This window comes from Triticum urartu, chromosome 3, assembly GCF_003073215.2.
Source record: "Triticum urartu cultivar G1812 chromosome 3, Tu2.1, whole genome shotgun sequence".
NCBI lineage: Eukaryota > Viridiplantae > Streptophyta > Magnoliopsida > Poales > Poaceae > Triticum > Triticum urartu.
The window spans coordinates 430,920,328-430,992,416 of record NC_053024.1 but is presented as its reverse complement, the minus strand read 5'-3'; the positions used below and the strand labels follow the sequence as shown (position 1 = coordinate 430,992,416).

Genomic DNA, 72,089 nt, shown 5'->3' with positions numbered 1-72,089 from the left:
CCGCCCTCGAAATCCGTGCCATTTTAAAAAAAATTCTCTGTTCGTCGTTTTCTTTTTCGTCGGATTTTTCCGCGGTTATTTTTTGATCGCGATTTCTAGTCCGATTTTCGTTTTAGTATAACTTTTCGCTCGTTTATCGGAATCAGGCGATTCAAGCGCCTGGAGTTTCGTCTCGAAACCCTCTTTCCGAATAATCCACTTAAACAAGTTTTTGCTACTGTAAAATTTGACTTAGATCCAGATTACTAGAACGAAGTTGTTTTCTTTCGCCGTTTGATTTCTTTTGCTTCGTTCGATTTGATTCTTTTTGCAAACCAGGGTTCTTAAGTTGAACTTTCTGGTTAGATCTTCTATTTGAGTTTTACCTGTGCATTAGATTAGTACTTATTGTATGCTTGTTTGTTTGTCTGCGATAGAATACCCGGAGTGCGCCGCCTGTTACTTTGAAACTCTAGGTTTCGCGGATCATCAGCAAGGCAAGTAACACTTTGATCATACCTTTTCTACAACCTAGTTTTATTGCATTAGATCCATCCTCACACATTGCATGATTAGGATCTAATTAAATTGTGGGATGGGAAGTAGATGAGGTAGTACCTATTACCTGTTTATTATCAAACCTTTGGGAGTTATATCTACGTTTGCTTATTATGCCATGCTATGCTAGTAGACGTGGATTGGGTGAGTGATATCCATGACAGATGTGAGATTGTTAATTAATGGTTTACTTAAGGTGGCAACTTAAACACACATCTGGGTGGATTGAGGCACCTGGGTATTCCAGGACTTGCCTGTTTTTCTTTGGACCGCCACCCAGGCTCAAAGGGATCATGAGATTATTCATACTGGAAACTTCCGTGTGCAGCCACAAGCCATTATGGGCTCTGGCATAGTTGATTAAGTTGTGCGAACTCTTACAGTGGTAGACTAGCAGATGTAGGGGATGTAGGTGGTACGGTCTACCCGATCGTAAGGTGCTAGCCCATTCTCAATGTTTAACAACCACCATGATAGTAATGAATTTTATTCCTTTGAAGTAGGGAAAAATTGGCTTTACGCAAAAACTGTAACCATAGAGCTTTCCACCAGCCAAATATGCATATAGTATAGCTGTTGCATTCCATTACTCTTTATGTGTTACCTTGCCAGCATATTCCATGTGCTGAACCGTTCTCGGGCTGCAACGTTAATGTTGCAGACTTTTCAGACGACGATTAAGGAGTTTTTAGGTCGTGGTTCTATACTCAGTGATGCCGTTGGAGTTGATGGACTCACTTATCTTCCAAGCCTTCCGTTGTTATCGTCACTAGATGGCCTTAAGCCATATTTATTGTAATAAGTTCTCTTTTGAGACACTCGATGTAATAAGTGTGTGATTGCTACTCTGCTATAAATCCTTCGAGTACTGTGTGGTGTCAGCATTACTGATCCAGGGATGACACCGGAGCACAGAGATCAGACTGTTTGAGGTCTGGTCGCTACAATGGAGGGCACCATGCTGGAGATAGAACTGCGCATCAGGTATTGCAATCCGGTTTTTATTGGCCTACTCTTTTCAAGGATGCCTGTAAGTTTGTCTTATCTTGTGATGAATGTCAAAGAATCCGTAATATTAGTAGACGTCAAGAAATGCCTATGAATTATTCACTTGTTATTGAACCATTTGATGTCTGGGGCTATGATTATATGGGACCTTTTACTTCCTCAAATGGGTATACACATATTTTAGCTGTTGTTGATTACGTTACTAAGTGGGTAGAAGCTATTCCAACTAGTAGTGCTGATCATAACACCTCTATTAAGATGCTTAAAGAAGTTATTTTTCCGAGGTTTGGAGTCCCTAGATATTTAATGACTTATGGTGGTTCACATTTTATTCATGGTGCCTTTCGTAAAATGCTTGCTAAGTATGATGTTAATCATAGAATTGCATCTCCATATCATCCACAGTCTAGTGGTCAAGTAGAACTTAGCAATAGAGAGCTTAAATTAATTTTGCAAAAGACTGTTAATGGGTCTAGATAGAATTGGTCAAAGAAACTTGATGATGCATTATGGGCCTATAGAACTGCATATAAAAACCCTATGGGTATGTCTCCGTATAAAATGGTTTATGGAAAAGCATGTCACTTACCTCTTGAACTAGAACATAAGGCATACTGGGCTATTAAAGAGCTCAACTATGACTTCAAACTTGCCAGTGAGAAGAGGTTATTTGACATTACCTCACTTGATGAATAGAGAACCCAAGCCTATTAAAATGCCAAACTGTCTAAAGAAAAAGTTAAAATATGGCATGACAAAAGGATACAAAAGCGTGAATTCAATGTAGGTGATTATGTATTGCTATACAACTCTCGTTTAAGATTTTTTGCAGGCAAACTCCTCTCTAAATGGGAACGTCCTTACGTTATCGAGGAGGTCTATCATTCTGGTGCCATAAAAATCAACAACTTCAAAGGCACAAATCCGAGGGTGGTGAATGGTCAAAGAATCAAACATTATATCTTAGGTAATCCTATAAATGTTGAAACTAGTATTATTGAAACCATAAACCCGGAGGAATACATAAGGGACACTTTCCAGAACATTTCAGACTCCGAAAAGGAATAGGTACGTGGTACGGTAAGTAAACCGACTCCAAAACAGTTCTAATGGCAATATTTCTCCATTTTGGAATATATAAAAAATAGGAAAACAAGAAGCAGACCGAAAAGGACACGGGGCTTCCACGAGGGTGGAGGGCGCACCCTACCCCCTGGGCACGCCCCCCTACCTCGTGGGCACCTCGTGTGCTCTCCGGACTCCATTTTCTTGCACGATACTCCTTTTGGTCGGTAAAAATTCATTATATAATCTCCCGAAGGTTTTGACCACTGTATCACGCAAATATCTCATGTCTTTGTTTCGAGCTATTCTTCTGACAGATCTATATCGCCATGGCGTCTTCAAGTGCCCCCAAGGACAAGTTCTTTGAGAAGGTCATCAACCCCTACCTCACGGAAGTGCTGCAACACCCTCAAACCATTGAGATGCGTGAGGGGTTGTTGCACATCCGCGATGTGGAGGGACCGAGGAGGACCGGAAGCGTGGAGACAAGGCTCGAGGCGATGGAGCGACAAGTTTTCAAGTGTCAGGAGATGGTGGAGCATGGACTCGACTCCAATCACATAATAATCACGAAGTTCACCAACAACCACAAGCTGGACGCCAAGGACATTGGGGAGGCCATCTTCAAGCTTCACGAGAAAATCGACCGCCTCCAAGCCCAGATCTATGACCTGCAAAACCAAAACTGTGAGTATGAATATAGATTCAAGAGGATGAGTTTGGCTGCAGATTTGAGGATTCCGGAGACTCGATCATCCTTCTATGATGGTGAGCCTATGCCTTGGAAGATGGACGACAAGCCTACATCATCAACAACTCCTTCATCACCACCTCAGAGGAAGGAAATATAATCACCTGGGTATGGGCACTCCTCTTGGCAACTGCCAAGCTTGGGGAGTGCCCCAGTATCGTATCACCATCACACCTTTTATCTTTACTGGTTTTCTTAGTTCGATCCTTTTGGTAATATCTTGATCTAGTAGAATAAAGTTTTAGTATGATCTAGTTGTGAGTTTTGCTTTATGATCTTCCTATGTAATCAAGTCCGTGAGCTATATATAATAAAGATTAGTGTTGAGTCAAGGGCTTTATTATTTTGCTATGATCTTGAGGGAATAAAATAAAAGAGAAGAAATAAAAATAAATAAATAGATCATATGGATCTTATGGAGAGTAATGAGCTCACATATAGAGTAGGATGAATAAAAGTTGTTGAGAGTTGACAAACATAGTTTTGGTCATCGTTGCAATTAATAGGAAGTAATAAAGAAAGAGAGGTCTTCACATATAAATACACTATCTTGGACATATTTTATGATTGTGAGCACTCATTAAAGTATGACATGCTAAAGAGCTGACGTTGGACAAGGAAGACAACGTAATGGGTTATGTTTTCTTACATCTGAGATAAATTATACTGTCATGGATCATCCAACATGTTGAGCTTGCCTTTCCCTCCCATGCTAGCCAATTTATTTGTACCAAGTAGAGATACTACTTGTGCTTCCAAATATCCCTAAACCTGTTTTTTCCATGAGAGTCCGCCATACCTACCTATGGATTGAGTAAGATCCTTCAAGTAAGTTGTCATCGGTGCATGCAATAAAAATTGCCTTCTAAATATGTATGACTTATTAATGTGGAGAAAATAAGCTTTATATGATCTTGTGATATGGAAGAAATAAAAGCGACGGACTGCATAAGAAAGGTCCATATCACACGTGGCAATATAAAGTGACGTTCTTTTGCATTAAGATTTTGTGCATCCAACCATAAAAGCGCATGACAACCTTTGCTTCCCTCTGCGAAGGGCCTATCTTTTACTTTTATCTTCTACCTTACATAAGAGTCATGGTGATCTTCACCTTTCCTTTTTACATTTTATCCTTTGGCAAGCACAATGTGTTGGAAAGATCCAGATACATATAGCTAATTGGATGTGAGTCTACATGAGCTATTATTGTTGACATTACCCTTGAGGTAAAACGTTGGGAGGCAAAACTATAAGCCCCTATCTTTCTCTGTGTCTGATTAAAACTCCATACCCATAAATATTGCGTGAGTGTTAGCAATTGTGAAAGACTAAATGATAGTTCAGTATGTGGACTTCCTGAAAAGCTCTTATATTGACTCTTTCCTATGTTAGATAAATTGCAATTGCCTCAATGACTGAGATTATAGTTTGTCGGTTCTCAATGAAGTTTATGATTCATACTTGAAATTGTTTTGAATTGTTACTTTAGCATAAGAGATCATATAACAATATATATAGGGACAATTCCATTTCTCCCCCTAACTTGAGCCCACACCTGGCATTTACCCCTAAATTTTGAGTATGCTCAAGTCTGCCCCTGTGCCGTTAGGTGGTATTATAGAAATACCCTTGAGCGTCGTTTATGTTAGGTCAAAGGGGTTTGACCGTGCCATTTGTCCAAAATGCCCATTGGTGGTACCAATCCACATTTAGGTAAACTATAAAAAAATAAAAAATAAGTCAAAGTTAGACCAGTCAACAAGGACTGGTCATTAGATATTGGAGGCCCACATGTCATTGTCTCTTTAATGCATTTTTGTTTTAGTTAGTAGAGGGCCCATGGGTCCGTGGAATACCTAACAAGGACAGTTATGCCATACAAGTTTTTAACGATAGCAACTAAACACCAGCGTTGTCTCAAAAAAGGCGAAACACCAGCGGATCTAAAAAAAGGTAAACACCAGCGCGTGCACTAAGGCACGACGGCGATGTACAGGAAGATGCCGGCGGACGGCGGTCTATGTGCTGCAGAGATCTCCTACGAGGCTGTGAGCGCGAATCTGAAGTGAACTGAGGTGGCCGGGAGGATGGGAAACAGTGAGCTCGAGGTACGGCAACGAGGGCAGTGGGGCAGTGGAGCTCGGAGCTCGCGGGGGATATACTCAGGGTCGTGCGTCTCCAAGGGAACGACGTGAATGGCTTCAGGAAGCAATAAAGAAGCGAGGAAGATGGCGTAGAGGCCGGGGGCTCACCATGGCCAGAGATTGGCCGTGGCGGCGGTGGACCGGAGTTGAGGAAGAAGGAGAGGGGCGCCGAAGATTGGGGCAATCCCAGGCCAATTCCTTCGGCAGGGAGACAAAGTAGACAGTGACATAGCTCATGTAGGCGATTTTTGAACTCTGAGAGTCCATTGGCCACACGATCACGAGAGACGATGCCGCTGGAGTTGAAGAAGACAAGAAGTGCACCGTCGATGCCGAGCCCTGAGGCTTCCCCTCTCCGATTCCTTCCTCCAGAGCGCCACTCTCATCATGATGATGATTTCTCCCTCTACAAATGGTTGTGTGGTTTACTGTAGGGTGGACCCCGACAACGCCCTGCCATGGCCGCACCTCTGTTGAGGAGGGTGAGGCCCCCGTGGCCTCCGGGTGCCGCGCTTCTATATATCAGATGCGGCAGGACGTTGCGGACTGCCATGGTACTCTGTGAGCGCTCCCGCATCGGGAGTCACCGGCAATGACCGGAACCCGAGCTCCTCCCTCCTGTTTCACGTGTGTAGGGAGGTTGAAGAAGGAGGAATAGGTGAACCGGTACGGTGGGCCTCAATCTTTTTGTTTTTTCCTACCATTGGCCCCACTTGTAAGGAGGGGTATAATTGTCCAAGAAAACTCTTGAAGCCGGTCAAACCCCTTTGACCTAACAGAAACGACGCTCAGGGGTATTTCTATAACACCACCTAACGGCACAGGGGCAGATTTGAGCATACTCAAAATTTAGGGGTAAATGCCAGGTGTGGGTTCAAGTTAGGGGGAGAAATGGAATTATCCCATATATATATGTATGTATATATGTATGTATGTATGTATGTTGTTGTTCTAAGAATGATCATGATGCCCTCATGTCCGTATTTTATTTTTATCGACACCTCTATCTCCAAATATGTGGACATATTTTTCAATTTCGGCTTTCGCTTGAGGACAAGCGAGGTCTTAGCTTGGGGGAGTTGATACATCCATTTTGCATCATGCTTTTATATCGATATTTATTGCATTATGGGCTGTTATTACACATTATGTCACAATACTTATGCCTATTCTCTCTTATTTTACAAGGTTTACATGAAGAGGGAGAATGCCGGCAGCTGGGATTTTGGGCTGGAAAAGGAGCAAATATTAGAGACCTATTCTGCACAGCTCCAAAAGTCATGAAACTTCATGGAAGTTATTTCCAGAATATATAAAAAATATTGAGCGAAGAAAGTTCCAGAGGGGGCCACACCCTGGCCACGAGGGTGGGGGGCACGCCCTACCCCCGCCCCTTAGGCGCGCCCCCTGCCTCGTGGGCCCCCTAGTGGCCCTCCGATGCCCATCTTTGGCTATATGAGGTCTTTCATCTGAGGAAAAAACATAAACAAGCTTTCGGGAAGAAACTCCACCGCCACGAGGCGGAACCAATCTAGGGCTCCGGCAGAGCTGTTCTGCCGGGGAAACTTCCCTCCGGGAGGGGGAAATCATCACCATCATCATCACCAACGATCCTCTCATCGGGAGGGGGTCAATCTCCATCAACATCTTCACCAGCACCATATCATCTCAAACCCTAGTTCATCTCTTGTATCCAATCTTTGTATCCAAACCTCAGATTGGTACTTGTGGGTTGCTAGTAGTGTTGATTACTCCTTGTAGTTGATGCTAGTTGGTTTACTTGGTGGAAGATCATATGTTCAGATCCATTATGCATATTAATACCCCTCTGATTATGAACATGAATATGCTTTGTGAGTAGTTACGTTTGTTCCTGAGGACATGGGAGAAGTCTTGCTATTAGTAGTCACGTGAATTTGGTATTCGTTCGATATTTTGATGAGATGTATGTTGTCATCCCTCTAGTGGTGTCATGTGAACGTTGACTACATGACACTTCACCATTGTTTAGGCCTAGAGGGAGGCATTGGGAAGTAATAAGTAGATGATGGGTTGCTAGAGTGACAGAAGCTTAAACCCTAGTTTATGTGTTGCTTCGTAAGGGGATGATTTGGATCCATACGTTTCATGCTATGGTTAGGTTTACCTTAATACTTTTGTTGTAGTTGCGGGTGCTTGCAATGGGGGTTAATCATAAGTGGGATGCTTGTCCAAGTAAGGACAGCATCCAAGCACCGGTCCACCCAAATATTAAATTATCAAAGTACCGAACGCGAATCATATAAACGTGATGAAAAATAGCTTGATGATAATTCCCATGTGTCCTCAGCAGCGCTTTCTTTCATATAAGAGTTTGTCCAGGCTTGTCCTTTGCTACAAAAAGGATTGGGCCATCTTGCTGCACCTTATTTACTTTTATTACTTGCTACTCGTTACAAATTACCTTATCACAAAACTATCTGTTACCGATAATTTCAGTGCTTGCAAAGAATACCTTACTGAAAACTGCTTGTCATTTCCTTCTGCTCCTCGTTGGGTTCGACACTCTTACTTATCGAAAAGCTATGATATATCCCCTACACTTGTGGGTCATCAATCCCGTTAATGAAATGACAACTCATGTCTATGGTTAGGAAACATAACCATCATTGATCCAACGAGCTAGTCAAGTAGAGGCATACTAGGGACACTTTGTTTGTCTATGTATTCATGCATGTACTAAGTTTCTAGTTAATACAATTCTAGCATGAATAATAAACATTTATCATGATATAAGGAAATATAAATAACAACTTTATTATTGCCTCTAGGGCATATTTCCTTCAGTCTCCCACTAGCACTAGAGTCAATAATCTAGTTCACATCGTCATGTGATTTAACACCAATAGTTCACATCTTTATGTGATTAGTTCACATCTCTATGTGACTAATACCCAACGGGTTTACTAGAGTCAATAATCTAGTTCACATTGCTATGTGATTAACACCCAAAGAGTGATCATGTTTTGCTTGTGAGAGAAATTTAGTCAACGGGTCTACCACATTCAGAGCCGTATGTATTTTGCAAATTTTCTATGTCTACAATGCTTTGCACGGAGCTACTCTAGCTAATTGCTCAAACTTTCAATATGTATCTAGATCGAGAGTTAGAGTCATCCAGATCGGTGTCAAAGCTTGCATCGACGTAACTCTTTATGGCAAACTCTTTGTCACCTCCATGACCGAGAAACATTTCCTTATTCCACTAAGGATATTTTTGACTGCTGTCCAGTGATCCACTTGTAACGCCCTGGATGTAACTTACCATATTTGTACTCCAACTCTTGCCATTTTCGGCTATAAGTTATGATTTTTCCTCGTGGTTGGGTTTTGTATCCGTTTTGCAATTTGTCCATGTCATGCATTTCATATCATGTCATCATGTGCATCGCATTTGCATACGTGCTCGTCTCATGCATCCGAGCATTTTCCCCGTTGTCTGTTTTGCAATCCGACACTCCTATGTCCTCTAGCGCCCCCTTTTGCCTCTTTTCGTGAGCGGATGTTAAATGTTCTTAGAATGGGCCGAGATTTGCCAAGCGGCCTTGGTACACCACCGGTAGACCTCCTGTCAAGTTTCGTCTCATTTGGAGTCTGTTTGATACTCCAACGGTTAACCGGGGAACCGTAAAGGCCTCGTGTGTGTTGCAGCCCAACACCCCTCCAAAGTGGCCCAATAATCCATCCAAACCCCCTCCATCCTTTCGGCCGTTCGATCACGATCACGTGGTCGAAAACCGCTCTCCATTTGGACACTCCCACCTCCTTCTATGTATAAATAGGTGCCTCCTCCTCCATTTTCGCGGACGAAACTCTAGCATACCTCCCTCCTCGCCGCCGGACGCGTCCGGACCGCGTCGGACACGTCCGCCCGCCACCGCCCAGCGCATCAGGGTGCGCCACGTGCCCTCTCCGCCGCCCACCGCCGCCGCGGCCCGCGGGGCCCGAGTCAGGCCCGCGCGAGCCCGCGCGCACCGCCGCCGCTTCCCTCCACCGCGCTGCCACCCGCGAGCCGCGCCGCCGCCTCCGCCCGCCAGAGACTTGCGGCCGACCGCCGCCAACTCGGCGCCGGCCTCCGCCGCGCCGCCGCCGTCTCCTCCAACCCCGCACGCCGCCTCCTCCTCTCCACTTCGCCAGATCCGCGCCCTCCCCAGCTCCGGCCACCGTCCGGCGACGAACTCCGGCGAGTTCAAGATTTTCCGGCGAGATCCAGACCCTGCCTCGGTTTGCGTGCCAAAGTCAACCCTAGATTTGGAGGTTGAAATTTTGCCTAAGTCATTTTCTGCTATATTTTCAAGCCCTGTTCAACATGTCATAACTCCTCATCCGTAGATCCATTTTGCATGAATGATATATAAAAATGTTCACCTAGATGTGCTCTTCATTTTGTTCCATTGTGACCTGCTTGTTTGAGTCCATCTTGATGCCCAAATCGTTGATGCAAGAGTGCTATAAAATGTTAGTTCCTGTTTCTTAGCAGAGTATGAGCATTTGTCATTTTTGCTACATTTATTGTGTGCTGCATATGGACTTGATCTCTACATGTGTTTTGGGCTATGCCATGCCATCTTTACAGGGGTGTATTCCATGTATTTTTGTGATCAATGGGGTGACTAGCACAAGCATGCAAAGTAGCTCTCGTAATATTGCTGATTTCAGGGACTTAGAATTTCACTAAGTCTTTGCCCTGCTGTTATTTTTATGCCATGTATTCATGTTGCTACAGTGATATGCATGCTTCTTTTGAGTATGTTCAGTAAGGATGATTTGGGCATATGGTTGTGCTCTATCCATCCATGCCCCTGTTTGCATTTATAGAGTGCCCTAGCATGACTCAATCTTGCGCTACGTTTGCTATAAAATGTTCCTAGCAGATTGTTTACGTGTTAATCAATTTTGCCAAGGTTGTTGTAGTTGATCCATGCATGCTATGAGATTGTTCTTCCCATGGTTAGCTTCATGAACATGTCTTCTTGCTATTGCTATGCTTATATTGTCATGCAATGCCTTGTGGCGAGTGAATCGAGCTCGCAAAGAGGCCTTCGTAACTCTGTTTTTGCCACGTCCAGTTTACTGTAAGTCTAAATCTGTGAACAAAACTTGCTATGTTTACATGGGTGCCATCATATCTTCAGATCCTTTTTGGCTTATGGTCATTAAGGGATTTTTGTTGTATGCTTTGAGTAGATTCATGCCATGCCTTGTATTGCTATGTTCTGCGCTTGTAGCATGTTGTTATCTTGTTCTAAACATTGCTTCCTGATGTTAATTCCTGACATGTTAGTATTTTCACTAAGTCTGTGAAGCTGATATCTTTTGCACTTTTGCCATGCTTGTTTGAACCTTCTCTTGTGTGATTTAGCCATAGCTCAGTGTTCATCTTTTGTCAAGCATCTTGAGTAGATCACTTCCATGTGCTTTGTCGTTATGTTGGAGTGCAGTAGCTTAGTTTCTTATTGCATTCTAGATGGCATTGTGCTGTTAATCGCAGAATTGTGCCATTTTTGTTTTGCTTACCATTTGCAAACCGTGCATCCAATTCCGGTGATCTTTATATCAATTTCGACCGAAATCAACTCATCTTTCCAGCAGCACACTTGGTTTGCCAAGTTGATGACTGGTTCAATCTTTCCTTTCCGAAGCACGCATATGCATTGCATATCACATCCCGCATATCATGTCATGTTTTGCATCATGTTGCTTGCGCATTGCACCATGGTTGATTGTTGTTTCCTTTGCTTGTGTTCTTGCTTTGGGTAGAGCCGGGAGACGATTACATGATCGAGGAACCCGTTGAGTACGCTTACGAGGATCAAGCTTTCGTCAACTCGGAGAACTTTGCAGGCAAGATGACCATACCCTCGAAATCACTTCTATCTTTGCTTGCTAGTTGTTCGCTCTATTGCTATGCCGCGATACCTACCACTTGCTATATCATGCCTCCCATATTGCCATGTCAAGCCTCTAACCCACCTTTCCTAGAAAACCATTGTTTGGCTATGTTACCGCTTTGCTCAGCCCTTCTTATAGCGTTGCTAGTTGCAGGTGGAGATGAAGTTTGTTCCTTGTTGGAACATGATTATTGTTGGGATATCATTATTATATCTCGTTTACTTTAATGCATCTATATACTTGGTAAAGGGTGGAAGGCTCGGCCTTATGCCTGGTGTTTTGTTCCACTCTTGCCGCCCTAGTTTCCATCATACCGTCGTTATGTTGCTTGATTTTGCGTTCCTTACGCGGTTGGGTGTTATGGGAACCCCTTGACAGTTCGCTTTGAATAAAACTCCTCCAGCAAGGCCCAACCTTGGTTTTACCATTTGCCTACCTACCACCATCTACCTTCCCTTGGGTTCTGCAGACTCAAGGGTCATCTTATTTTAAACCACCCCCCCACGGGCCAGTGCTCCTCTGAGTGTTGGTCCGAACCGAGCTGCCTGCGGGGCCACCTCGGGGAAACTCGAGGTTTGGTTTTAATCGTAGCCTGTCTCATCCGGTGTTGCCCTGAGAACGAGATACGTGCGACTCCTATCGGGATTTGTCGGCACATCGGGTGGCTTTGCTGGTCTTGTTTTACCATTGTCGGAATGTCTTGTAACCGGGATTCTGAGACTGGTCGGGTCTTCCCGCTAGAAGGAATATCCTTCGTTGACCGTGAGAGCTTGTGATGGGCTAAGTTGGGACACCCCTGCAGTGTTTCGAACTTTCGAAAGCCGTGCCCGCAGTTATGGGCAGATGGGAATTTGTTAATGCCCGGTTGTAGAGAACTTGAAACTTAACTTAATTAAAATGGATCAACCGAGTGTGTAGCCGTGATGGTCTCTTTTCGGCGGAGTCAGGGAAGAGAACACGGTCTCGTGTTATGCTTGAACGTAAGTAGTTTCCGGATCACTTCTTGATCTTTATAGCTTCTCGACCGTGCTTTGCTTCTCTTCTCGCTCTCTTTTGCGTAAGTTAGCCACCATACATGCTAGTCTTGTTGCAGATCCACCTCACTACCTTTTCCTACCCATAAGCTTAAATAGTCTTAATCGCGAGGGTGTGAGATTGCTGAGTCCCCGTGACTCACAGATTACTTCCAAAAACCAGATGCAGGTGCCGGCGATGCCAGTGCAGGGGACGCGACCGAACTAAAGTGGGAGTTCGACGAGGATTCAGGACGTTACTATGTTTCCTTTCTGGACAATCGGTAGAGGAGTCCAGTTGGGGCGATCGGGGATCTATTGCATTTGGGGTTGTCTTTATTTTGGTTCCGTAGTCAGACCTTGATTGTATTATGGATGATGTAATGCTATATTTATGTATTGTGTGAAGTGGGGATTGTAAGCCAACTCTTTATCCCTTTCATATTCAGTACATGGGATGTGTAAAGATTACCCCTCTTGCGACATGCCTATTATGCGGTTATGCCTCTAAGTCATGCTCCGACACATGGGAGATATAGCCGCATCGTGGGTGTTACAAGTTGGTATCAGAGCTGACCCTCGCGGTTACACGGATGTTTGCGGACAGGTGCGCGGTCATGTTGTTCATGACGTTTGTGACCCATTGTAGCACACGGCATGGTACATGTACCGGACTGGATGCACAGACGTATGTGCCAAGAGGGAACGTTCCTGTGGCCCGACGAGGACGTCGGTTCCTCTGAGTGGGGGTATATGTGATGGCTTGGCTTATTAGGGATGATAGACTACTCATATCAATAAGGAATTCCTTCTTTTCCGGGAGCCCATTTGGATAGAACTCCAAAGTTAAGTGTGCTCAGCTTGGAGTAGTGTCAGGATGGGTGACCGACCGGGAAGTTGCTCCTGGGTGCGCACGAGTGAGGACAAAGTGCGCAAAAAAGACTAGTATTGATCTGTGGGGCCAGTCTAGATCCCGCCAGGAGTAACGACCACCGGCGGGTGTGTCCGGGGCGTTACACCACACCTGGATCACTATTGTACCCTCTTGCCAAACTTATGGTGAGGTACACAATAGGTCTGGTACACAGCATGGCATACTTTATAGAATCTATGACTGAGGTATAGGGAATGACTTTTCATTCTCTATTTTCTGCCGTGGTCGGATTTTGAGTCTTTACTCAATTTCATACCTTGCAACACAAGCAAGAACTCCTTCTTTGACTATTCCATTTTGAACTACTTCAAAATCTTGTCAAGGTATGTACTCATTGAAAATATATCAAGCGTCTTGATCTATCTCTATAGATCTTGATGCACAATATGTAAATAGCTTCACCGAGGTCTTTCTTTGAAAAACACCTTTCAAACACTCCTTTATGCTTTACAGAAAATTTTACATTATTTCTGATTAACAATATGTCATTCACATATACTTATCAGAAATGTTGTAGTGCTCCCACTCACTTTCTTATAAATACAGGCTTCACCGCAAGTTTGTATAAAACTGCTACCTCTTGAGCACTGCGTTGGATTTCCCCGAAGAGGAAGGGATGATGCAGCAAAGTAGCATAAGTATTTCCCTCAGTTTTTGAGAACCAAGGTATCAATCCAGTAGGAGGCTACGCTCGAGTCCCTCGTACCTACACAAAAACAATAGCTCAACACAACCAACGCGCTTAGGGGTTGTCAATCCCTTCACGGTCACTTACGAAAGTGAGATCTGATAGAGATGATAAATAATATTTTTGGTATTTTTGGTATAGAGATGCAAAGTAAATAAAGTAAAAGCAAAGCAATAATAAAGTAATGGAGATTGATATGATGAGAAAGAGACCCAGGGGCCATAGGTTTCACTAGTGGCTTCTCTCAAGTGCATAAGTATTCTACGGTGGGTGAACAAATTACTGTTGAGCAATTGACAGAATTGAGCATAGTTATGAGAATATCTAGGTATGATCATGTATATAGGCATCACGTCTGAGACAAGTAGACCGAAACGATTCTGCATCTACTACTCATCGACCGCTATCCAGCATGCATCTAGAGTATTAAGTTAAAAACAGAGTAACGCCTTAAGCAAGATGACATGATGTAGAGGGATAATTTCATGCAATATGATAAAAAAACCATATTGTTATCCTCGATGGCAACAATACAATACGTGCCTTGCTGCCCCTTCTGTCAGTGGGAAAGGACACCGCAAGATTGAACCCAAAGCTAAGCACTTCTCCCATGGCAAGAACAACCAATCTAGTAGGCCAAACCAAACTGATAATTCGAAGAGACTTGCAAAGATAACCAATCATACATAAAAGAATTCAGAGAAGATTCAAATATTATTCATAGATAGACTGGATCATAAACCCACAATTCATCGGTCTCAACAAACACACTGCAAAAAGAAGATTGCATCAAATAGATCTCCACGGGAGAGGGGGAGAACATTGTATTGAGATCCAAAAGGAGAGAAGAAGCCATCTAGCTACTAGATATGGACCCGTAGGTCTGAAGTAAACTACTCACACTTCATCAGAGGGGCTTGGATGATGATGTAGAAGCCCTCCGTGATCAATGCCCCCTCCGGCGGAGCTCCAAAACAGGCCCCAAGATGGGATCTTGTGGATACAGAAAGTTGCGGCAGTGGAATTAGGTTTTTGGCTCCGTCCCCGATCGTTTGGGGTACGTGGATATATATAGGAGGAAGAAGTACGTCGGTGGAGCTTCGAGGGGCCCACGAGGCAGGGGGCGCCCTAGGGGGGGCGCCCCTACCCTCGTGACCACCTCGTGGCTTTCTTGACGGAGCGTCCAAGTCTCCTGGATCTTATCTGATGAGAAAATCACGTTTCCGAAGGTTTCATTCCGTTTGGACTCCGTTAGATATTCCTTTTCTTCGAAACCCTGAAACAGGCAAAAAACAACAATTCTGGGCTGGGCCTCCGGTTAATAGGTTAGTCCCAAAAATAATATAAAAGTGGAAAATAAATCCCAATAATGTATAAAACAGTAGATAATACAGCATGGAGCAATCAAAAATTATAGATACGTTAGAGACGTATCAAGCATCCCCAAGCTTAATTCCTGCTCGTCCTTGAGTACGTAAATAATAAAAACAGAATTTTAGATGCGGAGTGCTACTTGGCATAATTTTAATGTAATTCTTCTTAATTGTGGTATGAATATTCGGATCCGAAAGATTCAAGACAAAAGTTCATATTGACATAAAAATGATAATACTTCAAGCATACTAACTAAGCAATTATGTCTTCTCAAAATAACATGGCCAAAGAAAGTTCATCCCTAGAAAATCATATAGTTTAGTCATGTTTCATTTTCGTCACACAAGAATGCTATCATCATGCACAACCCTGATGATAAGCCAAGCAATTGTTTCATACTTTAGTAATCTCAAACCTATAAACTTCCACGCAATATATGAGCGCGAGCCATGGACATAGCACTATGGGTGGAATAGAATATAATGAGGGGGTTATGTGGAGAAGACAAAAAAGGATAAAGTCTCACATCAATGAGGCTAATCAATGGGCTATGGAGATGCCCACCGATTGATGTTAATGCAAGGAGTAGGGATTGCCATGCAACAGATGCACTAGAGCTATAAATGTATGAAAGCTCAACAAAAGAAACTAGTGGGTGTGCATCCAACTTGTTTGCTCACGAAGACCTAGGGCACTTGAGGAGGCCCATTGCTGGAATATACAAGCCAAGTTCTATAATGAAAAATTCCCACTAGTATATGAAAGTGATAACATGAGAGACTCTCTACTATGAAGATCATGGTGCTACTTTGAAGCACAAGTGTGGTAAAAGGATAGTAACATTGTCCCTTCTCTCTTTTTCTCTCATTTTTTTGGCCCTTCTCTTTTTTTATGGCCTTTCTCTTTTTTTGGGCCTTCTCTTTTTTTATGGCCTTTATTTTTTTTATTCCTCACTTGGGACAATGCTCTAATAATTATGATCATCACACTTCTATTTATTTACAACTCAATGATTACAACTCGATACTAGAACAAAGATGACTCTATGTGAATGCCTCCGGCGGTGTACCGGATATGCAATGAACCAAGAGTGACATGTATGAAAGAATTATGAATGGTGGCTTTTCCACAAATACTATGTCAACTACATGATCATGCTAAGCAATATGACAATGATGAATGTGTCATGATGAACGGAATGATGGAAAGTTGCATGGCAATATATCTCGGAATGGCTATGGAAATGCCATAATAGGTAGGTATGGTGGCTGTTTTGAGGAGGATATAAGGAGGTTTATGTGTGAAAGAGCGTATCATATCACGGGGTTTGGATGCACCGGCGAAGCTTGCGCCAACTCTCAATGTGAGAAAGGGCAATGCACGGTACCGAAGAGGCTAGCAAGGATGGAAGGGTGAGAGTGCGTATAATCCATGGACTCAACATTAGTCATAAAGAACTCACATACTTATTGCCAAAATCAGCAAGTCATCAAAAACCTTGGCACTACGCGCATGCTCCTAGGGGGCTAGATTGGTAGGAAAATACCATCGCTCGTCCCCGACCGCCACTCATAAGGAAGACAATCAAATAACACCTCATGTTTCAAATTTGTTGCATAACGTTTACCATACGTGCATGCTACGGGACTTGAAAACCTCAACACAAGTATTTATCAATTTCACAACTACTCAGCTAGCATGACTTTGATATTATTACCTCCATATCTCAGAACAATCATCAAGCATCAAACTTTTCTTAGTATTCAACACACTCATAAGAAAGTTTATTATTAATCTTGCATACCAAGCATATTAGGATTTTAAGCAAATTACCATGCTATTAAGACTCTCAAAATAATCTAAGTGAAGCATGAGATATCAATAGTTTCTATAAAACAAATACACCACTGTGCTCTAAAAGATATAAGTGAAGCACTAGAGCAAAACTATAAAGCTAAAAAGATATAAGTGAAGCACATAGAGTATTCTATCAAATTCCAAATCATGTATGGCTCTCTCAAAAGGTGTGTACAACAAGGATGATTGTGGTAGACTAACAAGCAAAGACTCAAATCATAAAAGACGCTCCAAGCAAAACACATATCATGTGATGAATAAAAATATAGCTCCAAGTAAAGTTACCGATAGAAGTAGACGAAATAGGGGATACCTTCCGGGGCATCCCCAAGATTTGGCTTTTAGGTATCCTTAGATTATCTTGGGGGTGCCATGGGAATACCCAAGCTTAGGGTCTTGCCACTTCTTATTCCATAATCCATCAAATCTTTACCCAAAACTTGAAAACTTCACAACACAAAACTTAAAGTAGAAAATCTCGTGAGCTCCGTTAGCGAAAGAAAACAAAAGACCACTTCAAGGTACTGTAATGAACTCATTCTTTATTTATATTTGTATTATACCTACTGTATTCCAACTTTTTCTATGGATTATAAACTATTTTACTAGCCATATATTCATCAAAATAAGCAAACAACACACGAAAACAGAATCTGTCAAAAACAGAACAGTCTCTAGTAATCTGTAGCTAGAGCAAGATCTGGAACCCCAAAAATTCTAAAATAAATTTCTGGACTTGAGGAATTTATCTATTAATCATCTTCAAAAATAATTAACTAAATATCACTTTCCAAATAAAAATGACAGCAGTTCTCGTGAGCGCTAAAGTTTCTGTTTTTTACAGCAAGTTCAATCAAGACTTTCCCCAAGTCTTCCCAACGGTTCTACTTGGCACAAACACTAATTAAACACAAAAACACAACCAAAACAGAGGCTAAATAATTTATTTATTACTAAACAGGAGCAAAAATCAAGGAATGAAAATAAAATTGGGTTGCCTCCCAACAAGCGCTTTCGTTTAACGCCCCTAGCTGGGCATAACAAGCAAGAATAGATCTAGGTATTGCCATCTTTGGTAGGCAATCCATAAGTGGCTCTCATGATATATTCATATGGTAATTTTATTTTCTTTTTAGGAAAGTGTTCCATGCCCTTTTTTAATGGAAATTGAAATCTAATATTCCCTTCCTTCATATCAATAATTGCACCAACCGTTCTAAGGAAAGGTCTACCAAGAATAATAGGGCAAGAAGGATTGCAATCTATATCAAGAACGATAAAATCTACGGGCACATAATTCCTATTTTCAACAATAAGAACATCATTAATTCTTCCCATAGGTTTCTTAATAGTGGAATCCGCAAGATGCAAGTTTAGAGAGCAATCATCAAAATCACGGAAATCTAGTAAATCACACAAAGTTTTGGGAATAGTAGAGACACTAGCACCCAAATCACACAAAGCACAAAACTCATAATTTTTAATTTTAATATTATTAGTTGGTTCCCACTCATCATAAAGTTTTATAGGGATAGAAACTTCCAATTCAAGTTTTTCTTCATAATATTGCATCAAGGCATCAACGATATGTTTAGTAAACGCTTTATTTTGACTATAAGCGTGAGGAGATTTTAGCACGGATTGCAACAAGGAAATACAATCAATCAAAGAGCAATTTTCATAGTTAAATTCCTTGAAATCCATAATAGTGGGTTTAGCAACATCTAGGGTTTTAATTTCTTCAATCCCAATTTTATCAAATTTAGCATCAAGACCAACAAATTCCGAATTCTTAGAACGCCTTCTAGGTAAAGGTGGATCATATTCAGTCCCATAATTATCAAGATTCATATTGCAAAACAAAGATTTAATAGGGGACACATCAATAACTTTTAGATCTTCATAATTATTTTCATAGGAACTAGAAGAACACACTTTTATAAAGGCATCTTTCTTAGCACGCATCCTAGCGGTTCTTTCTTTCCACTCGTCAATAGAAATTCTCATGGCTTTGAGAGACTCATTGATATCATGCTTAGGTGGAATAGATCTAAGTTTCAAAGAATCAACATCAAGAGCAATTCTATCAACGTTCCTAGCCAAATCATCAATCTTAAGCAATTTTTCTTCAATCATAGCTTTAAAATTCTTTTGCGAAGAAATAAATTCTTTAATATTAGATTCAAAATCAGAGGGAATCTTATTATAATTTCCATAAGAATTGTTGTAGGAATTACCATAATTATTAGAGGGATTACTAGGATAAGGCCTAGGATTGAAATTTCCTCTATACGCGTTGTTACCAAAATTGTTCTTACCAACAAAATTCACATCCATAGATTCATTATTATTCTCAATCAAAGTAGACAAGGGCACATCATTAGGATCAGAAGAAACACTCTTATTAGCAAATAATTTCATAAGTTCATCCATCTTTCCACTCAAAACATTAATTTCTTCTATCGCATGCACCTTTTTAGTAGATCTTTCAGTATTTCATTGAGAATAATTAACCATAATATTATCTAGGAGTTTAGTAGCTTCTCCTAAAGTGATTTCCATAAAAGTGACTCCCGCGGTCGAATCTAAAAGATTTCTAGAAGCAAAATTCAATCCATCATAAAAATTCTGAACAATCATCCACAAATTTAAACCATGAGTAGGGCCGTTACGTATCATTAATTTCATTCTCTCGGAAGCTTGTGCAACATGTTCATGATCAAGTTGTTTAAATTTCATAATATCGTTTCTAAGAGAGATGATCTTAGCGGGAGGAAAATATTTAGAGATAAAAGCATCTTTGCACTTGTTCCATCAATCAATACTATTTTTAGGCAAAGACGAAAACCAAGCTTTAGCACGATCTCTAAGCGAAAAAGGAAATAGCTTCAATTTAACAATATCATTATCGACATCTTTCTTCTTTTACATGTCACACAAATCAACGAAGTTATTAAGATGGGTAGCGGCATCTTCACTAGGAAGGCCGAAGAACAGATCTTTCATGACAAGATTCAACAAAGCAGTATTAATTTCACAAGATTCAGCATCGGTAAGAGGAGCAATCGGAGTGCTAAGGAAATCATTATTATTGGTATTGGTGAAGTCACACAATTTAGTATTATCTTGAGCCATCGCAACAAACAAGCAAACTAACACACGAGCAAACAAAAAAGCAAACGGGCAAAAAGGCAAACGGAGAAAGAGAGGGAGGATAGAGAGAGCGAATAAAACAGCAAGGGTGAATTGGGGGGAGAGGAAAATGAGAGGCAAATGGAAATAATGTAATGCGGGAGATAGGGATTGTGATGGGTACTTGGTATGTTGACTTTTGCGCAGACTCCCCGGCAACGGCGCCAGAAATTCTTCTTACTACCTCTTGAGCACTGCGTTGGATTTCCCCGAAGAGGAAGGGATGATGCAGCAAAGTAGCGTAAGTACTTCCCTCAGTTTTTGAGAACCAAGGTATCAATCCAGTAGGAGGCTACACTCGAGTCCCTCGTACCTACACAAAAACAATAGCTCAAAGCAACCAACGCGCTTAGGGGTTGTCAATCCCTTCAAGGTCACTTACGAAAGTGAGATCTGATAGAGATGATAAATAATATTTTTGGTATTTTTGGTATAGAGATGCAAAGTAAATAAAGTAAAAGCAAAGCAATAATAAAGTAATGGAGATTGATATGATGAGAAAGAGACCCAGGGGCCATAGGTTTCACTAGTGGCTTCTCTCAAGAGCATAAGTATTCTACAGTGGGTGAACAAATTACTGTTGAGCAATTGACAGAATTGAGCATAGTTATGAGAATATCTAGGTATGATCATGTATATAGGCATCACATCCGAGACAAGTAGACCGAAACGATTCTGCATCGACTACTCATCAACCGCTATCCAGCATGCATCTAGAGTATTAAGTTAAAAACAGAGTAACGCCTTAAGCAATATGACATGATGTAGATGAAGGAAATATGCCCTAGAGGCAATAATAATGTTATTATTTTATTTCCTTATATCATGATAAATGTTTATTATTCATGCTAGAATTGTACTATCCGGAAACATAATACTTGTGTGAATACATAGACAAACCAAACGTCACTAGTATGCCTCTACTTGACTAGCTCGTTAATCGAAGATGGTTATGTTTCCTAACCATAGACATATGTTGTCATTTGATTAATGGGATCACATCATTAGGAGAATGATGTGATTGACATGACCCATTCCATTAGCTTAGCACCCGATCGTTTAATATGTTGCTATTGCTTTCTTCATGTCTTATACATGTTCCTATGACTATGAGATTATGCAACTCCCGTTTGCCGGAGGAACACTTTGTGTGCTACCAAATGTCACAACGTAACTGGGTGATTATAAAGGAGCTCTACAGGTGTCTCCAAAGGTACATGTTGGGTTGGCGTATTTCGAGATTAGGATTTGTCACTCCGATTATCGGAGAGGTATCTCTGGGCCCTCTCGGTAATGCACATCACATAAGCCTTGCAAGCATTACAACTAATGAGTTAGTTGCAAGATGATGTATTACGAAACGAGTAAAGAGACTTGCCGGTAACGAGATTGAACTAGGTATTGAGATACCGACGATCGAATCTCGGGCAAGTAACATACCGATGACAAAGGGAACAACATATATTGTTATGCGGTCTGACCAATAAAGATCTTCGTAGAATATGTGGGAGCCAATATGAGCATCCAGGTTCCGCTATTGGTTATTGACCGGAGACGTGTCTCGGTCATGTCTACGTTGTTCTCGAACCCGTAGGGTCCGCACGCTTAAGGTTTTGATGACAGTTATATTATGAGTTTATGCATTTTGATGTACCGAAGTTTGTTCGGAGTCCCGGATGTGATCACGGACATGATGAGGAGTCTCGAAATGGTCGAGACATAAAGATTGATATATTGGAAGCCTATATTTGGATATCGGAAGTGTTCCGGGTGAAACCGGGATTTTACCAGAGTACCGGGAGGTTACCGGAACCCCCGGGAGGTATATGGGCCTTAGTGGGCTTTAGGGTGTGTTCGGTTGGTGTCATCAAGTGGAATGTAATGGGTCGGTTCCATCCCCAGAGCTCATTCTAGTGTTTAGTTTGTCGAAGGAATGAGAACCCATCGATTCCACAGAATGGCATATTCCTTGTTTATGCGGAACCAAGTGATACCTCCGAATCGAGCGGACGACAGGGAACCGCTCGATTGACTCGCTCGTCTTCTCTTCTTTCCCTTCACGGCGCCACATCTCCCTCCCCAACCTTGCGCACGCCGCCGCCAACAGCCTCATAACGCGCCGCCATGGATGGCCACCGCAGCATCTGTCGCGCTCGTAGCAGCCCCGGCCACCCCCGCGTCTCCCCCTCCCCTGGGCCGCAGATCCCTCCGCATCTTTGCGTGTGCTGCCGCCGACAGCCTGACCGTGTGCGGCCATGACTTGCCACCGCCGCATCCTCACGTTGGCGCTGCTTGCCGTCGCGCCGGCCACGTCCCAGGCGGGCGCACCTGACACGCCCGCCGAGCAGGAAGGTCAGGCGGCACTCTCAATCATCTTCTTCAGCCGAGCATGGAGACCGGGCAGCCCTCTCACTCGTATTCTTCAGTCGGGCTTGGAGGCTGGACGCATCTAATTAAGACGCCACCGTCGGGGATCTTTGGCCGCCGCACCAAGGAGCATGTGGTTTGCAGTGACAATCGTCGTGGTGGTTTTTGCAGGCACTGAACTCTAGATCAATATACTGCGGCGTCAAGTACATCTGTTCTGTATTCAGATTAAGTGTTTCGTGGGTGTTCTTCTGTACTGCAACGTCAAGTACATCTTTTTCTTTTTTGTGGGTGAAGTACATCTGTTCATTACAATCGATGTAATCCAATGTTCAACATTCAGTTTAGGTATCTATCAAAATCTAATTCATGTAATAAAATGAGATGAACAATTCCATTACATTCCATCTCTCAAACCAAACACCAAGATGTAACCATTCCATTCCTCGGAACTGCTCATACCAAACATAAAGACGGAACCGACCCATTCTGATGGAATGGAATCATGACATTCCGTTCCACTTCGTTCCCAAACCAAACACACTCTTAGTGGAAGACAGGAGAGGTGGCCAGGGCTAGGCCGCGCGCCCCTCCCCCCCCCCTAGTCCGAATAGGACAAGGAGAGGGGGCGGCGCCCCCCCTTTCTTCTCTCTCTCCTCTTTCCCCCTCCCGAATCCTATTCCAACTAGGAAAGGGGGGAATCCTACTCCCGGTGGGAGTAGGACTCCTCCTGGCGCGCCCTCCTCCTGGCCGGCCGCACCTTCCCCTGCTCCTTTATATACGGGGGCAGGGGGCACCCCTAGACACACAAGTTCATCCACGTGATCATATTCTTAGACGTGTGCGGTGCCCCCTTCCACCATAATCCTCGATAATATTGTAGCGGTGCTTAGGCGAAGCCCTGCGACGGTAGTACATCAAGATCGTCACCACGCCGTCGTGCTGACGGAACTCTTCCCTGACACTTTGCTGGATCAGAGTCCGGGGATCGTCATTGAGCTGAACGTGTGCTAGAACTCGGAGGTGCCGTAGTTTCGGTGCTTGATCGGTCGGGCCGTGAAGACGTACGACTACATCAACCGCGTTGTGCTAACGCTTCCGATGTCGGTCTACAAGGGTACGTAGATCACACTCTCCCCTCTCGTTGCTATGCATCACCATGATCTTGCGTGTGCTAAGGAAATTTTTTGAAATTACTACGTTCCCCAATAGTAGAGGGATAATTTCATGCAATATGATAAAAAACCATCTTGTTATCCTCGATGGCAACAATACAATATGTGCCTTGCTGCCCCTTCTATCACTGGGAAAGGACACCGCAAGATTGAACCCAAAGCTAAGCACTTCTCCCATGGCAAGAACAACCAATCTAGTAGGCCAAACCAAACTGATAATTCGAAGAGACTGTGCAAAGATAACCAATCATACATAAAAGAATTCAGAAAAGATTCAAATATTATTCATAGATAGACTGGATCATAAACCCACAATTCATCGGTCTCAACAAACACACCGCAAAAAGAAGATTACATCGAATAGATCTCCACGAGAGAGGGGGAGAACATTGTATTGAGATCCAAAAAGAGAGAAGAAGCCATCTAGCTACTAGCTATGGACCCATAGGTCTGAAGTAACCTACTCACACTTCATTGGAGGGGCTTGGATGATGATGTAGAATCCCTCCGTGATTGATGCCCCCTCCGGCGGAGCTCCGGAACAGGCCCCAAGATGGGATCTCATGGATACAGAAAGTTGCGACAGTGGAATTAGGTTTTTGGCTCCGTCCCCGATCGTTTGGGGGTACGTAGATATATATAGGAGGAAGAAGTACGTCGGTGGAGCTTCGAGGGGCCCACGAGGCAGGGGGCGCGCCCTAGGGGGGCGCCCCTACCCTCGTGACCACCTCGTGGCTTTCTTGACGGAGGGTCCAAGTCTCCTGGATCTTATGTGATGAGAAAATCACGTTTCCGAAGGTTTCATTCCGTTTGGACTCCGTTTGATATTCCTTTTATTCGAAACCCTAAAACAGGCAAAAAACAGCAATTCTGGGTTGGGCCTCCGGTTAATAGGTTAGTCCCAAAAATAATATAAAAGTGGAAAATAAAGCCCAATAATGTCTAAAATAGTAGATAATATAGCATGTAGCAATCAAAAATTATAGATACGTGGGAGACGTATCAAAATCCATATGCTTTGATCACACTATCAAAGTATATATTCCAACTCCGAGATGCTTGCACCAGTCCATAGATGGATTGCTGGAGCTTGCTCACTTTGTTAGCACCTTTAGGATCGACAAAACCTTCTGGTTGCATCATATACAACTCTTCTTTAAGAAATCCATTAAGGAATGCAGTTTTGACGTCCATTTGCCAAATTTCATAATCATAAAATGCGGCAATTGCTAACATGATTCAGACAGACTTAAGCATCGCTACGGGTGAGAAGGTCTCATCGTAGTCAACTCCTTGAACTTGTCGAAAACCTTTCGCAACAAGTCGAGCTTTGTAGACAGTAACATTACCATCAGCATCAGCGTCAGTCTTCTTCTTGAAGATCCGTTTATTCTCTATGGCTTGTCGATCATCGAGCAAGTCAACCAAAGTCCATACTTTGTTCTCATACATGGACCCCATCTCAAATTTCATGGCCTCAAGCCATTTTGCGGAATCTAGGCTCATCATCGCTTCCTCATAGTTTGTAGGTTCATCATGGTCTAGTAAAATGACTTCCAGAACAGGATTACCGCACCACTCTGGTGCGGAACGTACTCTGGTTGACCTACGAGGTTCGGTAGTAACTTGATCTAAAGTTTCATGATCATCATCATTAACTTCCTCACTAATTGGTGTAGGCATCACTGGAACTGATTTCTGCTATGAACTACTTTTCAATTCGAGAGAAGGTACAACTACCTCATCAAGTTCTACTTTCCTCCCACTCACTTCTTTAAAGAGAAACTCCTTCTCTAGAAAGGATCCATTCTTAGCAACAAATATCTTGCCCTCGGATATGTGATAGAAGGTGTACCCAATAGTTTCTTTTGGGTATCATATGAAGATGCACTTCTCCGATTTGGGTTCGAGCTTATCAGGCTAAAGCTTTTTCACATAAGCATCGCAACCCCAAACTTTAAGAAACGACAGTTTCGGTTTCTTGCCAAACCAAAGTTCATATGATGTCGTCTCAACGGATTTAGATGGTGCCATATTTAACGTGAATGCAGCTGTCTCTAATGCATAACCCCAAAACGATAGTGGTAAATTGGTAAGAGATATCATAGATCGCACCATATCTAATAAAGTACGGTTACGGCATTCGGACACACCATTACGCTTTGGTGTTCCAGGTGGCATGAGTTGCGAGACTATTCCACACTGTTTCAAATTAAGACCAAACTCGTAACTCAAATATTCGCCTCCGTGATCAAATCATAGAAAATTTATTTTCTTGTTACATTGATTCTCCACTTCATTCTAAAATTCTTTGAACTTTTCAAATGTTTCTGACTTATGTTTCATTAAGTATATATACACAAATCTGCTCAAGTCATCTGTGAATGTCAGAAAATAACAATACCCGCCGCGAGACTCAACACTCATTGGACCGTATACATCAGTATGTATTATTTCCAATAAATCAGTGGCTCATTGCATTGTTCTGGAGAATGGAGTCTTAGTCATCTTGCCCATGAGGCATGGTTCACAAGCATCAAGTGATTCATAATCAAGTGATTCCAAAAGCCCATCAGCATGGAGTTTCTTCATGCGCTTTACACCAATATGACCTAAACGGCAATGCCACAAATAAGTTGCACTATCATTATTAACTTTGCATCTTGTGGCATCAATATTATGAATATGTGTGTCACCACGATCAAGATCCAACAAAAATAGACCACTCATCAAGGGTGCATGACCATAAAAGATATTACTCATATAAAAAGATATTACTCATATAAATAGAACAACCATTATTCTCTGATTTAAATGAATAACCATCTCACATCAAACAAGATCTAGATATAATGTTCATGCTCAACGCTGGCACCAAATAAAAATTATTTAGGTCTAAAACTAATCTCCAAGGTAGATGTAGAGGCAGCATGCCGACGGCGCTCACATCGACCTTGGAACCATTTCCGACGCGCATCGTCACCTTGTCCTTAACCAATCTTCTTTTAATCCGTAGCCCCTATTTCAAGTTGCAAATATGAGCAACAGAACCAGTATCAAATACCCAGGCGCTACTACGAGCATTAGTAAGGTACACATCAATAACATGTATATCAAATATACCTTTCACTTTGCCATCCTTCTTATCCGCTAAATACTTGGGGCAGTTCCGCTTCCAGTGACCAGTCCCTTTGCAGTACAAGCACTCAGTTTCAGGCTTAGGTCTAGACTTGGGTTTCTTCTCGGGAGCAGCAACTTGCTTGCTATTCTTCTTGAAGTTCCCCTTCTTTCCTTTGCCCTTTTTCTTGAAACTAGTGGCCCTGTTAACCATCAACACTTGATGCTCCTTCTTGATTTCTACCTCCGCAGCTTTGAGCATCGCGAAGAGCTCGGGAATAGACTTTTCCATCCCTTGCATATTATAGTTCATCACGAAGTCTTTATAGCTTGGTGGCAGTGACCGAAGAATTCTGTCAATGACACTATCATCCACAAGATTAACTCCCAGTTGAGTCAAGTGGTTATGGTACGCAGACATTCTGAGTATGTGTTCACTGACAGAACTGTTCTCCTCCATCTTGCAGCTATATAACTTGTTGGAGACTTCATATCTCTCAACTCGGGCATTTGCTTGAAATATTAAATTCAACTCCTGGAACATCTCATATGGTCCATGATGTTCGAAACGTCTTTGAAGTCCCGATTCTAAGCCGTAAAGCATGGCACACTGAACTATCGAGTAGTCATCGGATTTAGCTTGCCAAACGTTCATAACGTCCGAAGTTGCTCCTGCAGCAGGCTTTGCACCTAGCGGTGCATCAAGGACGTAATTCTTCTATGCAACAATGAGGATAATCCTCAAGTTACGGACCCAGTCCGTGTAGTTGCTACCATCATCTTTCAACTTAGCTTTCTCTAGGAACACATCAAAATTCAAGGGAACGGTAGCACGGGCCATTGATCTACAACATAGATATGCAAAAACTATCAGGACTAAGTTCATCATAATTTAAGTTCAATTAATCATATTACTAAAGAACTCCCACTTAGATAGACATCCCTCGAGTCATCTAAATGATCACGTGATCCATATCAACTAAACCATGTCCGGTCATCACGTGAGATGGAGTAGTTTTCAATGGTGAACATCTCTATGTTGATCATATCTACTATATGATTCACGTTCGACCTTTCGGTCTCAGTGTTCCGAGGCCATGTTTGTACATGCTAGGCTCGTCAAGTTTAACCCGAGTATTCTGCACGTGCAAAACTGTCTTGCACACGTTGTATGTGAACGTAGAGCTTATCACACCCGATCATCACGTGGTGTCTCGGCACGACGAACTGTTGCAACGGTGCATACTCAGGGAGAACACTTATACCTTGAAATTTAGTGAGGGGTCATCTTATAATGCTACCGTCGTACTAAGCAAAATAAGATGCATAAAAGATAAACATCACATGCAATCAAAATATGTGACATGATATGGCCATCATCATCTTGTGCCTTTGATCTCCATCTCCAAAGCACCGTCATAATCTCCATCGCCGGCTTGACACCGTGATCTCCATCGTAGTGTCGTTGTCGTCTCGCCAACTATTGCTTCTACAACTATCGCTAACGCATAGTGATAAAGTAAAGCAATTACATGGCGATTGCATTTCATACAATAAAGCGACAACCATAAGGCTCCTGCCAGTTGTCGATAACTTTTACAAAACATGATCATCTCATACAATAATGTATATCGCATCATGTCTTAACCATATCACATCACAACATGCCCTATAAAAACAAGTTAGACGTCATCTACTTTGTTGTTGCAAGTTTTACGTGGCTGCTATGGGCTTCTAGCAATAACCGTTCTTACCTACGCATCAAAACCACAACGATTTTTTGTCAAGTGTGCTATTTTAACCTTCAGCAAGGACCAGCCGTAGTTAAATTCGATTCAACTAAAGTTGGAGAAATAGACACCCGCCAGCCACCTTTATGCAAAACAAGCTGCATGTCTGTCGGTGGAACCGGTCTCATGAACGTGGTCATGTAAGGTTGGTCTGGGTTGCTTCATCCAACAATACCACCGAATCAAAATAAGACGTTGGTGGTAAGCAGTATGACTATGATCGCCCACAACACTTTGTGTTCTACTCGTGCATATCATCTACGCATAGACCTGGCTCGGATGCCACTGTTGGGGAACGTAGCATGCAATTTCCAAAAATATCCTACGATCATCCAAGATCTATCTAGGATATGCATAGCAATGAGAGGGGGAGAGTGTGTCCACGTACCCTCGTAGACCGAAAGCGGAAGCGTTAGGTTAACGCGATTGATGTAGTCGAACGTCTTCGTGATCCAACCGATCAAATACCGAACGTATGACACCTCCGAGTTCAGCACACGTTCAGCTCGATGACGTCCCTCGAACTCTTGATCTAGCAAAGTGTCAAGGGAGAGTTACGTCAGCATGATGGCGTGGTGACGGTGATGGTGATGTGATCCGCGCAGGGCTTCGCCTAAGCACTATGACAATATGACCGAAGGCGTAAACTGTGGAAGGGGGCACCGCACACGGCTAAGAAACAACTATTGTGGTTTGGGGCTCCCCTGCCCCTTATATAAAGGAGGAGAGGGAGGAGGCCGACTAACGGGCGCGCCATAGGGGGGGAACCGACTAGGACTCCTAGTCCAAGTCGGCCCCCCTTCCTTTCTTTTGAAGGGGAAAGGGGAAGGAGAGGAGAGGGGGAGGAAAGGGGGACCACGCCCTTTCCCCTTGTCCAATTTGGATAGCCCATGGGGGGGGGCTCCTCCCCTTGTGGGCTTCCCTCTCTCTCCCCTATGGCCCATGTTGGCCCAATACTTCCCCGGGGGGTTCCCGTAACCTCTTGGTACTCCGAAAAATACCCGAACCACTCCGAAACTAGTCCGGTGTCCGAATATCATCATCCAATATATCAATCTTTACCTCTTGACCATTTCGAGACTCCTCGTCATGACCGTGATCTCATCCGGGACTTTGGACAGTCTTCGGTCACCAAAACACATAACTCATAATACAAATCGTCATTGAACATTAAGCATGCGGACCCTACGGGTTCGAGAACTATGTGACATGACCGAGACACATCTCCGATTAATAACCAACAGAGGAACCTGGATGCTCATATTGGTTCCTACATATTCTACTAAGATCTTTATCGGTCAAACCGCAATGACAACATACGTGATTACCTTTGTCATCGGTATGTTACTTGCCCGAGATTCGATCGTCGGTATCTTCATACCTAGTTCAATATCATTACCAACAAGTCTCTTTACTCATTCCATAATTCATCATCCCGCAACTAACTCATTAGTCACATTGCTTGCAAGGCTTATCGTGATGTGCATTACCGAGAGGTCCCAGAGATACCTCTTCGATACTCGGAGTGGCAAATCCTAATCTTGATCTATGCCAACCCAACAAACACCTTCAGAGACACCTGTAGAGCATCTTTATAATCACCCAGTTATGCTGTGACATTTGATAGCACACAAGGTGTTCCTCCGGTATTCGGGAGTTGCATAATCTCATAGTCAAAAGAATATGTATAAGTCATGAAGAAAGCAATAGCAATAAAACTTATCGATCATTATGCTAAGCTAACGGATGGGTCTTGTCCATCACATCATTCTCCTAATGATGTGATCCCGTTCATCAAATGACAACAGATGTCTATGGTCAGGAAACTTAACCATCGTCTTTGATTAACGAGCTAGTCAAGTAGAAGCATACTAGGGACACTCTGTTTTGTCTATGTATTCACACATGTATCAAGTTTCTGGTTTAATAAAATTCTAGCATGAATAATAAACATTTATCATGATATAAGGAAATATAAATAACAACTTTATTATTGCCTCTAGGGCATATTTCCTTCAGAGAGGTCGTCCCAGAAGACTTTGGAGTCGGAGGCCTTGACGGGTGTGGTACAAGGAGGAGATGGAAAGCGGAGGTGTGGTGTGGATCTTGTTGGAAATATGCCCTAGAGGCAATAATAAAAGGATTATTATTATATTTCCTTGTTCATGATAATTATCTTTTATTCATGCTACAATTGTGTTATCCGGAAATCGTAATACATGTGTGAATACATAGACACCAACATGTCCGTAAGCCTCTAGTTGACTAGCTCGTTGATCAACAGATAGTCATGGTTTCCTGACTATGGACATTGGATGTCATTGATAATGGGATCACATCATTAGGAGAATGATGTGATGGACAAGACCCAATCCTAAACATAGCACAAGATCGTATAGTTTGTTTGCTAGAGTTTTTCCAATGTCAAGTGTCTTTTCCTTAGACCATGAGATCGTGTAACTCCCGGATACTGTAGGAGTGCTTTGGGTGTACCAAACGTCAGAACGTAACTGGGTGACTATAAAGGTATACTACGGGTATCTCCGAAAGTGTCTGTTGGGTTGTCACGGATCAAGACTGGGATTTGTCACTCCGTGTGACGGAGAGGTATCTCTGGGCCCACTCGGTAATGCATCATCATAATGAGCTCAAAGTGACCAAGTGTCTGGTCACGGGATCATGCATTATGGTACGAGTAAAGTGACTTGCCGGTAACGAGATTGAACGAGGTATTGGGATACCGACGATCGAATCTCGGGCAAGTAACGTACCGATTGACAAAGGGAATTGTATACGGGGTTGCTTGAATCCTCGACATCGTGGTTCATCCGATGAGATCATCGAGGAGCATGTGGGAGCCAACATGGGTATCCAGATCCTGCTGTTGGTTATTGACCGGAGAGTCGTCTCGGTCATGTCTACATGTCTCCCGAACCTGTAGGGTCTACACACTTAAGGTTCGGTGACGCTAGGGTTGTATGGATATGAATATGCAGTAATCCGAAAGATGTTCGGAGTCTCGTATGAGATCCAGACATCACGAAGAGTTCCGGAATGGTCCGGAGGTGAAGAATTATATATAGGAAGTGCAGTTTCGGCCATCGGGAGAGTTTCGGGGGTCAACGGTATTGTACCGGGACCACCGGAAGGGTCCCGGGGGTCCACCGGGTGGGGCCACCCATCCCGGAGGGCCCCATGGGCTGAAGTGGGGAGGGAACCAGCCCATAGTGGGCTGGTGCGCCCCCCCTTGGGCCCCCCATGCTCCTAGGGTTGGGAACCCTAGGGGAGGGGGCGCCTTCACTTGCCTTGGGGGGCACTCCTCCCCTTGGCCGCCGCCCCCTAGGAGATCCCATCTCCTAGGGACGGCGCACCCCCCTAGGGGCCTATATAAAGGGGGGGAGGGAGGGCAGCCGCACCCTGAAGTCTTGGCGCCTCCCTCTCCCCTGCTACACCTCTCCCTCTCGCAGAAGAACGGCAAAGCCCTGCTGCGGTGACTGCTGCATCCACCACCACGCCGTCGTGCTGCTGGATCTTCATCAACCTCTCCTTCCCCCTTGCTGGATCAAGAAGGAGGAGACGTCACGCTGACCGTATGTGTGTTGAACGCGGAGGTGCCGTCCGTTCGGCGCTAGGATCTCCGGTGATTTGGATCACGACGAGTACGACTCCCTCATCCCCATTCTTTGAACGCTTCCGCTCGCGATCTATAAAGGTATGTAGATGCATCCAATCACTCGTTGCTAGATGAAATCATAGATGGATCTTGGTGAAAACGTAGGAATTTTTTTTGTTTTCTGCAACGTTCCCCTATAGTGGCATCATGAGCTAGGTCTATGCGTAGTTCTCTTTGCACGAGTAGAACACAATTTGTTGTGGGCGTAGATGTTGTCAACTTTCTTGCCGCTACTAGTCTTATTTTTCTTCAGCGGTATTGTGGGATGAAGCGGCCCGGACCAACCTTACACGTACGCTTACGTGAGACCGGTTCCACCGACTGACATGCACTAGTTGCATAAGGTGGCTGGCAGGTGTCTGTCTCTCCCACTTTAGTTGGAGCGGATTTGATGAAAAGGGTCCTTATGAAGGGTAAATAGAAGTTGACAAATCACATTGTGGCTTTAACGTAGGTAAGAAAACGTTCTTGCTAGAACCCTCTTGCAGCCACGTAAAACTTGCAACAACAATTAGAGGACGTCTAACTTGTTTTTGCAGCAAGTGTTTTGTGATGTGATATGGCCAAAGTTGTGATGAATGATGAATGATATATGTGATGTATGAGATCATGTTCTTGTAATAGGAATCACGACTTGCATGTCGATGAGTATGACAACCGGCAGGAGCCATAGGAGTTGTCTTTATTTTTTTGTATGACCTGCGTGTCATTGAGAAACGCCATGTAAATTACTTTACTTTATTGCTAAACGTGTTAGCCATAGTAGTAGAAGTAATAGTTGGCGAGCAACTTCATGGAGACACGATGATGGAGATCATGGTGTCATGCCGGTGACAAGATGATCATGGAGCCCCAAGATGGAGATCAAAGGAAGCTATATGATACTGGCCATATCATGTCACTATTATTTGATTGCATGTGATGTTTATCATGTTTTTGCATCTTGTTTACTTAGATCGACGGTAGTAAATAAGATGATCCCTCATAATAATTTCAAGAAAGTGTTCCCCCTAACTGTGCACCGTTGCGACAGTTCGTTGTTTCGAAGCACCACGTGATGATCGGGTGTGATAGATTCCAACGTTCACATACAAACGGGTGTAAGACAGATTTACACATGCAAACACTTAGGTTGACTTGACGAGCCTAGCATGTACAGACATGGCCTCAGAACACAGAAGACCAAAAGGTCGAGTATGAGTCATATAGAAGATACGATCAACATGAATATGTTCACCGATGTTGACTAGTCTGTCTCACGTGATGATCGGACACGGCCTAGTTAACTCGGATCATGTTATACTTAGATGACTAGACGGATGTCTGTTTGAGTGGGAGTTCATTGAATAATTTGATTAGATGAACTTAATTATCATGAACTTAGTCTAAAATCTTTACAACATGTATTGTAGATCAAATGGCCAACGTTGTCCTCAACTTCAACGTGTTCCTAGAGAAAACCAAGCTGAAAGACGATGGCAGCAACTATACGGACTGGGTCCGGAACCTGAGGATCATCCTCATAGATGCCAAGAAAAATTATGTCCTACAAGCACCGCTAGGTGAAGCACCTGCTCTCCCTACAGAACAAGACATTATGAACGCTTGGCAGACACGTACCGATGACTACTCCCTCGTTCAGTGCGGCATGCTTTACAGCTTAGAACCGGGGCTCCAAAAGCGTTTTGAGAAACACGGAGCATATGAGATGTTCGAAGAGCTGAAAATGGTTTTTCAAGCTCATGCCCGGGTCGAGAGATATGAAGTCTCCGACAAGTTCTTCAGCTGTAAGATGGAGGAAAACAGTTCTGTCAGTGAGCACATACTCACTATGTCTGGGTTACATAACCGCTTGACTCAGCTGGGAGTTAATCTCCCAGATGACGCGGTCATTCATAGAATCCTTCAGTCGCTTCCACCGAGCTACAGGAGCTTTGTGATGAACTTCAATATGCGGGGGATGGAAAAGACCATTCCTGAAGTATTTGCAATGCTGAAATCAGCAGAGGTATAAGTGAAAAAGGAACATCAAGTGTTGATGGTGAATAAAACCACTAAGTTCAAGAAAGGCAAGGGTAAGAAGAACTTCAAGAAGGACGGCAAGGGAGTTGTCGCGCCCGGTAAGCAAGCTGCCGAGAAGAAGCCAAAGAATGGACCCAAGCCCGAGACTGAGTGCTTTTATTGCAAGGGAAGTGGTCACTGGAAGCGGAACTTCCCCAAATACTTAGCGGACAAGAAGGCTGGCATCACGAAAGGTATATGTGATATACATGTAATTGATGTGTACCTTACCATTACTCGTAGTAGCTCCTGGGTATATGATACCAGTGCGGTTGCTCACTTTTGTAACTCAAAGCAGGAGCTGCGGAATAAGCGGAGACTGGCGAAGGACGAGGTGACGATGCGCGTCGGGAATGGTTCCAAGGTCGATGTGATCGCCGTCGGCACGCTACCTCTACATTTACCTACAGGATTAGTTTTAAACCTCAATAATTGTTATTTAGTGCCAGCTTTGAGCATGAAGATTGTATCAGGATCTCGTTTAATTCGAAATGGCTACTCATTTAAATCCGAGAATAATGGTTGTTCTATTTATATGAGAGATATGTTTTATGGTCATGCTCCGATGGTGAATGGTTTATTCTTAATGAATCTCGAGCGTAATGCTACACATATTCATAGTGTGAATACCAAAAGATGTAAGGTTGATAATGATAGTCCCACATACTTGTGGCACTACCGCCTTGGTCACATAGGTGTCAAACGCATGAAGAAGCTCCATGCAGATGGACTTTTAGAGTCTCTTGATTACGAATCATTTGACACGTGCAAACCATGCCTCATGGGTAAAATGACCAAGAGTCCGTTCTCAGGAACAATGGAACGAGCAATCAACTTATTGGAAATCATACATACTGATGTGTGCGGTCCAATGAGTGTTGAGGCTCGCGGTGGCTATCGTTATGTTCTCACCCTCACTAATGACTTGAGTAGATATGGGTATGTCTATTTAATGAAAAACAAGTCTGAGACCTTTGAAAAGTTCAAGGAATTTCAGAGTGAGGTTGAGAATCAACGTGACAGGAAAATCAAGTTCTTGCGATCAGATCGTGGGTGAGAATACTTGAGTCACGAATTTGGCACACACTTAAGAAAATGTGGAATAATTTCACAACTCACGCCGCCTGGAACACCTCAGCGTAATGGTGTGTCCGAACGTCGTAATCGCACTCTATTAGATATGGTGCGATCTATGATGTCTCTTACCGATTTACCGCTATCATTTTGGGGCTATGCTTTAGAGACTGCCGCATTCACTTTAAATAGGGATCCGTCGAAATCCGTTGAGACAACACCGTATGAATTAAGATTTGGGAAGAAACCTAAGCTGTCGTTTCTAAAAGTTTGGGGATGCGATGCTTATGTCAAGAAACTTCAACCTGAAAAGCTCGAACCCAAGTCGGAAAAATGCGTCTTCATAGGATACCCTAAAGAAACTATTGGGTATACCTTCTACCTCAGATCCGAAGGCAAGATCTTTGTTGCCAAGAATGGATCCTTTCTAGAGAAAGAGTTTCTCTCGAAAGAAGTAAGTGGGAGGAAAGTAGAACTTGATGAAGTATTACCTCTTGAACCGGGAAGTGGCGCGACTCAAGAAAATGTTCCTGAGGTGCCTGCACCGACTAGAGAGGAAGTTAATGATGATGATCATGAAACTTCAGATCAAGTTGCTACTGAACTTCGTAGGTCCACAAGGACACGTTCCGCACCAGAGTGGTACGGCAACCCTGTCTTGGAAATCATGTTGTTAGACAACGGTGAACCTTCGAACTATGAAGAAGCGATGGAGGGCCCGGATTCCGACAAATGGCTGGAAGCCATGAAATCCGAGATAGGATCCATGTATGAAAACGAAGTATGGACTTTGACTGACTTGCCCGATGATCGGTGAGCCATAGAAAATAAATGGATCTTTAAGAAGAAGACAGACGCGGATGGTAATGTGACCATCTATAAAGCTCGGCTTGTCGCTAAGGGTTATCGACAAGTTCAAGGGGTTGACTACGATGAGACTTTCTCACCCGTAGCGAAGCTGAAGTCCGTCCGAATCATGTTAGCAATTGCCGCATTCTATGATTATGAGATATGGCAAATGGACATCAAAACGGCATTCCTTAATGGTTTCCTTAAGGAAGAATTGTATATGATGCAGCCAGAAGGTTTTGTCGATCCTAAGAATGCTGACAAGGTGTGCAAGCTCCAACGCTCAATTTATGGGCTGGTGCAAGCATCTCGGAGTTGGAACATTCGCTTTGATGAGATGATCAAAGCGTTTGGGTTTATGCAGACTTATGGAGAAGCCTGCGTTTACAAGAAAGTGAGTGGGAGCTCTGTAGCATTTCTCATATTATATGTAGATGACGTACTTTTGATGGGAAATGATATAGAGCTTTTGGACAGCATTAAGGCCTACTTGAATAAGAGTTTTTCAATGAAGGACCTTGGAGAAGCTGCTTATATATTAGGCATCAAGATCTATAGAGATAGATCAAGACGCCTCATAGGTCTTTCACAAAGCACATACCTTGATAAGATATTGAAGAAGTTCAATATGGATCAGTCTAAGAAGGGGTTCTTGCCTGTGTTGCAAGGTGTGAAATTGAGCTCAGCTCAATGTCCGACCACGGCAGAAGATATAGAAGAGATGAGTGTCATCCCCTATGCCTCAGCCATAGGGTCTATTATGTATGCCATGTTGTGTACCAGACCTGAAGTAAACCTTGCCGTAAGTTTGGTAGGTAGGTACCAAAGTAATCCCAGCAAGGAACACTGGACAGCGGTCAAGAATATCCTGAAGTACCTGAAAAGGACTAAGGAAATGTTTCTCGTTTATGGAGGTGACGAAGAGCTCGTCGTAAAGGGTTACGTCGACGCTAGCTTCGACACAGATCTGGATGACTCTAAGTCACGAACCGGATACGTGTATATTTTGAATGGTGGGGCAGTAAGCTGGTGCAGTTGCAAGCAGAGCGTCGTGGCGGGATCTACATGTGAAGCGGAGTACATGGCAGCCTCAGAGGCAGCACATGAAGCAATTTGGGTGAAGGAGTTCATCACCGACCTAGGAGTCATACCCAATGCGTCGGGGCCGATCAAACTCTTCTGTGACAACACTGGAGCTATTGCACTTGCCAAGGAGCCCAATTTCACAAGAAGACCAGGCACATCAAGCATCGCTTCAACTCCATTCGTGAAAATGTTCAAGATGGAGACATAGATATTTGTAAAGTACATACGGACCTGACTGTAGCAGATCCGTTGACTAAACCTCTCCCTAGAGCAAAACATGATCAACACTAGAATTCCATGGGTGTTCGATTCATCACAATGTAACTAGATTATTGACTCTAGTGCAAGTGGGAGACTATTGGAAATATGCCCTAGAGGCAATAATAAAAGGACTATTATTATATTTCCTTGTTCATGATAATTGTTTTTTATTCATGCTACAATTGTGTTATCCGGAAATCGTAATACATGTGTGAATACATAGACACCAACATGTCCGTAAGCCTCTAGTTGACTAGCTCGTTGATCAACAGATAGTCATGGTTTCCTGACTATGGACATTGGATGTCATTGATAACGAGATCACATCATTAGGAGAATGATGTGATGGACAAGACCCAATCCTAAACATAGCACAAGATCGTATAGTTCGTTTGCTAGAGTTTTTCCAATGTCAAGTGTCTTTTCCTTAGACCATGAGATCGTGTAACTCCCGGATACCGTAGGAGTGCTTTGGGTGTACCAAACGTCACAACGTAACTGGGTGACTATAAAGGTATACTACGGGTATCTCCGAAAGTGTCTGTTGGGTTGTCATGGATCAAGACTGGGATTTGTCACTCCGTGTGACGGAGAGGTATCTCTGGGCCCACTCGGTAATGCATCATCATAATAAGCTCAAAGTGACCAAGTGTCTGGTCACGGGATCATGCATTATGGTACGAGTAAAGTGACTTGCCGGTAACGAGATTGAACGAGGTATTGGGATACCGACGATCGAATCTCGGGCAAGTAACGTACCGATTGACAAAGGGAATTGTATACGGGGTTGCTTGAATCCTCGACATCGTGGTTCATCCGATGAGATCATCGAGGAGCATGTGGGAGCCAACATAGGTATCCAGATCCCTCTGTTGGTTATTGACCGAAGAGTCATCTCGGTCATGTCTACATGTCTCCCGAACCCGTAGGGTCTACACACTTAAGGTTCGGTGACGCTAGGGTTGTATGGATATGAGTATGCAGTAATCCGAAAGATGTTCGGAGTCTCGGATAAGATCCCGGATGTCACGAAGAGTTCCGGAATGGTCCGGAGGTGAAGAATTATATATAGGAAGTGCAGTTTCGGCCATCGGGAGAGTTTCGGGGGTCAACAGTATTGTACCGGGACCACCGGAAGGGTCCCGGGGGTCCACCGGGTGGGGCCACCCATCCCGGAGGGCCCCATGGGATGAAGCGGGGAGGGAACCAGCCCATAGTGGGCTGGTGCGCCCCCCCCTTGGGCCCCCATGCGCCTAGGGTTGGGAACCCTAGGGGAGGGGGCGCCTCCACTTGCCTTGGGGGGCACTCCTCCCCTTGGCCGCCGCCCTCCTAGGAGATCCCATCTCCTAGGGCCGGCGCACCCCCCTAGGGGGCCTATATAAAGGGGGGGATGGAGGGCAGCCGCACCCTGAAGTCTTGGCGCCTCCCTCTCCCCTGCTACACCTCTCCCTCTCGCAGAAGAACGGCGAAGCCCTGCTGCGGTGACTGCTGCATCCACCACCACGCCGTCGTGCTGCTGGATCTTCATCAACCTCTCCTTCCCCCTTGCTGGATCAAGAAGGAGGAGACGTCACGCTGACCGTACGTGTGTTGAACGCGGAGGTGGCGTCCGTTCGGCGCTAGGATCTCCGGTGATTTGGATCACGACGAGTACGACTCCCTCATCCCTGTTCTTTGAATGCTTCCGCTCGCGATCTACAAAGGTATGTAGATGCATCCGATCACTCGTTGCTGGATGAACTCATAGATGGATCTTGGTGAAAACATAGGAATTTTTTTTGTTTTCTGCAACGTTCCCCTACAGATCTGGCCCGGCGCCTGAAACGTCTGCAACATATCTATAATTTATGAAGTATTCATGTCATGTTTACAATAATTTTATATGGTTTTGATGCACTTTTATATTATTTTTATGGACTAACATACTAACATAGTGCCTAGTGTCACTCCTTGTTTTTGCATGTTTTTTGTTTCGCAGCAAAATCATAACAAATGAATTAACAACACTATGAAAATTTACAAAGATTTTTTAGGGAATACATGCGATTTTGGGAGAAAGAATCAATGCAAGACAGTGCTTGAGGGCCCCACAAGGCAACAAGGCGCGCCCTGATGTCTTGTGGGCACCTTGTAGGTCGGTTGATGCCCTTCTTTCGCCGCAAAATTCCCTCAAAATTTCGGATAAAAATTCCCTCAAAATTTCAGCCCACTCACAGTTACGGGTCTCCGAAAATGTAAGAAATAGTGAAGGTCTTGCTATTTGTGAGCTGCGTTGGGATTTCCTCGAAAAGGAGAGAAAGCAGTACAGTAGAGATAAGTATTTCCCTCAGTTAAGAACCAAGGTTATCAATCCAGTGGGAGAACCACGCAAGACCTCATGAACATCACCTACACAAAAAAATACTTGCATCCAACGCAAATAAAGGGGTTGTCAATCCCCTTAGTGGTTAATTGCAGAGATCAAGTCTGATACTGATAGATAGATAAACAAAAAATAAAATAAAATAAAATAATGGTTAATAAATTGCAGAAAGATATTTTTTGAATTTTAATACATGATAAAGATAGACCTGGGGGTCATAGTTTCATTAGAGGCTTCTCTCTTGAACATAGCATAAAGTGGGTAAACAAATTACTGTTGGGCAATTGATAGAAAAGAGCATAGTTATGACGATATTCAAGGCAATGATCATGTATATAGGCATCACGTCAGAGACAAGTATATCAACTCCTGCATGCTGATAACCCACAAGTATAGGGGATCGCAACAATTTTCGAGGGTAGAGTATTCAACCCAAATTTATTGATTTGACACAAGGGGAGCCAAAGAATATTTGCAAGTATTAGAAGTTGAGTTGTCAATTCAACCACACTTGGAGACTAAATATCTGCAGCAAAGTGATCGGTAGCACAGTAGTATGATAGTTTGATAACGATAGCAATAGTAGTAGCAGCAATAGTAACAGTAACAACAATAGCGGTAATTTTGTAGCAATTATAACAGTAGTAACGACAGCAGTAACTTAGAAAGGACAATATGTGAAAAGCTCATAGGCATTAGATCGATGATTTCATTGGATCATATTCATCATATAATATTCATAACCTAGGGCGACACAAAACTACCTCCCGCTCTTCAATATAATGTAGGCATGTATTCCGTAAATAGTCATACGTGCTTATGGAAAAGAACTTGCATGTCATCTTTTGTCCTACCCGCCTGTGGCAGCGGGGTCCATAAGGAAACTAAGGGATATTAAGGTCTCCTTTTAACAAAGAAGCGGAACAAATCATTAACACATAGTGAATACATGAACTCCTCAAACTATGGTCATCACCAGAAAGTATCCCAATTATTGTCACCTTGGGGTTTACAGATCATAACACGTAATAGGTGCATATAGCTTGCAAAATCAGATCACCAACATACATATAATTGCGAAAACGTAAACGGTTCAAATATGAAATCATAGCACTCGGGCCCTAGTGACAGGCATTAAGCATAGCAAAGTCATAGCAATATCAATCTCAGAACATAATGGATACTAGGGATCAAGCCCTAACAAGACTAACTCGATTACATGATGAATCTCATCCAACCCATCACCGTCCAGCAAGCCTCCTAATGCTCCAGAGTGTTCGGATGCGGATGAGTCGCGATTCGAGCGGCGCGTCAGGCCCGCATCTCCTCGAGGAGTTCCAACTGGCGCTCCAGAATGAGTGTCGCCTAGGTGGTGATTCGCTGTTGGGCCATGGCTACAGGTGGGTGGCGAGCTCTGAGTTACGAGCAGATGTGGGGGTGACGTCGCCGGGTGGGGGGGATGAGACTGTGGCTAGCATTGGGGGTCACTATACAACTTAAATAGTCGGATTTTAACCCCTCAGGCGGCATGCTGGAGATGTATCCTCACAAACCCGCTGGATAACAACGCATGTCCGCATGGGTTTTGCCCCGGCATATAGGAAGCATTTGAGAAGGATTCATGTAGATGCTCTTATAATGCTATGATGGTGGATTAACCGCCAGCAGATCAGCTAATTGATTAGGTCATCTCCAGCGTCGACCCTCAAACCGCCCGCATAGGTTCGAATAGCGGAATCCATCCAACGCGGGCCTGTATCGATTCGCTTGGCGCTCCAGACACACTTTCTCCCGCAAAGTGGAGACAAAGTGGGGGGAGGTGCGGGAGTCCGGGCGACAACCACGTTGGACTCCGACACCCCAGTCCCACTAAATCCGCCCTTCCAGCCCCATTTTCTTCTACTCTGCCACTTCTCCCCTTGCTTTGCATCAGCACCCTCCACCTCTATCGTTATACCTCTCTGGTCGCCACACAGGCATCGTCGGATGTTCGCAACCAGCACTGACACGCCCGCTCGCCTTTTACGACGACGTTGTCCACCCTGTAGCCGTTTGTACCCGGTACACTTCGCCACCCTGTCGACGACCTCCATGACGGCCACCATGCTCGGCAGGTGTTCGGTCAAACGTCATTGAGCTTTTTTCGGACGCCATGTTTTTTTCAAAGTAAGAAGGATGGCAGGGTACTTGACCATGTAGGATGAGTTGTTGTGCGATGCGTGGTTGGTCGTATCCATAGATTTCGTAGGCAAGAGCAGGGGGGCTTCTGGCAGCAAGTGCATGAATCGTTTCATGCATGAAAGCACATTGCGTCCTACGACATGCACATCATCCATGATTGCAATGTGAGGTCGTTATCATATCGATGGCACACCATCGAAACCATCGTCACCAAGTTTTGTCACAGAGTTGCTCAAGTGGAGGCAAGGTGGCCATTGCACGCGGCAGATGAGGATATCATATGTTTTGTTTCTTCTTTCTCAACTTGTTGATTGAATCATTCATTCACTCAAAGTTGCTCTACACATTGCATAGCCCGTATGCGCTACCTTGATGTACCACGGGACAGAGGGACGGTCATTTCGGTACACACATTGTTGGATGAAACTGATGGGCAATATATGTGGGATGAAATGATGCGTTCGAAAACTTGTTGGACATCGAATTTGAGACATCATTATACTTGCATACTATGTATGAATGATTTGTACTAGTTTCTTTTTGAATTGTGATGAATATCAACCGGTTTGCATTGATTTTGTCTATTAAATTGAAATCCGACTTGAAATGTATGCGTGCAGCGTTGAGTGGATGACCGACTCTAGCATCCATATCCGCGGATGAATACCGGAGCAAATTTACATTTCATCGTTAGAGATGCGCTTAGCCCCGATGTACTCTTGAGTTGGAGGCGTCAGGCAGATGCGAAACCCAGTCCGGTCTGGCCGTACCATCAAGCAGCATCGAGAGCGAAGCGATGACGACACAGGCGCGCTGATCAAGAGACAAGGCGGCAACAAAGATAATTTGATAACAGCGTCTGGGTGTTGATCGCCAGCTCGTAAAGCGCCGTTAACTATGCTCACCGCCGTGCGCGCGCGAGTCCTGGCTAGTGGAGTCATGGTTAACGTGCTCCTGGTTGTTGGCCTCCATAATAATCGATCCGGTCTGGGACGGCGACCGGCGAGCTCCCTCGCGTACCATCTTGGCGTAGCCAACGGTTAACCGTCCACGGCGTGCGGGCGGCGGCAGACCGTGATCGGCTTGCCGGTTTTCGGGTGCTGCATATGATGTAGCTGTCCATCCAGGCTTATCCATCTGCTCGTTTTCCTTGTTGTTTTCTTTTCCTCTGCGTGGTCGTCGAATGATGGGACTGTTTGGACGGAAATTTTCACTTTACTGCAGCGCCAAGCTACTAAAGATTCCGATGTTCTTTGGTTGCTAGCTGGTGTTATTCTGTCGACGACATTCTTTCTTTCTATCTTTCTTAACACTGCCGAAAGCACGTTTGTGACGACGGCTGCACCCTCCAAACTACGCGAACCGTGGAAGGCGCAATTAATAAAGCAAGATCAAGCTCATCTTTTTGAGGGAGTAAGCTCCCTGCTGTGGATGTAGGTAAAACAGTGAATGGCACGGTATCGAGATGACGAATTGAACTGCGCCGACGCCTACTCCCATTTTTAACTGGAAAAAACATACTCTTGGCTGGACAGAGTGTTATCCCCAACTGTGTGTGTATCGCAGACGGGCCTGACGACCAATCCATAAGTGCTGCAGATGGTCAATCCGTATTGACCACGGCTGCAAATGCGGCGTAATTCCTGCAGAGAGTACGGTACGCACCAGCATTTTCGAGCGCTATCCCGCGTATATTCGTATTCTATCGTATCCAGCCAGGAACCGTGGTACGACATGCTCCTACGGGTGAGGGTGACCCGGCCAGCCAAGCTAGCCCAGAAACCAACGAGTCCAAACACATGGCAGCGCGGCCGAGTACCCGACGCCGTCACGGGCGCGCTCACTGTGGCAGTGTGCCATTTCGAGCCGAGCCAGTGGCAGTGCGTCTCTCGTCGATGCCAGCTACGTACACTAGTCGCCGGTCCGTCAGTCACCAACCCAACCCGTCCGTCCACCGCATAAAACTCTCCCCGCCGCGCACACTCCCACTTCCTTCGCCCCAAAATTTCCCCCAGGAAACCACCAAGGCAGGCAGCTCCACCTCTGCTCTGCTCCCCAATGCCTTCCTCGTAGACGCGCCCGTCGCAATGGCCGTCGCCGTGTCCCGCGCGGTGTTGCTGGCGGCCGTCGCGTCGCTCGCATGCCTCGCCTTCGCGGAGCCGCCACCGAGCGAGCGGTCCGCGCTGCTGGCGTTCCTCACGGCCACGCCCCACGAGCGGAGGCTCGGCTGGAACACCTCCACGCCGGCCTGCTCCTGGGTCGGGGTCACGTGCGACGCCGCCCAGTCCACCGTCGTCCAGCTGCGCCTCCCGGGGGTCGGCCTCGTCGGCGCCATCCCGCCGGCGACCATCAGCCGCCTCCCCAACCTGCAGGTGCTGTCGCTCCGCTCCAACCGCATCATCGGGGGTATCCCTGACGATCTGCTCCAGCTCTCCAGCCTCCGCGCCATCTTCCTGCAGAACAACATGATCTCCGGCGCCATCCCGTCGGGGGTCGGCAAGCTCGCGGCCCTCGAGAGGCTCGTCCTCTCCCACAACAATCTGTCAGGCCCCATCCCCTTCGCGCTCAACAGCCTCGCCTCCCTGCGCTCTCTGCGCCTCGAAGGCAACCGCCTCTCCGGCAAAATCCCCAGCATCACCAACCCGGAGCTCAAGGATTTCAATGTCTCCGTCAACAGCCTCAACGGCTCCATTCCGCAGGCCCTCGCGCGCTTCCCGGCGGACTCCTTCGCCGGGAACCTCCAGCTGTGCGGCAAACCGCTGCCCGCTTGCAGCCCCTTCTTCCCGTCCCCGTCGCCGGCTCCCGGGATGAGCCCCAGCGACGAGCCCGGGGCGGTGTCTAACAAGAAGAGGAAGCTCTCAGGCGCGGCGATTGCGGGCATCGTCGTGGGTGCCGTGGTCGTCGTGCTGCTCCTGCTTGCCGCCATCGTGCTCTGCGCGAGGTCCCGGCGGCGGAGTGGCCCCCGCGAGGGACCAAAGGCCACGTCCGCGGCGGCGGTGGGGCAGACAAGAGGAGTGGCTCCGCCGGCGTCCGGCGATGTCACCGGCATGACGTCCTCGTCGAAGGACGACATGGGAGGCGGCACCTCCGGGTCGGCGGCCGCTGCGGCGGTGGCCGCGGGCGCCGGCACGGGGGAGGCGAGCCGGCTGGTGTTCCTGGGGAAGGGCGCGGGGTACAGCTTCGACCTGGAGGACCTGCTGCGCGCGTCGGCGGAGGTGCTGGGGAAGGGGAGCGTGGGGACGTCGTACAAGGCGGTGCTGGAGGAGGGGACGACGGTGGTGGTGAAGCGGCTCAAGGACGTGGCGGTGGCGCGGCGCGAGTTCGACGCGCACATGGAGGCGCTGGGCAGGGTGGAGCACCGCAACCTGCTCCCCGTCCGCGCCTACTACTTCTCCAAGGACGAGAAGCTCCTCGTCTACGACTATCTCCCCAACGGCAGCCTCTCCGCCATGCTCCACGGTCAGCCTCGCACCATCATCTTGTTTTCTTTTCTGAAACCAAATTTATTAGTAGTACATTGTATCGAATCGCCATCGCCGCCGTTGCCGTCGTGACCGGGGGGAGATCGTCGCACTCGCAGCATCACCGCATTGCCTGCTACCCGCTTTGCCTGGCTAGGATTACTGCGTGGTGCGCCATCATAGGAACTGTCGACAAAATTCAGGCCGGCGTCGGGCGAAAATTCATCAATAAGTGATAGTACTCCACTACTACTCCTTTACGCTAGCGACGAGGACACATAGAATGGCACCGTGCAGTGCAAGATTCTGCCGGAATTGTCCGGCATTGATTGTCCGGCATTGATGGTCGGCTGCAAGCAGGTGGCTATGGAATGGTTGATGGGCGGCAATTTACTCGGAAAATTCCTCTCCCCATAGCTGAAAAAGAGAACGAACAATCGATGTCGATGTGACGGCATGTGTTGTGGACGGCCGACGGTAGTTGCGGCGCGCTTTTCCCCTGTTCTCCCTCTCTCTTCCGCGCTGTTCCTTTTCTTTCATCCTCATTTGTTTTCTTGATCTTTCTGCTTCGTCATCGCTTTTCTCTGATGCCAAGTATGGTGCGATGGATGCGAGGTTTGGGCTGTAAAGCGATGATGGTCCTCACCTCACTGCTCACGCTGGCTGGGTGCGTGCCACAAATAGTTTTTTTTTCACATTCCGATCCAGAAATGCAAACGCAAATTGCTAGGGCACATTGAATAGAATGGAAGGCTAGTTTGGTGTACTCTTGGCGCCATATCTGTCATTGCCATACAATACATTTGGGGGCCACTTTTGCTGTGGCTGTGGGAATTGTCGCCCGGTGCTACTTGCTTCTAGTGTGTACTCGTGTGCGCTGTTGGGCGTGTAAAGAGGTGCGCAAATGCCCCTCTGCAACGCACCGCCATGTGCCGAGTCCCAAGTGCTGCCCCACACCAAACCCAAAGTCAATACCCTGGCAAGTGGCATGGCAGCACAAATGCACGATGAAGCTAGGGTACTCCATCAATCTATGCTATAGTACGCATAGCAGCACGTACTAGTACATCGTTTATGTTCATACTGCATCTCATACTTGGCAAGCATGCAAGATTGGGGGTGGGGAGGCTCCAAGTAGAATAATGTGGTGTGGGTTGTCGTGCTGAGCGGTGAGCGGTGCGTGCCGAACCACTTGGCCTTGCCATGATCCCACCTAAAAGTGCTCGCCTCTTGCCTCGCTGCGCATGCGTTTAGCTGATGAACAAGTGGCACTGCAAGCCGGAAATGCCTTCTGGTGCTCGGGCTCCATGGATGGTTTTTTTTTTGAAAAAGTTAAAAAATGGTTTCAATCTTCCAAAATTCTGGGGAAAAAAATCAACAGTATCATACGGGTGTACGCTGCATGTGGGAAAAATTTCATGACCAAAACGCCGCACTCCAGTGCAAGCAGGCATTCACTCCACGCCATGTCTGTGCCTCGTCGTCCCTCCCTCGCGGCCATCTTAATTGCTTGCGATCACAGCCTCACCTGCCCGGAAAAAGGGATAGATGATGATGACAGGCGAATGAACAGTCAGGTGGTTGCACGTTATCCATCCTGCCACCATATTACGTTACGTATACATACTCTATATTGACTGCTGAGTTCAGAATCGCAGTTGTCAAAGTTGACAGTACAGTATGAGATTTTGACTAAGCTGAGGTCCTGCGGCGGCAAGTGGCAATCTTGCATGTCCTCTGCATGTCTCCACTATGGCATATGGGTCCAGGCCCCAGTCAATGCTGACATCCACATATGCATGCATGACACAATCGGCAGCTTGAATGCTGCCCCTGCGGCAAACAACGCAGGGGTCGGCCATTCTGCTGGCCATTGATCCCCACTAGAGTACTTGCCTTCCCTCAAAAAAAAAAAAATAGAGTACTTGCCAAAAACCACAATCTTGCATTTGGGTACCCGGCCGACCCCTCAGCGAAATAGCTATACGTGCTTCCTTGCTCTGTTCCGAGTTCACAAATACATTTTGTATATTGATGGTAGTTGGTAGTGTCCCATTGTGTTTTTTTTTCAATTGAAGCTTGTCTTCTGCAAGTATGACTACCAGCGTTGTTTGTGACCACTACCATTTCCGGTGTGTTTGAAGGTCTGCCCTGAACAATTATATGTTTTTTTTCTTCCGGAAAGTGGCATGTAGGAGTATTAGTCTAGAATGTACCTGCCAGATGCGCTTATTTAGTGGCTGGAAAAATATATGTACTTACTATATATTTCCTATGTTCTATAGTCTCTTGTCGATTTAATTTCGGTCCTACTTAACCTACTACGGCAGCCGATTGATTGTTTCGGTTGTGGTTGTTGATGTCCAATGGACATGAGCTGCCCTCTTTGTTACGTTGCAGCCTGCGTTCTCTGTACCACATTTTGGTTGAAAAAACTAATTGTGTGTGACCAACCTCCGCCCCTTAATCATGGACCAGTTCAAGATGATTGATTTGGATTCTTCAATCTTGCATGACTCTGGGTATTTTAGATTAGCAGCAGACTATATAAGTTGTTAGTTCACGGACGCGGCACGTCTTATTATTGGTTTCTTGCGCAAAAGAAAATTTAGTCAATATTCGTTTTGGTTCTTCACTATGTTTATAGTTAACTAAGATACTGCCGAAACTAAAAAAAAGGCGTGGCAAACACCATGAAATGCTGATAGTCCTTGCAAAATTTTAGTTTTGCACTTTGCGATTTTGCTAGTGCCATTCGTCAAATATTTCTCACCGGGAAATTTGCATGCACATGCAGGGAGCCGGGGCTCCGGCCGGACGCCGATGGACTGGGACGCGCGCATGCGCTCGGCGCTGTCCGCCTCTCGCGGGCTTGCGTACTTGCACTCCGCGCACAACCTCGCGCACGGCAACGTCAAGTCCTCCAACGTCCTGCTCCGACCGGACTACCACGCCGCCGCGCTCTCCGACTTCTGCCTCCACCCGATCTTCGCCCCGTCGTCCACCCGCGCCGGCGCCGGCGGCTACCGCGCGCCGGAGGTCGTGGACACGCGCCGTCCCACGTTCAAGGCCGACGTCTACTCCCTGGGCGTCCTCCTGCTGGAGCTTCTCACCGGCAAGTCCCCGACGCACGCGTCCCTCGAGGGCGACGGCACGCTGGACCTGCCACGGTGGGTGCAGTCCGTGGTGCGCGAGGAGTGGACCGCCGAGGTGTTCGACGTCGAGCTGGTGCGGCTCGGCGCGAGCGCCGAGGAGGAGATGGTGGCACTGCTGCAGGTGGCCATGGCGTGCGTGGCCACCGTGCCGGACGCGCGGCCGGACGCCCCGGACGTGGTCAGAATGATCGAGGAGATCGGCGGTGGCCATGGCCAGACGACAACCGAGGAGAGCGCGCGGGGCACCCCGGAGGAGGAGCGGTCGAGGGGCACACCTCCGGCCGCCCCGACGCCGTAATTCCGTCTGAGTAAAGTTAAAATTGCATAGATAATAGTGTCCTGGCGCCTCTATGTCATGTTCTTTGCCCAAGTTTTTTTTTCTTTTTTTGCAATTGTTATTCATTTTTTTTACGGTTTCAGTCGATTTTTCGCCGGCGGTAAACAACCGACCGGAGAAGGGACGACGGTGACGAGTTCGAGAGTTGACGGTGTAGGTAGCTGGGGGTTTAGCGGGTGGGGGAGCATGGCGGTTAGGCCAATGGAAATGTATATTTTTTGTGCCGTTCGCTCCCGTTTGTGATTGATATACTCCCATCCTGGACTCTGGAGTGAGTAGATGCGTGTTGTGCCGGGAGCAAGTTAACTCCGGAAAGAATCCATTTCTTGTTTAAGCATCAATAATACCATGCGAATTGTGTCACTGCTCACTGGTCTGGGCTACATGCTTGTACCTCGTCATTTTGCCCTTTGCAAGTCGATGCAACAGCAGAGGTACATTGCCTTCACATGATTTCTTTTCTCGAGCAAATTATGCGGCATGGCCGTAGCTAAGAGCACCTACAACCGGAGCTCCATATCCGCCCCAAACATCCGGCCTACCCGGTCATTGTTTTGACCAACCGAATCTGGCAAATGCAGCCCAAACGTTTGGGCTGACTGGCCGCACCCCCATACCCAATTTATATGTGGCAGATATGAGGACGTACAGTCACGGCCGGAAGCGTCCGTCATGTGAGATCCGGCCCACTATGGTTCACCATGACCCCTCATATATTCGTCCTTGTTGCTAAAAGAAACATATATTCATCCCTATTCACATCCTGATCAAACCATAGCCATTCCACTCCGCCCTCAATCTCCTGGCAATCTTTGGCCTTCACGTGAATGGTGGGCAGCAGATCTGACCCGGAGATCTCCCAATCCATCGACTAGGACCAAGACGAAGAGGAGTTGGCTATCCGACTAGCTCTCCGCCAGTCTCGGGACCGCAGCTCCGCAGTCGAAATCGCTTCGACGTGAATCAATTGCACCCGTGCAAATGACGCTTGGATCCGACGGCGCCAGCGGCTTGAGGCGTGTGATTGCGGCCTCGCAGGACGAGGCGACCATCGGTTGGCGACGCCACCCTTGCGGTGGCGCCTCATCCCCGCTGCGTCGGGCTCCGAATCGGAGGTCGATGTTGGCATTTGTCATGGCCCGACCACTGCGGTGTGGCCACCGGCGAGGAACTAGCCGCGACAGCCCTCAAGACCGAGGTAGCGGAGGCAGAGTCCCACGCCGCCTGGGATAGGAACGAGGAAGCCCTCCATGCCTAAACAAGGTTTTTGTCAAGGTGATCAAGTTTCACCCTATCTCTTCATGTTGGCGGTAGAGGGCCTTTCAGGTCTTTTGAAATCCAGTGTTCACTCATCACACCTTGCAGGTGTTAAAGTGGCATAGTCGGCACCGCCGGGTAATCACCTTTTGTTTGCAAACAACAACATGTTGTTCTGCAAGGGTTTGGGAGAATGGACGGAGGAGGTGTCCACTCTGTTGGATAACTATTTTTAGGCTTCTATACAATCAATGGTGATAAATCGTCAATTTTCTTCAGTAAAGATTGCCCCAATGACACTCATCAATTGATCAAAAATATTCTGCTTGTTCTTAATGAATCCCCAAGTGAGCGTTATCTAGGCTTGCCTTCAGATGTGTGTTCATCAAGGAATGGATCTTTTAAGTACCTAAAGGATAGACTTTGGAAAAGGTGATTGGATGGATTGAGAAATTCTTGTCGGCTGTTGGCAAGGAAGTTTTGGTGAAAGCTATGGTGCAAGCTATTCCAATTTTTTGAACGTCTTGTTTCGAATTACCAAGAGGGTTGTGTCCACATTTGACATCTGAGGGAGTCCTGGATTAGGGGGTCTCCGGACAGCCGGACTATATCCTTTGGCCAAACTGTTGGACTATGAAGATACAAGATTGAAGACTTCGTCCCGTGTCCGAATGGGACTCTCCTTGGCGTGGAAGGCAAACTAGGCAATACAGATATGTAGATCTCCTCCCTTGTAACCGACTATGTGTAACCCTAGCCCCCTTCGGTGTCTATATAAACCGGAGGGTTTAGTCCGTAGGACAACATACAATCATACCATAGGCTAGCTTATAGGGTTTAGCCTTTACGATCTCGTGGTAGATCAACTCTTGTAATACTCATATCATCAAGAACAATCAAGCAGGACGTAGGGTATTACCTCCATCAAGAGGGCCCGAACATGGGTAAACATCATGCCCCCTGCCTCCTGTTACCATCCGCCTTAGATGCACAGTTCGGGACCCCCTACCCGAGATCCGCCGGTTTTGACACCGACATTGGTGCTTTCATTGAGAGTTCCACTGTGTCGTCACCGTAAGGCTTGATGGCTCCTTCGATCATCGGTAGCGATGCGGTCCAGGGTGAGGTTTTCCTTCCCGGACAGATCTTCGTATTCGGCGGATTTGCACTGCGGGCCAATTCGCTTGGCCATCTGGAGCAGATCGAGAGCTATGCCCCTGGCCATCAGGTCAGATTCGGAAACATAAACTACACTGCCGACATCCGCAGAGACTTGATCTTCAACGGATTCGAGCCCATGCCAGGTGCGCCGCACAGTCACGATGAGCATGACGTAACTCTGCTGTCGGACAGTATGCGGGAGATTGCATCTGCAACTACTCCGACCGTCAATTCGGAGCAAATTGCGCCATCCGAGAGCGGAGGGATAGACCCCGCCATGGAGGCCGCACTCTCAGTGGCGATAGAGACGGATACTGACTTCACCCCTTACGAGAGCCGTGTCGCGAACCACTGGACTCGTCTCCGGCCACGGACTCCGAGCCGCCTGCATCCGTGCCCCTCGAATCCGACTGGGCGCCGATCATGGAGTTCACCTCCGCGGATATCTTTCGGCACTCGCCTTTCGGCGATGTGCTAAATTCGTTAAGGTCTCTCTCCTTGTCGGGAGAGCCTTGGCCGAACTATGTCCGGCTAGAATGGGATGCGGACGACGAAGAAATTCGCTGCCCACCCACCACCCACTTAGTAGCCACTGTCGACGATTTAACCGACATGCTCGACTTCGACTCCGAAGACATCGACGGTATGGACGACGATGCAGGAGACGAATAGGAACCACCGCCCACAGGGCGCTGGACCGCCACCTCATCATATGATATATACATGGTGGACACTCCCAAAAAAGGCAACGGCGACGAGACAGCGGAGGATGACCCCTCCAAGAAGCAACCCAAGCACCACGTCAGCGGCGCCGCTCTAAGTCCCGCCACAGCAAAAGTAGTGATACCAGCACAGGAGATAGTAAAACTCCAGATAGCGCCGAAGACAACCACAACCCCCTCCAGTACGATGTAGAGCGGGAGGATGAACAAGCTAGCCCTCCAGAGCAGGCGGCAGATGGAGAACCGGAGGAGGACAATTATATGCCTCTCTCCGAAGACGAGGTGAGCCTCGGCGGTGAAGAATTTATCGTGCCTGAGGATCCCGTCGAGCAGGAGCGCTTCAAGCGCCGGCTTATGGCCACAACAAATAGCCTAAAGAAAAAGCAACAACAACTTCAAGCTGATCAAGACTTGCTAGCAGACAGATGGACCGAAGTCCTTGCGGCCGAGGAATACGAACTCGAGCGCCCCTCCAAGAGTTACCCAAAACGCAGGTTGCTACCTCACCTAGAGGAGGAAGCATTGAAACCTCCATCACCAGTGTACGATGCGGCTGACCGGCCGTCGCATGGCCGAGCCAGGAAGGCGTTTCAACCTGAAGTTCAGCCTGCACCCCGCCGCCACTCAATCAAAAATACCAAGGCCCGGGGCAACACACGGGACCTACGAGATGTACTGGACAGCAGAGCAAAACTCACAAGGTCAATATACGGGTCAAGGGCGCGCGCGCCAACATGGGACGATGATCGTCGCGCCGGATACACCAAAGATAAATCCGGCCGGGCCGAATACAGCAGACAAGACTCATATGAACTGCGTCGTGATATAGCCCGGCACAGAGGCGCCACACACCCCCTATGCTTCACTGATGAAGTTATGGATCACGAATTCCCGGAGGGTTTTAAACCCGTTAATACCGAATCGTATGATGGTACAACAGATCCCGCTGTATGGATCGAGGATTTCCTCCTTCACATCCACATGGCTCGCGGTGACGATCTACATGCCATCAAGTACCTCCCACTAAAACTCAAAGGACCAGCTCGGCATTGGCTGAATAGCTTGCCAGCAGACTCCGTCGGCAGTTGGGAGGATTTGGAAGACGCATTCCTTGACAACTTCCAGGGCACTTATGTGCGACCACCGGATGGTGATGACTTGAGCCATATAACTCAACAGCCAGGGGAATCGGCCAGGCAATTCTGGACACGGTTCCTGACCAAGAAAAACCAAATCGTCGACTGTCCGGATGCAGAGGCCCTAGTGGCATTCAAGCATAACATCCGTGACGAGTGGCTTGCCTGCCACATTGGCCAGGAGAAGCCGAAGTCTATGGCAGCCCTCACGACACTCATGACCCGCTTTTGCGCGGGCGAGGATAGTTGGCTGGCTCGCAGCAACAACACATCAAGGAATCCAGGAACTTCGGATACCAAAGATGCCAACGGCAGACCACGTCGTAACAGACCAAAGCGCCGCAACAACGGCGATAACACCGATGATACGACAGTCAATGCCGGATTCAGAGGCTCTAGATCCGGTCAGCGGAAAAAGCCATTTAAAAGAAGTACTCTGGTTCCGTCCAGTTTGGATCGCATATTGGATCGCTCGTGTCAAATCCACGGCACCCCCGACAAGCCAGCCAATCACACCAACAGAGAATGCTGGGTGTTCAAGCAGGCCGGGAAGTTAAATGCCGAAAACAAGGACAAGGGGCTGCATAGTGATGACGAGGAGGAGCCTCGGCTGCCGAACACGGGAGGACAGAAGGGGTTCCCCCCATAAGTGAAGACGGTGAACATGATATACGCAACCCACATTCCCAAGAGGGAGTGGAAGCGTGCACTAAGGGACGTCTATGCAATGGAGCCCGTCGCCCCAAAGTTCAACCCATGGTCCGCTTGTCCGATCACCTTTGATTGCAGGGACCACCCCACCAGTATCCGTCATGGCGGATCCGCCGCACCGGTCCTAGACCCCATCATCGACGGATTTCACCTCACTCGAGTCCTTATGGACGGCGGCAGCAGCCTGAACCTGCTCTATCAGGATACAGTGCGAAAAATGGGTATCGATCCCTCGAGGATCAAACCCACCAAAACCACCTTTAAGGATGTCATCCCAGGTGTAGAGGCCCATTGCACGGGCTCAATCACACTGGAAGTGGTCTTTGGATCACCGGACAACTTCCGAAGCGAGGGTTAATCTTTGATATCGTCCTATTTCGCAGTGGCTATCACGCACTGCTCGGACGAACAACATTTGCAAAATTTAATGCAGTACCGCATTACGCATACCTCAAGCTCAAGATGCCAGGACCTAGGGGGGTCATAACAGTAAATGGAAACACAGAACGCTTGCTCCGTACGGAAGAGCACACTGCGGCCCTCGCAGCAGAAGCACAAAGCAGCCTTCTACGGCAAACCACTAATTCGGCAATACAGCCCCCGGACACCTTCAAGCGAGTCCAGAGTAAACTGCAACAGGATCGCCTGGCACGTTCAGAGCTCGCCTAGCAATTCGCCCCCCATCCCAGTCCTAGTCAAGCGACGAAATCCGTGCCGCGCGTACATAATTACGCACTGAAAATACCATGGACATAGGCGGGGGCACGATAAGGGCACGTCCCGCAATGCGGCTTAACCGCCCTAGGGGCTGTATACCTTTATCATTTCTTTTCTCTTTCAGGGCCTAACTCTCTGGAAGCCCTTTTCGGCAGAACGATTGCCGGACGCATTACGGGAAGGAACAACCAAGGCGGCAAGAAGCTAAGATGTACACGGGAACCCTCAGGTGGTCTCTAATATTAATCGATATACCCGCTTTCTACTATCCATACGCAGCTTGCCCTTGGATAGGACATGTCAAATAGTCCTATCTTCTGCTTATTGCTACTTGTACCAATACGCTTCGACGTATTATTTAAATAACAATGCATAGAATTAGTCTATTATTGCATTATTCATCCTTTTTTCTTATATGTCCATTCATGACAATCCGCACCCGTACATTCGGGTACGGTGAGTACACCAGGGGCTTTCGTTTACCCCATAATACGGCGCGAGAAGTCCGAACACTTTCGACAGTGCAGCACCCCGAACTTATAGCATTATATGCATCAGCTCCGAATCATGTCTTGGGTCAATAGTTGGGTTTGACCGGCTCCCATGCTTTGGTACCTTACGTTCTACTATATCGGCTAAGGTAGCGGTGGGAGAACTACTGTGATTGTGTCCCAGTTCTTCCGGACGAGCACCTCAGTAGAGAAAGCCGAAAACTGACTGTCATGATAAGGCGAGAGACTGGTCGCTGTTCGAGAGGTCTCAAGTCCTTAAAGACTTTTTCCTCTTCGGGCGAGGAGTCGGCCTTGTCCGGCTTAGGCGTGTATAGCGCCCCAAATTCGGCCTTCCGAATACTAGGGTGTCGGTGTCAAAACCGGCGGATCTCGGGTAGGGGGTCCCGAACTGTGCGTCTAAGGCGGATGGTAACAGGAGGCAGGGGACACGATGTTTTACCCAGGTTCGGGCCCTCTTGATGGAGGTAAAACCCTACGTCCTGCTTGATTATACTTGATAATATGGGTATTACAAGAGTTGATCTACCACGAGATCGGAGAGGCTAAACCCTAGAAGCTAGCCTATGGTATGATTGTCTGTTGTCCTACGGACTAAAACCCTCCGGTTTATATAGACACCGGAGGGGGCTAGGGTTACACAAGGTCGGTTACAAAGGAGGAGATATACATATCCGTATTGCCTAGCTTGCCTTCCACGCCAAGTAGAGTCCCATCCGGACACGGGACGAAGTCTTCAATCATGTATCTTCATAATCCAACAATTCGGCCAAAGGATATAGTCCAGCTGTCCAAAGACCCCCTAATCCAGGACTCCCTTAGTAGCCCCTGAACCAGGCTTCAATGACAATGAGTCCGGCGCGCAGTGTTGTCTTCGGCATTGCAAGGTGGGTACCTCCTCCGAATACACCACAGAAGAGTTTGAATACAAGGATAGTGTCCGACCCTGCAAAATAAGTTCCACATACCACCGTAGAGAGAATAATATTTCCACAAATCCAATCTGCTAACACGTTTTGGCAGCATGACATCATGCCATGGCCTGGTAATTATTTGAACCATTTTTCCTTAACCAGCCCCGCACATAGCGCGAGGCGTTTTCTTGACACGTCTTGTCAAAGCAGAGATCGTGTTCCCCTTATTTACGGGATTCTCATCAATACGAACGTGGGTAACCCAACCGTACCTAGGACTCCTAGATTTTAGGCAAGTCCCAAACGGCCACGAGGAGGACGCTTGATATTCACCCTCTTTATAAAGGGACAAGGCCTTTACTTCTTCCCTCCCGTGCTCAATTGAATCCTTCCCCGCCTTGAGTTCTAACACCCAATGCTTCAGACCTTCAATCTTGTCCGGATCCAGCCTTCAAGGCCGGTGGATGCCTTCCCCCGTCACGGAGGAGGACATCAAGAAGTTGAGGGAAGCCAGATATCTGACCGCCGAAATTTCGCATAGGCTGCCCGCCCGAGGGCAGGTCGTCCCTACTCCCGAACCCAACGAGAGCGTTGTGTTCGTCTCGCACTTCCTCCGAGGACTAGGCCTCGCTCTGGATCCCTTTGTCAGGGGTCTTATGTTCTATTACGGGCTGGATTTTCACGATCTGGCCCCGGACTCCCTTCTCCACACCTCGTCATTTATTGTCGTCTGTGAGCCCTTCCTCCGCATTACCCCTTAATTCGGCTTGTGGCTCAAGACCTTTGATGTGAAGCCGAAGACAGTCGAGGGACAATATGCAGCGTGCGGAGGTGATTTAATAAACAGAATTGCTGATGCTCCGTGGCCAAAGGGTTCCTTTCCAGAGGTGTCCGGACTGTGGCAACGGGAGTGGTTTTACGTCACAGCTCCCCGAAGTGCCAAGTGGGCAGCTGCCCCCACCTTCCACTCGGGCCCTCCACCACAACTGATGTCATGGATCAGCAGGGGACTGAGGTGGGGTCCAGCCAAGGACGTGCCAATACTGCAGAGCCGTATCTGAGATCTCTTCGAGGGAGATTTCAGTCTGGTTATGGTAATGCAAGTCATGCTGGTTCGTCGAGTCCAGCCTTGCAAACGCCAGCCCCTCCACATGTGGGAATTCAACCCGGAAGGACCGCGCGCTATCCAGAATTTCCTCGGCCTGACGCATGAGGAGATGTACAAATCGTTCTTCAGACCTCAAATAGAGTGTCCGGACACCACCGAGGACGTGGGCCTAAGCAGTAACCGCACCGGTGCCCAAGTAAGTAATCCTATGGCCAAACACACCGTCCTTTTATTTATCATGACATCATCCTGAAAAAATCGCTCTTTGACCAGGACTGGATAACAACGGCGAAGATGATCCGGTGTTTGGCCCCCCTTCCTGAAGGCTTGGATAATCCGGTGCTGGAAAAGATGCTAGAGCTAGTGCCTTGTCCGGTGCCCTCGAAGGAAGATGAAGGGGGAATAAAGAGGGCGAAAGCGGGCCTCCATCGCTACCTATTCCAACCGAGGGAATGAGCGCCTCCGCGAGGGAGGATAACCGAGAGGAAGAATCCGACACTCTCTCTCCTCGGGGAAGGAAGAGGACTACCTCTGAGGATCCGGAAATCAAGGTTTCCAAACGGGAGAAGAAATCTCCGCCAGAGGGTCCTGCCTCGGAGGGTGTTCTTGCCGCACAATGTCCGCGCGGGGATCAGCCCTCTAACGAGATGTAAGTAATCAAAAGGTATTTAATAGTGAAGATATCCTACCTTACTTCTGAGAAAAATAACCGAAGTATTTATCTTGCAGTTCGGATCTCAGCCCTTCTCAGCTGAGCTCGTCTTCGGGGGATCTTCTTCCGGAGATGATGGAGAGCGAAATGCCTCCTCCTGCCACTCCACCTTGCGAAGCGGGCGACCCTGAGGTGTCGTCGCGGAGGGCTACTCCTGATCCGGCAAGTCCAGAAGGTAATCCTATGGTCATCCAAAGTCCTCAGAATCCGGCTCTCGAGGAGAGCAATCAAAAGAGTTCGGCACCGCCTGGTGCACGGTCAGATGTACGGAGGGATCTGCTGGAGAAGGCGGTTATCTCAGAAGAGCACCTCACATTGATGGGTACAGTGATTTCGTCCGCCGAAAGCGGGCTGCATGAAGCCTTTATGAGTCTACTGACGGGCTTTGAGGTACGTGAAATGATGTATATTTTTGAAAGTACCGCACATTTTTAGACGTGCCCTGTGTAGATAGTAGCCCCTGAGACTCCGGTTGTCATCGAAAATGGCGGAAAACGGAGGATCATAGTCCTAGGTAATAACCAAACTGCCTTTATGTGCAGGCGATGGAGGCTCTGGTGGCTAGCCAGACTGATCAGTATGCCGAAATAAAGCGGCAGCTGGATGCGGCAGATGCCGACATCGTGCTTGTCAACGAGCGGCTTGACGAGGCATAGGGTGAGTGGCCTTTCTAGTGATCGTCACATAATAAGAGTAGCATGATGCCAGTATCTTTAATATGTTGTGGCTGCAGATGGAGCGGCCAGCGTGGAGACCCTTCGGGCGGAGCTTGCCCGAGCCAAGGAGCAAGCAAGAAGCAGCAATGCGGCCGCTTTAAAGGCGGCCGAAGAGTTAAGAGCCGAAAAGGCCGCGCATTGCGAGAGTAAAGAGAAAATGGCCAAGATGGCTGTAAAGTTAAAAAACACTGCCGACCGTTGCCAGCTTCTTGAAGAAGAAAACCGGGCCAAGGCGACGGACCTGAAAAAGGCCACGATGGCGACCAAAGACACCCGCTCTGCAATGAGAGCGAAGAAGGAGGAACTACATGAAGCCGGAGATATTGTGGCTGGCAAGCCCTTTATGCTGCGGAGGAAGTTTGGAGATCCTCGGTATGCCCCTCTGGATTGGCTGTGGAGTTCGGCGGACGCATATCTGGACTTGGCGGCGAGTGCTATCGATGCGGCCGAATACTTCCGAGATCAAACAGATCATGAAGTGGACAAGCTATTCTGGTCACAGTTTAGCGTTCCAGAGCGTCCGCTTCCATTGACTGATCGGCTTGCCGAATGGGCCGAGCTGAACAGATTGTCCGGACTCGCCATGAGGTCTGTTGTGGATCACCTGTGGCCGGAAAGGCCAAAGCCGAACAACTACTTTAGTTTGGTGCAGCAGTTCCTTGGTGCGATGCCGCACATTAATGCGATGAAGAGGTCGGCGTGCATAGAAGGCTTGCGGATGGCCCTTGCCCGTGTCAAAACATACTGGGCGGAGATGGATGCCACCACTGTTGTGGCGCAGGGTTCGTCCATAGGCCGAGTGGCTGCCGAGCACTATTTTGAAGAAGTTCTTGAAGGCGCTCGTTCGATAGAGGCCCAGTGCTCGAAGAATATTATGTTTGAGTGACATGTATTCCCATTGTAAAAACAATGTTGTATTAAGTTTATCAAGGCTGTATTATACTTTTGCCCGAAAGTATTATGATGCCTCCTGTGCGGCCGTTTATGTATATATGTATATAACCTGAAAGATTGCAGTCGTCGGCTTCAGCCCCCACGCATATAATGCGGGGGTGTTCGTAGAAAATGCATGTTCACACTTGATCCAACATCTTGGTCCATTAAGGAGGTGATAGCGCAGCGAACTAGGCAACCAGACTATAATGCTTTAACACTTTCACTTAGCCATAGGAGTTTGACAGTGGGGCTACTATATAGCCCCTGGTGGCTCCGCACTCATCCGAATTCGGGGTGCGTACATGCCTGGCCGGGAAACGGCCCTTCGTTAAGGTGGAGGAATCCCGAAGATTCCGGTAGGTCATCGAGTGGTTGACCAGTCTCACGCTATATCATGACAGTCAGTTTTCGGCTTTCTCTACTGAGGTGCTCGTCCAGATGAACCAGGGCACAATCGCAGTAGTTCTCCTGGTGCCGCCTTAGCCGATAGAGCGAAACGTAAGGCAACAAAACATAGGAGCCGGGAAAACCCAACATTTGACCAAAGACATGATTCGGAGCTGATGCATATAAGGCCAAACTCGAGACGCCGAACACTCCCTAAGGTATTCGGTCTTTATGGTGTAAACCGGGCCTAAACAGTGCCCTTTGTAATAAGCCCCTGGTGTCCAGGTACGTGCATTATTCTGACGTGGCCACATGCCAAGACGTTAGCATCCTTCTCAATTGTACTGAGAATATGAGGGATACGTATGAACAAGAGACAGTAAAAAAGGTTTACGCAGGGTCTTAATCTAAAAAGAATCCTTAGAACGGGTCCCTGCTGCACGTCTGCGCCTGTGTCTCCGTTGTGTCGTATTCTGGACGGGTGTAGCACGATGGTCATCTGTATCAATTACATATAGTTGTACCGGACTCGTCCAGCCGTGTCCGTGGTCTTAACGACCTGTCAGATGCTTTACTTGGTGAGGCCGTTTAGTGTGCGGCTGCCAAGGCAGCCGCACGGTCTTCCGCACGCAAGGAGCGCTCAATATTTCCATTTACTGTAATGATGCCGCGTGGATCGGGCATCTTAAGCATGAGGGAAGCATAATGCGGTATTGCGCTAAAGCAAGCAAAAGCTTCGCGTCCGAGTAGTGCTTGATAGCCACTTTAGAACGGAGCGATGTGGAAGGTTAATTTTTCGCTACGGAAGTTATCGGGGAAGCCGAATATAACTTCTAGTAGCAGGGAGCCCGTGCAATGGGCTTCTGGGCCTGGCGTTACTCCTTTAAAGGTAGTGTTGCTATGGCTAATTTTTGCTGGGTCTATCCTCATGTTGCGGACTGTGTCCTGATATATCAGGTTTAAACTGCTGCCGCCGTCCATCAGAACTCGTGTGAAGTGATATCCGTCAATTATTGGATCTAATACCAAGGCAGCCCATCCTGCACGCCGGACACTTGCTGAGTAATCCCGATGGTCAAAAGTGATCGGCTGGGATGACCAGTGGCAGAACTCCGCGGTGATAGGCCCTGGGGCATGTGTCTCTGGGAGTGCCGCTTTGTTTCTCCCCTTTATTACGTGTAACACATTGACTGTTTTGACTTCTGGTCGGAATTTCTTCTGTTCCCCAGTGCTTTGCTTGCGAGGCTCGTCCTCGTCTTTGCTTGGTGTATCCTGCCCCTTATGTTCGGCATTGAGCTTGCCGGACTGCTTGAAGACCCAACATTCTCTATGGGTATGATTTGCAGGTTTGTCGGGGGTACTATGGATCTGACATATTTGGTCCAGAATCTTATTTAGGCTGGACAGTTCGTCTATGTTGCCTTTGGAGGGCGGCTTTTGCTGACCTGGCCGAGAGTTTCTGAATCCGACGTTTACCATCGTGCTCTTCGGGATGTCTTCTTTATTCCGGCGCTTGTTTTTGCTGCGTCGTGATTTCCCGTTTCCATCCCTGACTTCGGATGTACTTGGGTCGCTGGTGTTGCATCGGGCTAACCAGCTATCCTCGCCCGCGCAAAAGTGGGTCATGAGGCTTGTTAATGCGGCCATTGTTCTCGGCTTTTCTTGGCCAAGGTGTCTGGCGAGCCATTCATCTCAAACGCTATGCTTGAAAGCTGCTAAGGCTTCGGCGTCCGGACAATCGACTATTTGGTTCTTCTTAGTGAGGAACCTGTTCCAAAGCTTTCGGGCTGACTCTCCGGGCTGTTGAGTTATATGACTTAAATCGTCTGCATCTGGTGGTCGGACATAGGTCCCTTGAAAATTTGCCCGAAAGGCGTCTTCTAGCTCTTCCTAGCTTCCAATGGAGTTTTCGGGGAGGCTTTTAAGCTAGTGCCGAGCTGGCCCTTTGAGCTTGAGGGGTAAGTACTTGATGGCATGGAGATCGTCTCCTCGAGCCATGTGGATATGGAGGATATAGTCCTCAATCCAGACCCCAGGGTCTGTCGTTCCATCGTACGCCTCTATGTTTATGGGTTTGAATCCCTCTAGAAATTCATGGTCCAGCACCTCATCGGTGAAACATAGGGGGTGTGAAGCATCCCTGTATTTGGGTGTACCGTGATGTTCGGAGGTTTGTTGTGTTGTATTGCATACTGGAGTGCGCTTGCGTGGCCCGTATATGGATCTGGTTGCGCCGTCCTTTTGATGCGAGCCCTCGCATTGATCGCGTACTGGCTTATGTGCAGCGTCGTTTGCCGCTCTATGTTGGCCGTGAGGTCATCTATCCGACCGGATGGCCGTTTTATTTTCTAATTGCGGGGGATCTAAGGCCTCCTCGTCGAATTCAGGTAGAAACTTTCGCTTCGGGTAGCTCTTGTTGTGGCGATTACCGCCGTACTTCGCTGCAGTATTGAGTACCTCACTCCATCTAATTCTGAGTGTGTCTTGCGCAGCCTTGAGCCTTTGCTTCTGCTTTTTCAGACTCCTCACAGTGGCAACAAGCCTTTGATGGGCATTCTGTTGCTCCGGGCGCCTGTCCGGTGTGATGTCGTCCGGACTGTTATCTTCGACGGAGTCGGGTTGTTCGGTTTGATTCTCCGTGGTGCCCTGGTCGGGCGATGGTTCACCCTGCTCTATCACTGGGTCTACGTGACCGCTGTTTCTGCCAAGGTGGGATTTGGAGCGGCGCTTACGTCGCCGCTTTGACTGCTTTTCGAGGGAACAACCCTTCATTGCGTCCTTCCGTTCCTCGTTGTCGTTTTCTTTGGGTGTGTCCACCATGAATATATCATATGATGGAGTGGGTGTCCAGTGCCCTGTAGGCAGTGGTTCTTGTTCGTCTCCTGCATCGTCATCCATACCGTCGATGTCTTCGGAGTCGAAGTCGAAGTCGAGCATGTCGGTTGAGTCGTCGACAGTGGCTACTAAGTGGGTGGTGGGTGGGCGACGAATTTCTTCGTCATCCGCATCCCAATCCTGCCGGACATAGTTCGGCCAGGATTCTCCTGACAAGGAGAGATACCTTAATGAGTTCAGTATGTCGCCGAAGGGCGAGTGCTGAAAAATATCCGCGGAGGTAAACTCCATGATCGGCGCCCAGTCGGATTTGATAGGCACAGGCGCAGGCGGTTTGGAGTCCGTGGTCGGGGAAGGATCCGGCAGTGTGGCATCACGGCTCTCGTGAAGGGTAAGGTCGATATTTGGATCGATCGCCGATAAGGGTGCAGCCTCCGTGGCGGGGTGTATCCACCCGTCCATGGACGGCGCAACTGGCTCCGAATTGAGGGTCGGAGCGGTTGCTGGCATGATTTCCTGAACACTATCCGATGGCAGAGCTAAATCATGCTCATCGTGACCGTGTGGCGCACTAGGCAAAGGCTCAAATCCTTCGAAGATCAAGTCTCCGCGGATATCTGCCATGTAGTTTAAGCTTCCAAACCTGACCTGACGGCTAGGGGCGTAACTGTCGATCTGCTCCAGGTGGCCAAGCGAGTAGGCCCGCAGTGCGAAGCCGCCGAATACAAAGATCTGTCCGGGGAGAAAAGTCTCACCCTGAACTGCATCGCTATCGATGATCGAAGGAGCCATCAAGCCTAACAGCGACGACACAGAGGAACTCTCAATGAAAGCACCAATGTCAGTGTCAAAGCCGGCGGATCTCTGGTAGGGGGTCCCGAACTGTGCGTCTAAGGCGGATGGTAACAGGAGGCAGGGGACACGATGTTTTACCTAGGTTCGGGCCCTCTTGATGGAGGTAAAACCCTACGTCCTGCTTGATTATACTTGATAATATGGGTATTACAAGAGTTGATCTACCACGAGATCGGAGAGGCTAAACCCTAGAAGCTAGCCTATGGTATGATTGTCTGTTGTCCTACGGACTAAAACCCTCCGGTTTATATAGACACCGGAGGGGGCTAGGGTTACACAAGGTCGGTTACAAAGGAGGAGATATACATATCTATATTGCCTAGCTTGCCTTCCATGCCAAGTAGAGTCCCATCCGAACACGGGACGAAGTCTTCAATCATGTATCTTTGTAATCCAACAATCCGGCCAAAGGATATAGTCCGGCTGTCCGAAGACCCCCTAATCCAGGACTCCCTCATAGGGGCTTCGCCAAAATTTAAAATTGTAGACTTCTATGGCTAAGTGAGAGTGATAAAGCCTTATAGTCCGATTGCCTGGTTCATTGCACTCAACAGCTCCTTTGAAGGACCCAAAATTGGGGTAAAGAGTGCCCAGGTTTATCCCGAACACCCCAGTACTAGTTACATGGGGGCAGAAGCCGACGACTGGCCAACTCTCAGATTTTATAAACGGCCGCACATAAGGTAATATTTTAAATTAAAAAAGCGTTGCATAGCGCAGATGAACTCGTTTCACATTACAGGATCACATGAACATGTTCATTCAAAAATTACATCCTTGGCGCACTCATTCGCCACAAGGCGGGAACCCTTCAGGACACTCTCATAATACATCTCGGGGCAGCGATGCTCCTTGCCCTCCGGCGGCCCCTCCCTCAACAGCTTCATGGCGTCCAGCTTCGCCCAGTGCAAAAGCCCTACGCACCCTGATGCAGACGGACCGTTTTATGACTTCAAGCCGTGGGCAGGCATCCACAAGCCGCCTCACCAGACCAAAGTAGCTGCCGGACAGGGGCTCGCCATGCCACATCCGGACTATAAGACCCCTCATGGCCTATTAGGCCGCCTTGTGAAGCTCGACCAATTGCTTCATCTGGTCGCTCAAGGGCATTGGGTGTTCGGTCCTAGTATACTGAGACCAGAACAACTTTTCCGTCGAGCTCCCCTCCTGAACTCGGTAAAACTCCGAGGCATCCAGTACACTGCGGGGAAGATCTGCGAACGCTCCTGGAGAGCTCCGAACTCGGGTAAGTAAAAGGAAAATTTCCTTCACATGCTTGCTTTGCATAATGAATGCCTTACCCGCTGCTATCTTCTTCACCGCATCAATCTCCTGGAGGGCCTTGTGGGCTTCAGCCTTGGTGCTCCGGGCGCTTTCAAGCGCCTGCGCGAGCTCGGACTCTCGCGTCTTAGAGTCAAGCTCCAAGGACTCGTGTTTTTCTGGCGAGAGCCTCAAGCTCTTGTCGCACCTCGCCCACTCGGGCTTCTTGCTTCTCCCGCTCGATGCGCTCCTTGGCCGCTTTGTCTTCGGCCTCGGACAACGCCTTCTTCAGGGTCGCCACTTTGGTCGTGGCCCCTGGCAAATTCATGATGATCCTATTATTTTACAACCGAACTTCTTTTTAAAAGCGTAGACAAGGTATTGCTTACCTTTGCTCTCCTCGAGCTGCCTCTTGGTAAGGCCGAGGTCGTTCTCGGACTGTCCAGGTCCTGCTTCAGTGCAGAGACCTTCGCAGTACGTGCGGCAGCGGCCAGCAGTGAAGCCTACACATACACATAGATATATTCTAATTAGACTCCTGAGGCATCATTTGATCCTCTATTCGGCCTTTCTTCTCGAACGTCGAACATAGCATCAGGGGCTACTATCTATGCGGTAATATTTTCTTATATTTTGATTGCTTACCTCAAAGCCTATTAGGAAGCTGGCGTAAGCTTCGGTCAATCCATTTTTGGCGGACTGAACCTTCTTGATCACCGCACTCATAATAGTGTGGTGCTCTTCGTCGATGGAAGTGCCGCGAAGCGCTTCCAGCAAGTTTTCCAGTGCCTTTGGATGGACAGAAGACACCGGCACGGGCGGCTGGCCCCCCTTAATGGGGGATCGCCTGCCGGAGTCCGGAACCATCGAAGGTTTTGGCACAGTGTTCGGCTGGGGGCCGAACTCGGAGCCCATGGGAGTTTTGCTCCCTTTGCGCCCAGGGTCCGGGAGGTCGCCTCGAGGCACCCCCAGGACCACCTCCCCTCGGCTCGGTGCCTTTCGAGACAACACCTCAACGTTGTCCATAGGGCGAGGGGTGGAGGCGGTCGGAAGAGAACCGCTGTTCATATCCGACGAGTCCAATGAACCGCTCGACGAAGATACGTCGAGATGAGCTCGGGACGGAATGCATAATCATGTTCGGCATGAGGAGAAGCGGTGCAATAAAACATACCATGAATTACTATGGTGTCCGGATACTTACGACTTCGCCAGGGGTTTGACCATGGGTAGCCACTCGTCGCTGCTGTAGGCGGCCATAGTGGAGCAGTCCGGAGGGAGGGTCCTTCCCTTCTTGGACCCTTCGGCCTCCCCGGTTGGGTCGGCCTTCCTTTTCTTGTCTCCCCCGGCTGGGGGGGACTTTCCTCCTCCTCCTCCTCGTTTTCATGGGAGGAGGGCGCGTAGGAGTCATTGGATGATGAGTCCGACATAACCTTGCGCCGGAGACCCTTTCGGGTCCCCGTGGCCTTCTTCTTGGTCTTCTTTGCCTGCACCTCGTAAGGTGCCGGAGCTAGCATATCCGTCAGGAGAGCATCTGCAGGATCTTCAGGCAGGGGGCTGGGCAATCGAGCTCCTCCGCTCTCTTTATCCAATCCTGTTAATGACATGGAAGCTTAGATCTCGCACATGATTTAGCTGGGGCAAATAAATACCCTGTGAGATATCAAAACTTATCGGATTGGCACGGCGCTTTGCGCCGAGTCCGCGGTCCTCGATGAGGGAAGGAGATCCTTTGTTGTGCGTCGTGTCGTAGAGCTCTCGCAGCGTCTGGTGCTGGGCCGGGTTGAACTCCCACAAATTGAATGCCCGTCGTTGACACGGGAGAATCCGACGGAAGAGGATGACCAGGACCATGTTGACAAGCTTGATTTTCTTGCTCATCATGTTCCTAATGCAGGTCTGGAGTCCGGTCAGTTGTACCGAAGGACCCCAGGACAGGCCCTTCTCTTTCCAAGAAGTGAGCCGCGTGGGGATTCTGGATCGAAATTTGAGGGCCGCCACCCAGTTGGTGTCACGCAGCTCGGTGATGTAGAACCACCCCGATTGCCACCCCTTTATGGTCTCCACGTAGGAGCCTTCGAGCTAGGTGACGTTAGGCATTTTTCCCACCATGGCGCCTCCGCACTCTGCTTGCTGGCCAACCACCACCTTTGGTTTGACGTTGAAGGTCTTCAGCCAGAGGCCGAAATGGGGCCTGATGCGGAGGAAGGCTTCACACATGATGATAAACACCGAGATGTTGATGATGAAATTGGGGGCCAGATCATGAAAATCCATCCTGTAGTAGAACATGAGCCCGCGGACAAACGGGTGGAGAGGAAATCCCAGTCCGTGGATGAAGTGGGTAAGAAAAACTGCCCTCTCATGAGGTTCGGGCGTAGGGATGATCTGCCCTGCATCTGGAAGCCGGTGCGCGATATCCGCGGCCAGATATCCGGCTTCCCGTAACTTTGTGATGTTCTCCTCCGTGACGGAGGAGACCATCCACTTGCCTCCCGCTCCGGACATGCTTGGAGTGGTTTGAGAAGAAAGACGCGAACTTGGGCGCTGGAGCTCGAGTGTGCGAGAATGGGTAAGCAAGGAGGAAGAAGGCGTGGGTGAAAAGAGTGAGTCCTAATCCCTTTATAAGGGCAGAAGAGGCGATGCGCCTCCCCACTTGCCTGGTAAAATCGCTTATTCCCCAAGCGCCATAATTGATGGCGCGGTTGGGTTACCCACGTCCGTATTGATGAGAATCCCGTAATAAGGGGAAGACGATATCTGCTTTGACAAGACGTGTCAAGAAAACCGCCTCGCGATATGTGCGGTGCTGGTTGAGAAAAACGGTTCGAATAATGACCGGGCCATGGCGTGATGTCATGCTGTCAAAACGTGTCAGCAGATTAAATTTGTGGAAACATTATTCTCTCTACGGTGGTATGTGGAACTTGTTTTGCAGAGCCGGACACTATTCTGGTGTTCTAAATCTTCTATGGAGTATTCGGAGGAGGAACCCGCCTTGCAATGCCGAAGACAATACTGCGTGCCGGACTCATCGTCATTGAAGCCTGGTTCAGGGGCTACTGAGGGAGTCCTGGATTAGGGGGTCTCCGGACAGCCGGACTATATCCTTTGGCCGGACTGTTGGACTATGAAGATACAAGATTGAAGACTTCGTCCCGTGTCCGGATGGGACTCTCCTTGGCGTGGAAGGCAAGCTAGGCAATACGGATATGTAGATCTCCTCCCTTGTAACCGACTCTGTGTAACCCTAGCCCCCTCCGGTGTCTATATAAACCAGAGGGTTTAGTCCATAGGACAACATACAATCATACCATAGGCTAGCTTCTAGGGTTTAGCCTCTACGATCTCGTGGTAGATCAACTCTTGTAATACTCATATCATCAAGAACAATCAAGCAGGACGTAGGGTATTGCCTCCATCAAGAGGGCCCGAACCTGGGTAAACATCGTGTCCCCTGCCTCCTATTACCATCTGCCTTAGACGCACAGTTCGGGACCCCCTACCCGAGTTCCACCGGTTTTGACACCGAAAACATCTCTTATCAGGAAGTTTTGGTGGGGAAGTGAAAGTGCTAGTTATCGACTAGAGGGGAGGTGAATAGGCGATTTTTATGGAAGTCTTCAAAGCACAAGGTCTTTGAAGACAAACAGTGGTAATGAACCTATTGATATGCAGCGGAATATAGACTACACTAGATGAGCCATAGTCAAGTAAGCAATGTAGTGAAAGCACGAAAACTATCAGCAACTAGGTAGTATGGATCAGGATGGAAGACAGTGTGAAGCCAAACAGGAAATAGTCTTCACTCAATGAAGTCAAACAGATCAGACACGCAAGCAATGACTTCAAGAAGACAAACTGTAAAGTAAAGGGAAGTGGGGGATAGAGCCAGTTGCTTGATGAAGGCAAGGATTTGGTAGACCAGTTCCAGTTGTTGGGACAACTGTACGTCTTATTAGGGAGGCTGAGATTTAACTCAGAATACTGTGTCTTCAACTTATTCCCCTTGAGCTAAGGACACCCAGTCCTTGCCCAATCACTCTGGTAAGTCTTCAAGGTAGACTTCCAAACCTTCACAGACTTCGTTCACCGGCGACCACAATGACTCTTGGATGCTCAGAACGCGACGCCTAACCGGCTGGAGGATTCACCGTCCTCAAGTGTAATAAGTCTTCAGGTCACGCAGACAGAAAGACTTCAGTTATGCCTAATACTCTTTGGCTCTGAGTGTTTTGGGTTTTGTCCTCGCAAGGATCTCTCTCTCAAATGATTCGGAGGTGGGTTGCTCTCAAGCGACAAAAGTCGTGCACTAACTCTGAGCAGCCACCAATGTATGGTGTAGGGGGTGGGATATTTATAGCCAGGAGGCAACCCGACCTGATATGTCCGAAATGACCCTGGGTCACTAAGGAACCGATACGTGACCAACAGTCGGATTTCAAATACACGCGTCATCTTGACTTGGGCTACAAGTAAAGCCGACTCATCCAGCTCTGGATAAGATTTGCTCTCATTTTCTTGGCTCGAACACATAGGGTTTTGGTTGAACATCACATCAGTCACTCTGACTTTGTTCACTTGGACCCCACTTAACAGTACGGTGGTTCCTATGACTCAACAAAGAAGAAAAGGAAACTACGAAAGAACTATGTCTTCGCACTCCATAATCTTCAAGTGAATGTCTTCACATGTCATAATCTTTATCGTGAATGTCTTCACGAACCACCATTGTCTTTAATGTCTTCACACATTTTTAGGGGTCATCTCTGGTAGGTAAACCGAATCAATATGGGACTACTACCTGTGTTATCCTGCAATTCTTACAAACACATTAGTCCCTCAACCAAGTTTGTCGTCAATACTCCAAAACCAACTAGGGGTGGCACTAGATGCACTTACAATCTCCCCCTTTGTGGTGATTGATGACAAACTGGTTGAAGTTTTCAACGGGGATAAAAGTATGTGAAAGTTAAGGATTAAGACATTGTCTTCATATGTTGCAAGAGGCTCCCCTGAAGATGTGCATATAAGTAGTTTACTCTTGAATGCAAATGCACATGGCAGGTTTTACTTTGTGGAGATCCTCTTCAACATACGAAGACAATTTATCATGCATGCATAAGAATAACGAACATAATGACATGCATAATGAGAAATGGGCGTCTACAGAATGACTTCATGCGGAATTTATCATCGCATCACAAAGTAGCAGCTTAAGTAGTAGATGGCCATCGAGTTTAAGTATTACAACTCAAAAGCCAAATAGTTTCAAAATGAGAGTTGTAAGAACTTAGCAAAAATAATGCAACCACCCCATATGGACCCGCTTGAAGACTATCAACCTCATATGATTCTCCCCTTTTTGTCAGTAAGGACCAAAATGGTTTGAAGACATAGAGGATCTAATCGTTCCCAGTTGGAGTAGATGATGGAGCAGGGTCGACGTTGGAGTTTGGTGGTGCAGACAGGCCTGACACAGAATCGTGGTGCAGAGCAGCCAGAGTTGGTGAAGTGGCGTCATCTTCTTCATTGACGACTCTCGCAACAACAGTTGTAGCCGGAGACGAATGTTCAGAATCTTCAATGGATGGTGTGGGATGCCAGCTTGCAGTTTGTGGAGGCCTGGAGTCAAACTTGAAATTCTCTGTGAAGCCATCTTCGCGAAGATCATCTTCAGAGCAGAGAAATGTGAGGCTCTTCTAGGACCGCCGACAGGCTTCATGTGCAACAAATGAGTTCTTGGTGGCCAAGTTGCGAATGCGATTAACATCCACCAAGAGACTCTTCATCTAATGCTTCAGCCAGTCATGATGCCTATCCTGCTTTTGATGTAAAGACACCAGAAGCTCACGGTCGTTGTGAACACGAGGACGCTTCTGAGGCCTTTGAGCAATGGTGGTGGCAGTGGCTTCAATGTTGGCATGGCACGGCACACGCAAGTTGCTAGCCAGAGGATAAGCAGGGGTTGCAGCATTTGGCACATGAATCCCTTCAATAGGCTGCGTGAAGCTTTGGAATTCTGCATTCTGAAGGTGGAGTGGCTTCTTTGCTGGCTCGGGGTAGATGGCTTCAATAGACATATCAACAGCAGGCAGAAATACAACATGGTTGCGCGCTGAAGGTTGATAGTTGATGGCTGAATAAAGCTTCACTACAAAAAAAGACACATCCGTGACATTTTGGGCCGAACGAATTTTTTTCTGTCATACATATGACACTTCTATGACAATAATTGTGACAAAACCCGGTATCATCATAGATGTGGTGGGCTCCTACTTATATGACAAAAAATCATGATAGAAAATGGGCTTTTCGTCCTGGGTGGGCCGGCGACGCAGCTGCATGACATTCTTTGGGCCGTCCATGACAGAAAAAACCATGGTAGAAGCGAGGGCGAGGAAAATTTCGGGGAGTTCCCAGTTACGGTGGGAGGTCGGGGGCCGAGCGATGCACGTTTCTCTCGTACACGTACGCGCATGTGTGCGAGGCGTTGGCTCTAACTGAACCCGAGCGAGGCATTGGGCTCTAACTGAACCCGAGCGAGGCATTGGGCTCTAACTGAACCCGAGCGATTGCACTGCAGGCTACGCGTTACTGAACCCAAGCGATTGATCAATGGATGTTAACTGAACCTGATCAAGCGATTGCTTCGCTACTGCTGCTAACTGAAGCCGATCGATGCTGCCTCTGGGATGAACAGTGAG

General features: G+C 47.1%; 1 protein-coding gene across 1 annotated transcript; it reads left to right on the top strand.

Annotated features, from left to right (window-relative positions):
* The first annotated feature begins 44,466 nt into the window (after window positions 1-44,466).
* LOC125544206 (probable inactive receptor kinase At2g26730) lies at window positions 44,467-49,809 on the top strand. Its single transcript, XM_048707808.1, has 2 exons — window positions 44,467-45,952; window positions 48,752-49,809. Exons 1-2 carry the CDS (start codon window positions 44,581-44,583, stop codon window positions 49,405-49,407), a joined length of 2,028 nt encoding a protein of 675 aa, XP_048563765.1. The 5' UTR covers window positions 44,467-44,580; the 3' UTR covers window positions 49,408-49,809.
* Window positions 49,810-72,089: the final 22,280 nt, after the last annotated feature.

Bases quoted from the DNA above. Each gene is read 5' to 3' on its own strand.
- LOC125544206 (XM_048707808.1), top strand. From the start codon at position 44,581: ATGGCCGTCGCCGTGTCCCGCGCGGTGTTGCTGGCGGCCGTCGCGTCG. The intron at 45,953-48,751 runs GTCAGCCTCGCA...ATGCACATGCAG, and splicing joins CCTCTCCGCCATGCTCCACG to GGAGCCGGGGCTCCGGCCGG.